This window comes from Molossus molossus, unplaced genomic scaffold (assembly GCF_014108415.1).
Source record: "Molossus molossus isolate mMolMol1 unplaced genomic scaffold, mMolMol1.p scaffold_m16_p_6, whole genome shotgun sequence".
In the NCBI taxonomy this organism is placed as follows: domain Eukaryota; kingdom Metazoa; phylum Chordata; class Mammalia; order Chiroptera; family Molossidae; genus Molossus; species Molossus molossus.
The window spans coordinates 41,948,670-42,020,758 of NW_023425399.1; the positions used below are offsets into that span (position 1 = coordinate 41,948,670).

General features: G+C 39.1%; 2 protein-coding genes, 1 non-coding gene and 1 pseudogene across 4 annotated transcripts; 3 read left to right on the plus strand and 1 right to left on the minus strand.

The window, feature by feature from the left end:
* The first annotated feature begins 13,052 nt into the window (after positions 1 to 13,052).
* On the plus strand, positions 13,053 to 17,008 carry LOC118618740 (protein PET117 homolog, mitochondrial). The gene is made up of 2 exons (XM_036245184.1): positions 13,053 to 13,154; positions 16,825 to 17,008. Exons 1-2 carry the CDS (start codon positions 13,059 to 13,061, stop codon positions 16,981 to 16,983), a joined length of 255 nt encoding a protein of 84 aa, XP_036101077.1. The 5' UTR covers positions 13,053 to 13,058; the 3' UTR covers positions 16,984 to 17,008.
* On the plus strand, positions 16,823 to 49,110 carry KAT14 (lysine acetyltransferase 14). Of its 2 annotated transcripts, none has more exons than XM_036245182.1 (10): positions 16,823 to 17,530; positions 19,944 to 20,062; positions 23,941 to 24,062; positions 29,906 to 30,087; positions 31,400 to 31,819; positions 31,939 to 32,504; positions 41,571 to 41,707; positions 42,644 to 42,819; positions 44,690 to 44,880; positions 47,296 to 48,041. In XM_036245182.1, exons 1-10 carry the CDS (start codon positions 17,272 to 17,274, stop codon positions 47,467 to 47,469), a joined length of 2,346 nt encoding a protein of 781 aa, XP_036101075.1. In that variant the 5' UTR covers positions 16,823 to 17,271; the 3' UTR covers positions 47,470 to 48,041. The 2 variants fall into 2 exon arrangements, with proteins under 2 accessions (XP_036101075.1, XP_036101076.1); XM_036245183.1 differs by having other exon boundaries at positions 17,251 to 17,530; positions 31,403 to 31,819; positions 47,296 to 49,110.
* Positions 36,122 to 36,228, plus strand: LOC118619395. The gene has a single exon (XR_004957176.1). It is a non-coding gene; the product is annotated as a U6 spliceosomal RNA (small nuclear RNA).
* A 1,223-nt stretch (positions 49,111 to 50,333) lies between the features above and the next one.
* On the minus strand, positions 50,334 to 52,935 carry LOC118618544 (annotated as a pseudogene).
* Between the last annotated feature and the right edge of the window lie 19,154 nt (positions 52,936 to 72,089).

The window sequence follows — 72,089 nt, forward strand, 5'->3', positions numbered from 1 at the left end:
TGATATCCCATGGACTGAGAGGTCCTGGGTTCAATTCCTGGTCAGGGCACATGCTCGAGTTGTGGGCTTGATTCCCTTTAGGGAGTGTGCAGGAGGCAGTCAATCAATGTTTCTCTCTCACATCAATGTTTCTATCTCTCCTTCTCTCCTCCTCTCTTTCAAAAAAAATCAATATAAACATATTTAAAAAAAGAGGATATTAAATTAATAACCTAACATTATACTGAAAAGAAGAGCAAACTAAACACAAATCTAGAAGAAAAAAGAAAATAATAAAAATTAAATCAGAGATAAATAAAGAATAAAAAATCAACAAAACCAAAAGTTGTTTCTTCGTAAACATCAGTACAAACCTGTGGCTAGACTAAGAAAAAGAGATAGAAGACTCAAATCATTAAAATCAGAAATTAAATAGGGATGTCACTACTAATTATACAGAAATAAAAATGATTGTAAGACAATACTATGAATGTTTATATGCCAATAGATCGGATAACCTAGATGAAGTAGAAAAATTCCTAGAAGCACACAATCTAACAAAACTATATTATGAAAAAATAGAAAATCTGAATAGATCTATATTAAAGAGATTGAATCAGTAATCAAAACTTCCCAACAAAGAAATGCCCTGGACCAGATGACTTCACTGGTAAATTCTGCGAATACCAATCCTTCCCAAACTCTGCTAAAAATATTGAAGAAGAAGGAATGCTTTCTAACTCATTGTATGAGGCCAACATTACCCAGATATCAAAACCAAACAAAGACATTACAAAAAAGGAAATTTATAGACTAATATCCCTGATGGACATTGATGTAAATATCCCCCCCCCCCCACCCAAGAACACTAGCAAACTGACAGCAGTATATTTAAAAAGACTAAACACTGACTAAATGAGGCTTATTTCTGGAATGCAAACATGGTTTAATATATGAAAATCAATCAATGTAACATACCACATTAATAGAGTAAAGGAAAAATCTACATGATTACCTCAACTGATACAGTAAAAGCATTTGACATTTAGAACACCCTTTATTGATTAAAAAAAACTTAGTGTATTAGAAATAGAAGGAAACTTCCTCAACACAATAAAGGCTGTATATGAAAAACCCATAGTTAACATAAAATTTAATGGTGAAAGACTGAACATTTTTCTTCTAAGATCCAGAACAAGACAAAGATGGCTACTTTGTCACTTCTATTCAAATAGTACTAAAGTCTTAGCCTAAGCAATTAGGCAAGAAAAAAAATAGGTATCTAAATTGGAAAGGAAGAAGTAGAATTATATTTATTCACAGATAACATGGTTTTATATGTAGAAATCCCTGAAGATTCCATATACAATAAAACAGAGCTAATGAATTCAGTAAAGTTGCAAGATTCAAAATTAATGTACAAAGGTCAGTTGCATTTCTATGCATGAACAATGAGCAATTCAAGAAAGGAATTAAGAAAACAATTTCACTTACAATAGCATCAAAAATAATAAAATACCTAGGAATAGATTTAATGGAGGAGGAGACTGGAAACTCAAAACATTGCCAAAAAAATTAAAGACATAAATGGAAAAACATCTCCTGTTTATGAACTGGAAGCGTTGATATTATTAAGGTGACAATATTAGCCAAAGTAATCTGAAGATTCTATGTAATCCCTATCAAAATCAAAATGGCATTCTTTTCAAAAATAGAAAAACCAATCCTAACATTCAGATGTAATCACAAGGGACCCAGAATACCCAGAATAATCTTGAAAAAGAAGAAGAAAAATGGAGCTCTCAAATGCTCTGATTTCAAAACTTACTTTAAGCCTCCAGTAATTAAAGAAGTGTGGTTCTTTCTGACACAAGGGCAGACCAATAAAGAGTCCAGAAGTAACCCTTCATATCTAGGGTCAATGATTTCCTACAAGGGTATCAAGTTCACAACAAATGATGATAAGACTATTGGGGAAAAGGACAGTCTTTTCAACAAATGCTGCTGAGAAAATTTGATATCCACATGCAAGAAAATGAAATTGTAACATTATACTATACCATTTATAAAAATTAAGTCAAAATTAATTAAAGACCTAAAAGTAAGAACTATAATAAAGATTCTTATAAGAATACATAGGAGATGGGGGGGAAAAGGAGGGGAACATTTGTAATACTCTCAACAATAAAGATTTTTTAAAAAATAGGGGAGAATCTTCATGACCTTGGGTTTGGCAATAATCTCTTGGATGTGACATCAAAAACATAGAAAAGCAGCCCCAGCTGGTGTGGCTCAGTGGATTGAGTGTCGTCTGGTGCACCAAAAGTTCACTGGTTCAATTCCAGTAGGGAGCATGCAGAAGGCAGCTGGTCAATGTTTCTCTCTTATCAACATTTCTTTCCCTCTCTCATTTCCTCTTTCTCTAAAATCAATAAAAAACATTTTTAGAAAATATAGAAAAATAGAATTAAAAGTAGATAAATTGGATGTTATCAAAATTTAAAACTTTTATACATCATAAAATGATGTCCAACATCACTAGTAATTAGAAAAATGTAAATTAAAACCACAGTGAAGTACCACTTCAAACACATTAAGACAGCTATTTTGAAAAAATATAAAAAAAAAATAATGTGTTGGCAAGGATGTGTAGAAATTGGAACCATTGTACAGCCCTCATGCATTGTTGGTGGGTATGTGAAATGGTGTAGCCATGATGGAAAACAATATAAAAAGTTAAATAGAGAATTACCATATAATCCAGCAATACCACTTCCAGGTATATATCCAAAAGAATTAAAAGCAGAGAGTCAAATACTTGTTCAACACTGTTCTTAGAAGCATTATTAACAATAGCTAACAGGTGGAACAATCTAAATGTCCATTGACAGATGAATGAATAGACAAATTCAATCTTAAAAAGAAATGAAATTGTGATACATGCTAAAATATGGATGGATCTTGAAATATTATGCTGCATTAAAAAAGCCAGATGTGCTCTAGCTGGTTTGGCTCAGCTGTTAGAGGGTCGGCCTACAGACCAGAGAGTCCTGGGTTCGGTTCCCACTAAGGGTACGTACCTCAGTTGCAGTTTGTCCCCGGCCCTGGTTGGGTCATGCAGGTGGCAGCCACTCGATGTTTCTCTCTCTCCCTCCCACTCAATCTGAACAAAAAAACTAAAAAATGAGGATAAAAAAAAAAGTCAGATGTACAAAAATCTAATGTTGTACAACTCTGCTTATATGAGATTCTTAGAGTTTCTGTTTGAGACGATGATAAGTTTCTAGAAATAGATAAGGATGGTGTTTGCAAAACACTTCGTGTCATTCTTATTTACCACAACAAAAAGATAAAATATGAGCTAGTGGGGTTGAGAAGCAATGCTGAATGAAATTTGTCAGAGTATGCACTCTGAGTACTACTCTCAACATAGAATAGACACTGCTGATAAAGTGAGAGACCTAAGGAATAGAGTTAAGAAAAGTAGACAAAATGTAATTGTAATAGCCAGTTTAAAAGGATTAGAAAGAAAATGATAGCACGGCCGGTGTGGTTCAGTGGTTTAGTGTCAACCCATGCACCAAGAGGTCTCTGGTTAGATTCCCGGTCAGGGCACATGACCAGGTTGTGGGCCAAGTCCTCAGTGGGGAATATGCAGGAGGCAGCCAGTCAATGTTCTCTCTCATCGAAGTTTCTGTCTCTCTCTCCCTCTCCCCTCCTCTCTCTTTACAAAATCAATGAAGTCCTTCCCAGGAGCTCGCCTGCACATTTCCCTTCTCCCTCTTCTCCCCCACATCCCCAAAATCTTTAACGAGTAAAGAAAATGATAGATGTGAAAAATAGGCAGAGAAAATTCAATATACACATAATTGATGTCCTTAAAAAAGAAAACTAAAGTAATAGAACAGAAAATATATTTACAGATTTAATTTAAGAAATGTTTCAGAAATAAAAGAAGTATGATTGTACAAAATAAATGGACACATCATGTCCAAGAAAAAATTGACTCAAAAACATATTCAAGTGATATTATTGGAGTTAAAAGATAAAGGGACTCTACTTTAGGCAAGCATGCAAAGTAATTAAGTAACTAAAAGGGAAAATTGGCTGCCTTCAGGTCTCCATAGCTATTTACTATTAGAAGATATGTAAGCAAAGTCTATAAGATCCTCATGGAAAGAAAATACAGTATGACCAAAAAAATGTATACCCAGCTCAACTGTGCTTTAGGTACAAAGCCAACACAAAAATATTTTTGAGTGTGCAAGAACTCAGGAAATACAGCATGGTACTCTACTTAATAAAGTAATTTCCCATGAGGGTATGAGTTAACAATTCTGAGACTACTCTACAAGTATACTGAAATTGAACAATTAAATAAATGGATGGTGGGTGATGGGAGCCAGGTTTCTCACTCTTGGATTGGGAATTTACAGATAAACAAGGGGAGGAGACAAGAATGATCCATGTGGTAATGGATTAGAATTAGAGACATCACATTTAACTTAATATAGGTTCAAATGGTTATATATAGAGAAATATTTATAGCTATGTGTATGTACACAGGTTAATATATACACATATGTTTATTTGGTCTGCCATCTGACAGGGACTAAATGAAACAATGCTCCAGTGGCAACAAGCACACATAGGGCCCAAGTCTTAGTTTTTAATACCATTCTTCAATAAGAGGAACCAGGGATCCTTGGAGACATGGCTAATTCTAGGACTTGGACTGGAATTATACAAGATGAGCCTGGCACATCTTATAGTGCCAGAAAGTAAGAAAGTGTGAAGAAAGAAAGCCCACATTGATTGCGATATCTCAAAGGGTATAGGAGCCAACAAAAAAGGGCTCCCAGTGGCCAAAGCTGAAGCAATTTGAGCAACAAAATAAAGTCATATTGCATTACAATTCAAATATAAAATAAGTATCACAAATGTAAACTGATATAAATAAACGATTGAATTAAATAACAAATGGGGAATAGAAGAGACAAATCTCCTGTGCAGAATTCCAAATTAATTATGCAGCTTCTCCACTGAATTCAGTAATCAATCCCGGTGCCAGAGAAAAAACTCTGTTGGAATTACTCAAAGTCTATTGTCTCCAACATGTCACCTTTCTAAAATTCTAAGGAATTTTAAAGAGAGGTTTGACTGTAATTTTTTTTTTTTTTACTTATATACTGATGGCTGACTTTAGAACCTAAGCCTGAAGAAGATGGGACCCCATTTATTAGCCACCTGTAGAGCCCACTACAGGGCCATACATGAGGCAGGGCTCCTCCATATTTGTTTTTTAAATAGTCATAATGGTGTATTATGGGGTGCCATATGGTGTGCTATTTCTACAATCATCGGGTGCTGAGAAAATGACATTTACAAAAAAAGTTGGTCACGGGCATCAATTCATCTGACACACTCCACCTCATTCCCAAACAAATCTCCCCTCCAAGCCTCCTCTTTCTTGCTCAGCTCTGCCCCATGCAACCTTCTAACTCATTGCCTTATGCTTCTGCCTTCACCTATTACAGTTGTGCCCACCATCTATTCCATTTTAACATACCAATGTGTTCCCATTAATACCTCCCACTAGAGTACTAATGATTAATATTCAGAGTGACTTGGAGACCAGCTCTCTTATAATAGCTGTGAGGACCAGGCCCTGGTTCAAACCCACAAAACACAAGCCAAATTACATACTCAGTGGTGAAGGCATTTTTCAAGTTCCACCCTCATATGAGTGAAGGTGGACCAAGCTTTATGTGGCCATGTTGATCAAACGTGGGGAGATGACTGTAATCCCCTCCGCTTAGTTTTCATTTCTTGATTCTTCTCCAAGACTTCTTTTTGATATTTCCTCTTATTTAGAAGAGGTTGAAGGGGGATTGGTATAGGGTAGAATGCTATTCTACAGTTTGGGGATTTATCCTATAGAAATAGGGAGTCACTGAGAGGTTTTTAAGAAAGTCGGCTTCGTATTTTTGTCTTAGAAAGCAAGTTCAATCTGTGGCAGTGGCTATGTCTCCCAGTGATTTTACATGAGAAGAATTATCAGTCCTGGCCAGTTTGGCTCAGTGGTTGGAGCATTGGCCTATGGTCCAGAGAGACCTGGGTTCGGTTCCTGCTAAGGGCACGTACCTTGGTTGCGGTTTGTCCCCTGGTTGGTCGTGCGGGTGGCAGCCACTCATTGTGTCCCTTTCACGTCGATGTTTCTCTCTCTCTCACTCTCCCTCCCACTCTATCTGAACAAAAAAATGGAAAAATATCCTCAGGTGAGAAAAAAAAGAATTATCATACAAGCAATCAATTTCAAAAGGACTTCAACTTTTGAAAACAACTCAGTGAGGATGAAGTTCCTAGACCTCCAGTGCACCTGTTCCTAGACCTCCAGTGCACAGTTTGAGCAGATTTGCTTCTAAGGCTTCCTGTTTTAATGTCAGAAGTCCATTCAAGGGAACATCCCCATGAATGGACTGTTACCTCGGAAACCTACTTAGAGTCTCTGTCCATTTCTCTGTTCTTTTCTGTTTATCTCTCTTTCCTCCCCCAACCATATATCTCCTCATATCGCCCTCCCTCTCTTGCTTGTCTCTCCCCTGCCTTTTTAAAATTTATTTTCACCCGAGGACATTTTTCCATTTATTTGTTCAGATAGAGCGGGAGGGAGAGAGAGGAAGGAGAGAGAGAAACATCGATGTCAAAGGGACACATTGAGTAGCTGCCTCCTGCATGACCCAACCAGGGCCGGGGACAAACTGCAACTGAGGTATGTGCCCTTAGCCGGAGCCAAACCTGGGTCTCTCTGGACTGCAGGCCGATGCTCTAACCTCTGAGCCAAACCGTCCAGGGCTCTCCCCTCCCATATTTTAAGTAGTTAAAATATGGAATTGTGTATGAAATATGCACATTATCCTTGTATCTATTGACTAAAGATAAATGTTCTCTGTTATAAATCAGGCACGTTTAATCTTTTATGTCTTTTGAAAACAAAACTAAAAACCAATTAGGTTGCTCTATAACCTGTGGCCTCTGAGCACATTACTTACCCTTCTGTGCCTCAGTTTCCTCACCTAGAAAATGGGGATTCTAACAGAATGTATTTTATAGGGTTAGTTGAAGATGAAATAAATTGATACATTAAACAGCTCTATTTTTTTCACATTCTTTTAATAACTTGATTAAAATAGCCCTGGCCAGTTTGGCTCAGCGGTTAGAGAGTCGGCCTGCAGTTGTGAGAGACCAGGGTTCAGTTCCCACTAAGGGCGTGTACCTCGGTTGCAGTTTGTCCCCGGCCCTGGTTGGGTTGTGCGGGTGGCAGCCACTCGATGTGTCCCTTTCACGGGATCTTTCTCTCTCTCTCTCTCCCCTTCCCACTTTATCTGAAAAAGAAAATGGAAAAATGTCCTCAGGTGAGGATAAAAAAATAAATAAATAAATAAAAATAAAACCACCTTATGATTCAGCAATCCCTGGCTATATATCCAAAGGAAATTAAATTGGGATCTCAAAAAGGTATTTGCACTTCCATGTTTACTGCAGCATTATTGAAAATAACCAAGATGTAGAAATAACCTAAGTGTTCATTGACAGATGAGTGTATAAAGAAGTTGTGGTATATGTGTGTGTGTGTGTGTGTGTGTGTGTGTGTATATAATGAAATATTATTCAGCCATAAAAAGAAGGAAATCCTCCCATTTGCAACAACATGGATGAACCTGGAGGACATATGTTAAGTGAAACAAGACAGACACAGAAAGACAAATACTTCTTTTAAAAATTAATTTAATTTTATTTATTTATTTAGAGAAAGAGAAAGGGAGAGATAGAAACATCCATGTGAGAGAGAAACACTAATCTGCTGCCTCCTGCATGCCCCCTACTAGGGATCGAGCCTGTAACCTGGGCATGTGCCCTAACTGGGAATGGGACTGGGATCTTTCAGCCCATGGGACAACACTCAATATACTGAGCCACACTGGCTGGGTGACAAATACTTTTTTTTTTTTTTAATTAATTAATTTATTTTTGTTATAGATGTTTCTCCTTTTTCCCCCACTGATTCCCCCCTCCCCACCCTGTCCCCAGCTTTGTTGTCCATGTCCGTTGTTCATGCATACATGCATATAAGTTCTGTGGATTATCTCTCCTCCACCACCCCCTCTTCTGGGGATTGTCAGTCTGTACCCCACTTCCACGTCTCTGGGACTACCCCATTCCTCAGACTGTTATGTTCATTATATTCCACAAATAAGTGAGATCATATGATACTTGTCTTTCTCTGTTTGGCTTGTTTCACTTAGGGTAATACTTTCCAGGTCCCTCCATGTAGTCTCAAAGGATAACAAATCTTTCTTTCTTACAGGTGCATAGTACTCCATTGTGTATATGTACCACAGCTTTTCTATCCATTTGTCTACTGATGGACATTTGGGCTGTTTCCAGATCTTAACTATTGTAAATAGTGCTGCTATGAACATGGGGGTACATATACTTTTTATGTGTGGAATCTGAAAAGGCTAAATCATAGAAGCAAAGTGGAATGGTGGTTGCCAGGGGCTGGGGGGTTGGGGAAAATGGGGAGATGCTAGCCAAAGGCTAAACAGCTTTTAAATGTGTGCCTGAATGTGCTAAGTTTTTGCTAATATTATGAAGTAATTTTTCCTACTTCCTGTGGATGAGTGGGCTTCCATTTTAAGTCTTAGACCTTGTGGTAGAAGCTCTGCCTGTACTTATTTCTCTGATTATTTCTGTAGTACCTCTCACTCAGAGTCTCCAATGGTTAAGCAGAATTTTTCCAATTAATCAGCATTTAGAGATGGTTTACCACTGAGAGAAAGAGAAGGAGGAATTTAAGAACAGCCAGCACCTGGTTCCAGGAAGAGAGTTGCTGGAAGGTTCTGATAGAGTTCTGGGTCTTGACTCTTCTCTGTTACCCAACTGACTCTAAAGCAGTAGACCTACACCCACACTTAACTTTGGGGGAACAGTTCATTGTTGTCTCAGCTGTGGCTTCTATAACAAAAAATACCACAGACTGGGTAGATTAAACAAATTTATTTCTCACAGCTTTGGAGACTGGGAAGACTGAGATCAGGGTGCTGGCATGGTCAGGTTCTAGTGAGGGCCCTCTTCCTGGTTTGCTGATGGCCACCTTCTTGTTGCATCCATCCGTACATGGTAGAGAAAGCAAGCTCTAGTCTCTCTCTTCTTACCAGGGCACTAATTCCATCATGGGGCCACTACCCTCATGACCTTATCTAAACCTACCTACCTACTAATGGCTCTCTCTCCTAATACCATGCCATTGGAGGTTATAATTTTAACATAAGAATGGCAAGGGGAGTGCACAAATATGCAGTTCATAACAATTGCTACTTGTAAACTGTTTTTTTAAATTGTGATTATTCAATATTCCAGTCCATCTTCCTTGCAGGAATAGAGCTGCTTGAGAGATGACATGGGCACAGGGGTACCATGAGTCCACTGATCCTGGCACATTCAGTCAGTTTGTCCGGGGAAAAAAAGCCAATCAAGTCTGGACTTGTATTCTTTGGTAGAAACCCTTCAAGTTGCCCCAGAAAGTTGCTTTTGTTCGAACACACTGCACACACTCAGAAATATTCTTAGGTTAGATGGAAATTACTTTAATGAAAAAAGTTTCCATCTTAGGTTAGATGGAAATTATTTTAATGGTTTCAGTGTTTGATGGCATGCAGTCATTCTCTCACAACCTAGTAATTTATGAGATAACAATCACGCAATACATCTTGCCTAGGCTTATAAATATTTAAACAGATAATCCATTTTTAATTTGACACTTGTCAACATTTAAAGGATCTTTTGAAAATTGAATAACAAAATATTTCAAGAAGACAGGTTGAAAAATTAATGCTGATAGAATGAAAGACCATCTAACCCTCTGGGGTACAATCTAAGGACATGTTGAAGGCTTACTGACTTAGAGGAAAAAATATCTGGAGAAGACCACAATTAAAAGTAGTCTAAAACTGCTTCTAACTTCAAGGTCTATTAGGGCAGGAACCCCATTTTCCAATTCAATGGTACATTCCTCTGGCTGAGAAACATGTGGACAAAATGACGTTTGAAAGGATATTTTAAAATTTTTTATTATTTAAAATTTTTATTATATATATTTCCTAAGAGCAATATCGCTTCATGCCATTTACACTTGCATAACATAAGGCTGGAATAGCAAAGCACTACAGAGATGAATGTTGAAGAAGCCCTTGGGTTAGGTTAAAATCGAGTCAAATGAATATAGTCCAAAGTTGTTTCCACAGGAAGTTTTTTCTCTGTGATTTCTAGCAAGAATAATAACAATACCACTTCATTAGAAAGTCAAACGTCTGTCTACACCTTGGACAGTATCTTAAGCGATTCTCGGAGCACTCCTTCATTCCATCCATCATTTATGTTTCTGGGGATGTGGGCCCAGGAATCCTGTCTTATACACCAACGATGAACTCACAGAAAGAGAAACTGAAAAAACAATCCCATTTACCATCGTGGCAAAAAAATTAAGATACCCAGAAAGAAACTTAACCAAAGAAGTAAAGGACCTATTTGCAGAAAACTACAGGACATTGAAAAAGAAAAATAGAGGAAGATATAAAAAAGTGGAAGCACATACCTTGTTCATGGATTGGAACAATTAACATAATTAAAATGTCCATATTACCCAAAGCAATCTATAGATTCAATGCAATCCCCATCAAAATACCAATGACATACTTCACAGAACTAGAACAAATACTTCAAAAGTTCATATAGGACCATAAAAGACCCTGAGTGGCCACAGCAATCTTGAAAAAGAAGGACAAAGTAGGTGGGATCACATTACCAGATTTCAGGTTATACTACAAAGCCACTGTAATCAAAACAACCTGGTACTGGCACAAGAACAGGCATATAGACCATTGGAACAGAACAGAGAACCCAGAAATGGACCCAAGACATTATGCTCAATTAATATTTGACAGAGGAGGCAAGAGCAAACAATGGAGTGACAGCCTCTTTAATAAACAGTGTTGAGAAAATTGGACAGCTACATGCAAAGAAATAAAACTAGACCATCAACTTACACCATACACAAAAATAAACTCAAAATGGATAAAAGACTTAAATGTGACCCATGAATCCATAAAAATTCTAGAAGAGACTGTAGGCAACAAAATTTCAGACATCATACGCAGCAGAATTTTCACTGATACATCACCTAAGACAACAGAAACAAAGGAAAAAAATGAACACGTGGGACTACATCGAACTAAAAAGTTTCTGCACAGCAAAAGATACAACCATCAAAATAGAAAGGCAACCCACTGTATGGGAGAGCATAACTGCCAATGACACATCAGATAAGGGGTTAATTTCCAAAATATATAAAGTACTCATACAAAAGAAAGACAAAGAACCCAATTTAAAAATGGGCAGAGGAACTAAATAGACACCTCTCCAAACAGGACATATAAATGGCCAAGAGACATATGAAGAAATGCTCAACATCATTAATCATCAGAGAGATGCAAATTAAAATAATAATGAGGTATCACCTCACACCTGTCAGAATGGCCACCATCAACAAATCATCAAACAAGTGTTGGCGAGGGTGTGGAGAAAAAGGGACGCTAGTACACTGCTGGTGGGAATGCAGACTGGTGCAGCCACTATGGAAAATATGGTGTCACCTCAAAAAAATAAAAATTGAACTGCCATTTGACCCAGTCATCCCACTTCTAGAAATATACCCTAAGAAGCCTGAAACACCAATCAGAAAGAATATATGTACCCCCATGTTCATAGCAGCACTATTTACAATAGCTAAGATCTGGAAACAACCCAAGTGTCCATCAGTAGACAATGGATAGAAAAGCTGTGGTACATATACACAATGGAGTACTATGCAGCTGTAAGAAAAAAAGATCTCTTATCCTATGAGACGACATGGAGGGACCTGGAAAGTATTATCCTAAGCGAAACAAGCCAAGTGGAAAAAGACAAATACTACATGATGTCACTTATTCGTGGAATATAATGAACATAACAGTCTGAGGAATAGGGTAGACCCAGATACATGGAAATAGGGTACAGACTGACAACCCTCAGAATAGGGGGCAGTTGGAGGAGGGAAGAGTAAACCACAGAAGTTATATGCATATACACATAACCAATGGATATGGACAACAAAGCCAGGGACCAGTGGGGGTATGGGGAGAAGGGTGTCAATGGGGTAAAAAAGGAGAAACATCTGTAACAAAAATAAAATAAAATAATATATATAGGGAAAAAACAAACAAACAAACAAACAAACAAATGGCAGAACGGAGGCTGTAAGGGTGTAAAAATGACCTTTTAAGGATTATTTACATAGGCAAGGAGGTGACCAGCTCTTTTTCTATCAGGAGGCAAGAAGATGTGCTACCCAGTTAGCATGCTCTTTAGCCAGAAGACTTTAGATTTTAAGAAAAATCTGACCCTGACCAGCCACCGCACAGTGTCAAGGTAAAAGCAGGTGACTGTTTACAGTATTTAAGCAGCAAAACTCCATCTCCTGGTGGCACCTCCCCCGCCAAAGGGACAATGAGGTTGGAGTTTGGTGAGCTGGTATTGAGCAAAGCAACTGTATCAGCAACTTACCCCAGTGGGAACCCCCCCCCCCCCCACCGCCCGCCTCAGCGCCGGATGACCCCTGCCGCGGGTGGTGGGGAGGCGATAAAATGAAGCTTAGGCATGGAACCCCTCTACCCCATCCCCGGCAAGGTGCTGGGACTTTTCTTTACAATTTGAATTGGGAGTGTGTCAACCCGGCCGCCCGCAAGGTAGAAAGGGCATCCCTCCTTTCCCCAGGCTCCACGCGAAGCTGCACTGGCCAGGGAGCCGGCGCCGCTCGGTTCTCGATTGCTCGCGCCTGGCAGCGGCGAGCGGCGCTCGCAGGGACTGAGGCTCGGCGTTCTAGGTATCGGGTCTGGCTCGCACTAGCAGCGACGCACTCACGGCGGCGCCCTGGGGCCTGGAGAGGGTGGAAGGGGGCGGGCGCGGCGGCCAGCGCGGGGATGTCGAGGAGCTCGAAGCTGGTGCTGGGCCTCTCGGTGGTGCTGACGACGGCCACGGTGGCCGGCGTGCATCTGAAGCAGCGGCAGGACCGGCAGGTCGGTGTCACGTGACAGTCTCTTCCGGGCCAGTGCGGCGGCGGCGGCGGCTTCGGGCTCTTCTCTCGCCGCGTGGTTTTCCATTTGTCCTGGTTTTTCCTTCTCCCTTGTCCTTTCCTCCCGGGTGGCGCAGCCCGGCACTCTCATGCTTATGGGACTGCGGCTGGCTGCCGCTTGTTCGGCCCTGGGCGCTGCAGCCCCCGGCTGCGTGCGCCCTCGAGGTCCAGGCCACGCTCTTCTGGCGGGCGCCTGGGAGCCCGGCCCTCTCTGCGCTAAAGTTGCGTGGCTCCCGCGAACGCGCGGTCGTGGGGTGGTCAGCGGTCCCGTTTTCAAATCACAGCCAACTTGCAGTGATACGACCTTTCGGAATGTTACTGGGACCGTAGGAAAATGGAGGAGGGGAAGGGGTTTCCTTGGAGTGCATTCAGCAGGTTACTGGCCTCTCTCCACCTCCTGGCCCAAGGTTGGGTCCTAATGTGTTTAAATGCTAAGATTTTAACCTATGACAAAGAAGCATCCCTGTCTCCACCTTCTTGCCTTTGGTCAAGGTAATTTGGTGAGATACCTCAATGTTGTTTTGTTTTGTTTTATTATATTTTATAAGGAACAGTTTGCTATGAAATTAGATTCTGGGAACGTTAGGGATATCAATCTCCAAATTTTCTCTTTCCTTTTTTTTTGGTACTTGTATTTCTAGACATATCGTGACTTACTGATCATTGGATTGAGTGTCCATTCTGTGTCTCTCAGCTCATAATTTCTTTCTTATTCAAGTAGCACACGTTTAATGAGTGATCACTGTGTGCCAGGCACTGCACTAGGCGTTGTGGGAAGCGAAGATAAGGAAGCATAGCTGCTCCTGAGAGAGACTGAGTGATTCGAAACAGTGCTGAACGTTTAGAACGGGAGCTAGGTCATCAGTGAACTCTCAGAGAGCACCTTGGTTCGAGTATTGGTTGAGCCTAGTTTGCCAAGGTTGAAGTAATGACCTGAATCAGTAGTAAAGTCATTTCTTGCATTAGACTGTGCTGTGTGCTCGGTATTCAGATATGAAGCAGATGAGGTCTTTGTCTTCTGTTTTCACAATCTGTTGAAATCAGGGGTGAGGAAGCCTGTGAAGATTCAGAAATTGTGGGGAGGAGGGAATGAGATGATGGATAATGAAAGGGCATGGAAGAGACTAGAGATTTGGGGTTCCAAAAGGGTAGCTTTTGTAATAGAGGCAGGAATCTATCTCCTTCTAAGAAGGAAAAAAGATGGTGACCCCAAGAAAAATTGTGATGGAGTAGAGGATGATATATTGAATGTAGCTCTGAGGTCAGTGAGCGGAATTTCAGAGTGTCAGGTAGGGCTGGGTTTTCAGAGCTTGGTTCTGAAACCTAGCTACACACCTAGTGTTCCTGGAAAGTTTTTACAAGGCAACTGAGGCTGGGCCCTACTCCAGACCTTTTAAATCAGAATCTTCTGGGGATGGGGATCCTGCTTAGGTATGTTTTAAAAGAAATCCAGGGGACCCTGGCCGGTTTTGCTCAGCGGTTAGAGCGTGGGCCTGCAGTCCAGAGAGACTCGGGTTCGGTTCCCGCTAAGGGCACGTAACCTGCAATTTGTCCCCGGCCCTGGATGGGTCGTGCAGGTGTCAACCACTCAATGTGTCCCTTTCACGTCGATGTTTCTCTCTGTCTCTCTCCCTCCCACTCTATCTGAACAAGAAATGGAAAAAGGTCCTCAGGTGAGGATTAAAAAAAAAAAGAAAAAAAGGCAACCCAGGAGGTTATAACATGCAGCCAGGGTTGAGAACCACTGTGTTAGACAGTGGAAGAACAGGAAGATTTAGATATTTAGAAGTTAAAGATGAAGAAAAGATTGACCAGAGTAACTTGTGTTTATCTTATATCCAATCATTCATTATGGGCTTACTTTCTAGCAGTGGGAGTTAGCCAAATAATTGACATGGTGGATATGTAAAAAGGTTCCAGGAAGCAAGAAATAAAATAATGACTATTGTTCCTTGACTGTCTATCACATACTTAGTACAGGCACTGTATGTAGTAAGCACTTTATATACATTATCTTTAATTTTCATGGGAACCCAGCAAAACAAGTAGTACTTACATGAGGAGCCGGAGTTCTTAGGTGTTAGAATTGGAATAGTGAAGAGGTCTTAGTGGTTAGTAAGGGAAGTAGTTGGTAAGGAAGTTAAGTGGAAATCAGCATACATATTGAAACTTGGAGGAAGATAGCAAATGATGGATGAAGAGTAATACCTGCTTTTCCCAGTATCTTTCTCCTAAGCATGTGCTAAAGTCTGGCAAGGCAGGGTAGAATCTCAGGCAGGTGTGGAATGACTGCAGAGAAGGAGGGAGGCTTTGGGGTGTGGGTTGGGTGTGTAGGTAAGTCATGATGTAAGGAGCACAGGATAGGAAGAATAGGGGAGGGAGGAGTGGAATGAGCACCTCCATTTCTGTCTCTGGTGGTCTTGCCAAGGGTTCAGGGATAAATAAGTTGGTTTTCAGTTGCATTATTATCTCTACTCCCCAATAATAGGGAATGAAGCTCTAGGCCTAGAGGAGGTCCAGCTAGTAGATACTTGGTGAGTCTTTTAAATAGATATAATTAAAGATAGATGATAGATAGATAGATAGATAGATAGATAGATAGATAGCCCAGCCAGTGTGGCTCAGTGAATTGAGCATTGTCCCATGGACTGAGAGGTCCCAGTTTGGTTCCCAGTCAGGGCACATGCCAGGGTTGCAGGCTCCATCCCCAGTAGAGGGTGGGCAGGAGGCAGCTGATAGATGTTTCTCTCTCACATTGATGTTTCTATCTCTCCCTTCCTCTCTCTCTCTCAAAAAAGGAAAAAATCAATAAAAACATGTTAAAAAAACAAAACATACTCAGACCCTTGGTCTTATCCTCATTAATTATGCCTCACAAGGCTGCTGTTTAAAAACTTAGAGCATTTTTGTGACCTGTAACTATAAAATGTTAGTTACTAGTCATGACTGGATTGATGCTTTAAAAAGTCTCATCTTAGGTGCCAGGTCCATGTTCTGGAATTTTCTACTTGTCTTTAGTGCTTAACAAAGTAACTACCATGGATGGGCCTTTATTTTTTTCTCTGGTGTAGCATTCTTTTTTTCCCCCTTCTCTCTCTCTGTTATATAATTGATTAGTAATTCTGTATAATTTTTTTCTCTTTATTTACTTTTTTGCATGTACCTTAAAGCTTGTTCATATTGTAGTAATCTCTCTTTTTTCTTAAATGTTTACTATTCAGCTAGGATAATTGCTAATAGGAAAGTTACTGTAGTAATTCTTATCAAATTTGTTAAGTGTCATATATCAATTAAACTTTTAAAATTCAACATAGTGGCAGTTTTTCTTTCTAAATTGTTATTTCCAGTTAAGTTTTCTATACTAGATGTTCAGGAATTTCTTAAAATATGGTAAGTAGTCATTCAAGTGATAACATTATAGCACACTACCAGATTAATTTGATGGTTTCTTTATTACATTTTATATTTATACAGAAAGTTAAAATAGAAACTGGGTATTTGGAGTCTGAAAGTTTTAAGTGTATTTTGGTAACACTGTTATTTGGACTTCAATGGCACAAGGATGGGAACCACCTGTTCAGAGTGTTACTGAAATCTGTTTCTTACATTTTTAGAGGCTTCGTGACGGAGTGATCAGAGACATTGAAAGGCAAAATCGGAAGAAAGAAAACATTCGTCTTTTGGGAGAACAGATTATTTTGACTGAGCAACTTGAAGCAGAAAGAGAGAAGATGTTATTGGCAAAGGATCTAAAAAAACATGACTTGAAATGAATGTGAAATATTGGTGGGACAGATAGTGTTGAATGTGTGTGTGCATGTGAGTGTGTTGATGGAGAATAGCTTGATAAGATCTTCAACCTTTTTTGGTCACTGTTCTTTTAAACTCAATCAAGTAAAAGGACAATGAGTTACATATTCTAAATTATTGCTTTAAAAGTTTATTATATCGAGTAGAGAAGTGGGCAGATATTCTTCTGAAGAGTGTCTGCCCCTTTAAGCTTGGTGTCCAGAGTTTAGGATTGTTTCAGAGAGCACTTCTGACCCTGTGAGAAAGAAGGGATGGATAGTAACATTCATCTGAGTAGTTTGATAAGTCGCCATGATGATGAAGCCACAAGAACATCTACCTCAGAAGGCCTGGAGGAGGGTGAAGTGGAAGGGGAAACTCTCCTGATTGTTGAATCGGAGGACCAGGCATCAGTGGACCTGTCTCATGATCAGAGTGGGGATTCTCTCAACAGTGATGAAGGAGATGTGTCCTGGATGGAGGAGCAGCTGTCCTACTTCTGTGACAAATGCCAAAAATGGATACCAGCCAGTAAGGAGCTTCTTGATTCCTTTGATTTGTCTATTTCTACGTGGTTTGTTTTTCTAACCTGTGAAAGAAACATGAATGTAAAGTAGATCTAAATAAAAAGATAATTATTATATTTATTTTTAGTTTAGTTGGTTAACTGCAAGTTTATATAAAACAAACATTTATACTAATAAAAATTACTATCAACATTTATCACATTGTTAAAATAACATTCTTGATGATAACCCAGTAAAGATCAGAAAATTGGAAATCCTGTGTTACTGAAAGAATTAGATTTTTCTAACAAGGCTATGTTAAGAATTGGGCCAAATTCTAGGCCCAGTGTAGAATTAAAGTTCAAGTTCATAAAAATTACTTTAATATTTAATTTACATGGACAAATCCTATTGTATGCTGAAGTAAGGCTAGAATTAGTAGATTAAAAGTGTTCTGTGTTCTTTTTTTCTAGGACCATTCTCATTTTCTACTTGTTGGCCTCTTTGATCTGCTGGCAAGAGATATATATACACATGCTTCCTTGATATTTTAGTTTTTCAACTCAAGTTTTTTTAATTGCTAGCTTCCTCGTTCTTAAGGAAGAGTATGCTTTGCCAGTCATCCTGAGTCTTACCAAACAGAATTTTTCTATTAGGCAGAGACTAGTAAAGGCATATGTACTGGAAGAATTCTTTGTGTAACAGAATTTGTAACTAGGTCAGAGAAGTATTTTTATTTTTATTTTATTTTATTTATTTTTTATCCTCACCCGAGGACATTTTTTGTTCAGGTAGAGTGGGAGGGAGAGAGAGGAAGAGAGAGAGAAACATCGATGTGAAAGGGACACATCGAGTGGCTGCCACCCGCACGACTGACCAGGGCCAGGGACAAACCGCAACCAAGGTACATGCCCTTAGCGGGAACCGAACCCGGGTCTCTCGGGACCGCAGGCTGATGCTCTAACCGCTGAGCCAAACCGGCCAGGGTGAGAAGTATTTTTATATATATAATTGTATAGTGGGTAATATTCTGATATGTGGAAACGTTTTTGAAGATTCAACTATTCAGATTAATACTTATTAATTAGTAATTAGTTACTACTAATATATAACTTTTCATAGAAAACGTATAATTTATTACATATTAGATTTTTTTGTGAGCTGTGTCTCTCTCTGCTTAATAATTCAGGGTCCTGTTTGTAAATCTCAGTGGCTTTCTCCTTGTCCTCACAGTACACATTTTTAAACTGCCCTTTATGATTGTGCCCCTGCTAACTTCTTTAGCCTCTCTCTCTAGTATCCTTTTATCCTCACACATAAACAAAACTTTGCTGTTAGGAAGAGATTTTAATTCTCTACAACCAGTCTTTCTTATCCCTGGGACTTAGCACATTTTTTTTTATCCTCACCTGAGGATATTTTTGTAATTAATTTTTAGATAGAGTGGAAGGGAGAGAGAGAAACACTGGTGTGAGCAAGACACATCAATTAGTTGCCTCCTGCATGACCCCAACCAGGGCTGGAGATCGAAGCTGTAACCCAGGTACATGCCCTTGACCGGAATCAAACCCATGACCCTTCGGTCCAAGGGCTGACGCTCTAACTGCTGAGCCAAACCAGTCAGGGCATAGCACATTTTAATTTTCTTACTGGAATATGCATCTCTAGTCTCCGTGCCCTCCCCCATACACACAAGCATCTTTCTTCCCCTGGTCATTGCTACTTATCCTGTAGAACCCACTTTTTCTAGCTCTCCTATCTTCCCAATATGGGTTGGGCACCCCTTTTATGTGCCCTCACATTGCCTTTACTGCTGCAGTGGTTTTCATGGCTTACAGTGCTTGTGTCACCTGGGGACTTTTTAAAGATGCAGACCCAGGCCCCACCTCAGAGATTGATTAATTTCATGTGGGGTAGGCCAAGACATACTAAAAACAAAACCAAAAAAATTCCCTGGGTGATTCTGATGTACAGTGACATCTGCACTGTTATAATTACTTATTTCCTCATGTTTTCCTTACAGAATTTGTAAACTGCTAAGAGCAGTTAGAATGCTTGTCTTGGGTATAGTATTCCCAGTTCCTACCCCAGTGCCTGATACTCAGAGGGAGCTTAGATCATTTTTGAAAGAATGTATGATGAGAACTACAGGAGTCAGGAATGTTAGCAGTTGGAAAATCCAGTGAGCAGCAATACCTGCTTTTCCCAGTATCTTTCTCCTAAAAGGGAACCAGCAATCTTGGTGGGCATATACTTGATATTGGAAGAATACAAATCTTTCTTCTCTTCTCCCTTCCCTGCCTCCTTCTGTTGTGGACTGGCTGAAACGAAGGAAAAACAATATGGGAAATGGAAAATCTGGTTAATAAATGAATTAAACCTTTGAGTTACCCCTGCTCTAGATAAACCTATGATATGCCTTTTTGTTTTTCTCCTAGGTCAGCTGAGGGAACAGCTCAGTTACCTTAAGGGTGATAATTTTTTTAGGTTTACTTGTTCTGATTGCTCAGAAGATGGCAAGGAGCAGTATGAAAGGTTGAAGTTAACATGGCAGCAAGTGAGTAAAAGGCTCTTCCTGTAGAATTCATGAGGTTGGTTCTGCAAGGAATTTGTTGGAATATCTAGAGAAAAAGCAACTTATATGAGCTTTTGAGCTGTATTGAGGGTCACTTTTTATTTCCCCATGAAAATGATATACTAAATATGTAGAGAAAGGAGTTCATGGTACTCACTGCTAACTTAGTGAATTGGGTTTGAGATTCTTGAAAAATTCACACACATAGTATCATTTTTATGTAATGTCAAACTCTGATTTTAATTGAAAATTAAGTTCTCATTTTCCTGGCACCCATTTTTAGAACAATGAAACCATTTGATGAATACTCATGTCCACTTATAACTATCCTCAATACCAATGCCAAATTCCAGCTATTTATCTGAGCAATAGCTTTTTATTGATCTTTGTATTAATTCTTTGGTCTTGTTTTTATATTAATATGTCTATAGTGGGTACAATGTATATATAGTCTTTAAATTCTAAAAAGGAATTAATTATACATATTCAGTTTTACATTTATAACTTCAACAGATATTGACTGCCTGTGATGAACCAGGTACTGGTCTAGACCTAGAGACTGCTGTGATGAGTGAGCCCGCTAAGACCCCTGCCTAGGCAGTGACATTCTACACATTTATTTTAAATTATAAGCAGACAAATCAGTTAATTACCTAAAGCAATTTTTTGCTATGAAGGAAATAAACAGGATAATGAGAAAGATTGTAGATTATGCCATTAAGCCACTTCGGGCGTTCCTTGTAAATTATAGTTGCTTTAGCAACCTTAGATTTATCTTAGTTATCAGAACTTTATTAGGACATCTCTTCATGAAATCTGTCAGTGGTGAATGGAGGGTGTCTTTTTGACTTGTCTGAAAATATATGAGTAGAAAATGAAAAGAAGTTTATATTGAGGATATAGTCTCATGAATATTGTAATTCCAATATTTTTCTCAAAGCGTACATGAGACCTGCCTCTAGGCAAGGTTAGGTTAATAGTAATAGATTATTCTGATGTGTGCACATGTAGACAGATTTGCATTTAGCCTGCAAGTAGCTTCTCAAAAGCTGTAAAATTGAAGAGCAAATGTATATATTTTAGTTATTTTCAAGAGTATGAGTTTTCTGTGGAGGTTCTTTTTAAAAGAAAAACTGGTTTTGAGTTGCTCAGAATACATAATATTGGCTCAATTTGCACAATTAATTAAACTAACATTGCTTAAAAATTATTTTTTTTACTTCCAAAGACACATTGGTGATAGAAATACTGGTATGATGAAATCTTAACTTAGATCAGACATATCTGGTTCTCGGCAAAGCTACTGACCAGTGTTTTTCGTGGCATCTTAAAAGACTCAATCTCTCATTGAAGAACTGAAAGAGACTCAGTTGGTCTTGAATAGATTCCATTGATGTCACCAAATAGTGGTTATGTGTATATCGAAATATGGGTTTTCTTTTTTTATCTTTTTTTCTTTGATTTTATAGAGAGAGGAAGGGAGAGGGGGAGAGAAAGAAACATTGATGAGAGAGAACATTGATTGGCTGCTTCCTACATGCCCCCCACTGAGGGTTTAGCCCACAATCTGGGCATGTGCCCTGACCAGGAATCAAACTAGCAACCTCTTGGTGCATAAGTCGATGCTCAGCCACTGAGCCATACCGGCGGGGCTTTCTTTTTTTATCTTAAACTTTGTATTTGTTGATTTATGAAAGTAATAAATAGAAATGCTTGCTTGTATTACAAAATACCAATAGTAAAGAGGTCTGATATCCTGACTAAAAGGCCTCTTTCTTTCACTCCCTCCTTCTAACTACTGTCCTCTTTGGTTACCTCTGAACAACAGTTTGAAATGCAGGAGAAGCTTTATCATGTGTTTAGGAAGGAGAGAATAGTTTTTACATTCTTGTCCTGGACAGTCAACCATTATTACCTTGCATGTAAAGAAAGACACCATAATTGTTTTTCAAGATGCTTGTGAAATGCCTGCTGTGGCTAAGCCAACCCTGAGCTAGGCCCTGGGGATACACTGGTTCACAAGTCAGGCGTTTGCTGATGAGCTTGGTCTGATAGTGTGAGAGCAGAAAACTACACTGGGATTAATTCTTTTAGATTATAACTTCCAGGAGAGGAAGAAAACCATGTCCTTTATTTATTGAATTTGTAGTTTTCTCAGTAAGTATTGTGATGATAGGTAAAGTTATTTTCAAGTAAATGTGTAAATTTTAACTTTTTAAAGTCATGAAATGTTTCAAATATAAAAAAATAGTATCGGAAATAAATTGACACGTGCATATCTGCCACTGAGATTAACAGTGAATCTTGTTTCTGAGGCACTCTAGGAGTCTGAGTTGGCAGAAGTTCACATCAGTCTTTCCTTAAAGCAGTTCTTGAACAATAACTTTTTTAAATTTTGGTAATGTATACATAACATAAAAGTTTATGATTTTAAGTATACAATTCAGTGGCATGAAGTATATTCACATTGTTTGGCAACCATCACCACCATCCATTTCCAGAACTTTCTTATCTTCCCAAACTGAAACTTCATATCTATTAAATAGTAATTCCCATGAACAAAAACTGCTTAAAGGAAGATGCTTGTTGTTTGATGTTGACCTGATGTAAAAATAAATGGAAGAATTTGAAAAATCTGTTCAAGGGATTAATTACTTGTTAGACCATCCACAATTTTTACAAATTTAAGGATAAGGGAAATTGAAACTCAGTGGAAGCGTTAGAATTGCCATGAGTCATAGGTCTTCTCATGGGACCATTGGAGTTAATGCTGTGGACCCAGATGTTGGGGGATAAATTGCACTTTATTGGATTCCTTATAGCTTTAGGATACTCATTATGGAAATAATTAAGGATTTTTTCCCCTTTGATTCTCTGTTCCCTTTTCAATTTCATTGCCCCCAAATTAATCATTATTTTTACTAGTTTGAAAACATGGTCTTGAACAGCTTGTATATTTCTGTCCATTTACATAAAATTACATAATTACAAAACTACATATAGAAACAAAGAGAATTATCTGAAACAACAGTCACTGAAAATGATAAAAGTGATTATTTCTGGAGAGCGGATTTAAAGTGATTTTTACGTCCTTGCTCTTTTCTCTATTATTGAAGTCTTTTACAATGAGCATGTGTTATTTATGTTTCTGGAAAATACTGTCCCATTTGAATTAATTATCTATAAAGTAACCAGGTTGGACTAGATTAGGAGTTTTCACATTGAGCTCTGGAAAGGCAGCCCTCTGAGAATGGGCTGAGCAGCCAGGCCTTTCATGTCTCTGCCCCTTGTTGAATGCTGATTCCATTTGAAGAAAGGTTTCCACAACTAAAAATGGGCAGATGGTGTGTCACATTTTTCAACTCTGAAATTCTGAGAGTCATTTGTTTTTGCCCTCTAAAGAGCTTTGAAAAATATATATGCAGGCTAAATTTCAAAATATTTAATAAAGTTAGCACTGTCAGTCAGAAGGTACTGGCTGGAGTAGACAACTGGAGGCCTCCTGATGGCCAGTATTTAACACTTCTCTTAGTTCTGCATTGTGTAGGATGGAGGGATACTGGGCTGAGGGCTCTACCCAGGACAGTGGTTTTTTATCATAATAAGTTCAACCACGCATCATTCCTGCATATGTAAGGCAAAACTGCACATAAATAAGTGGATTAGCGATATTTATCAGAGAACAAAAAGGGAAGTAAAATTCTATACTGAGACTATTCCAAGATATTATCCTTCTTCTTCCCCCTCCATTCTCCAGCATTACTACCTAGAATATAAAACACCAAAATTTCCCCCCTAAACATTAATACCCTTAATCATTAATACCCTCTCTCTCAGCTCTTGTTTTGTTTGTGTTTCAGATTGTCATGTTGGCAATGTACAACTTGTCTTTGGAAGGAAGTGGACGTCAAGGTTATTTCAGGTGGAAAGAGGATATCTGTGCCTTTATTGAAAAACATTGGACTTTTTTACTAGGGAATAGGTAACATGATTTTTAAAAATCTTATTAACTTGAACAAAGATGTAAAGAATGAAGAATATAAGATTAATGCAGCCCTCTAGAGCAGCGATTTTCAAACTTTTTTAATCTCATGGCACACATAAACTAAGTACTAAAATTCTGTAGCACACTAAAAAATATACTTTTTGATGATCTGACAAAAATGTAGGTATAATTTTGATTCATTCACACTGGACAAGTATTGTTGTATTGGCTGTTGTCATTTTTATTTGAGCATCAAAGAGAAAAGAAGTCAGTGTCTCTGACTATATAGTCATGTGTATTGCACGTTTTAAAAATTCTTTGGGCACACTAGTTGAAAGTCGCTGCTTTAGAGAATTAGAGTACCCATTTGCATGTGGCGATTAACAGAGAATTTTGTAATCCAGAAAGTGTTGTTCCTTTTTTAAGTTAAAAACTTGTTTATGCCCTGGCCAGTTTGGCTCAGCTGTTGGAGCGTTGGCCTGCGGACCAGAGAATCCTGGGTTTGGGTCCCGATAGGGGCACGTACCGAAAAAAAAAAAATGAAAAAAACTTGTTTATGAAAAATCAAAGTGGAAATATGTACTATTAAAAATGTAATCTCATCCTACTTCCGGAGGAAACTATTGGTTTTTACTGAGCATTAAGAGATTTTGAAGAGGTTCGTAGAATGTTAAAAAAAGCTTGACTAAATGAGGTTGTTTAATAGTTGGATGAGTAAATATTTATTTGGAGGAGATAGCATTATTACATCCTCTTTTTTTTTTTTTTTTGGTATGTGCCCCTAGCGGGAACTGAGCCTAGGACTCTGGTCCATTTGCTGATGCTCCAACCGCTGAGCCAAACTGGCCAGGGCTATTACTGTCCTTTTAAATGGAGATCAGAAGAAGAAAATAATGGCCATTTTTTACTGTACCCATTTATGTTGTTCTTTATTAATAGAGTCTTATGTTATTAATATTTGTTTTTGTTAACTGGAGGAGAGAAAGTTTTATACTTTTTGGAATTACATTGCTTAGTGAAGTTTAGGTACATTATTAATACAGATGTGGCTTATTCATTCATTCATTCCTCTTTTCATGATAATGCTTTGATTTTGCTGCTGAGTGCACTTTTCCTTGGTGATTGCCTGTTAATTAGACTTAAGGATGCCAGTGCATAGACAGTGAGACCATACGTTTTTGTTTAAAAAAAAGTTTGTATTGATTTTAGAGAGAGAGGAAGGGAGAGGGAGAGAAACATCCATCAGTTGCCTCCTGCACACCGCCTACTTGAGGATTGAGCCTGTAACCGGGGCATGTGCCCTGACCAGAAATCAAACCTGCGACTTTTCAGTGCATGGGGCAACACTCAGCCAACTGAGCCACACCAGCCAGGGCGAGACCATATGTTCATGTGGATCTAATAAGATCTTTATTGCAATTTTTATTGCCATTTAGGGATTAGTGAGTTTGCAACTGCATTGGTCAATTCTATTTGAGGTTCTGATTGTTAATTGCCATCTGAAGTCCTGTGTGAAATTCATAAATCTTGCCTATCGGGTCAGTGTAGACAAGATAAAGGCTCTGATCACATCAAGTCAGAGCAAGGAGTTTGTACCTGTCCTCACGTTGAACTCACTGCAGCCTCTGTTTCCTCTAGTGCTGAGAAGTCACAGCTCTACTAATGTTGCTGAGAAATCAGGGAAGGCATTTGAAAGGAGGGGCAACTTTCTGAAGGCTTGTTATGAAGAAAAAAATAGAATGGATTCAGTACATTTTTACAAAATGAGTTATTTTTGTTCTTGAGTATTTTAGTAGTACTAAGAAAAAAATTGACAGTATAACTGGTTCTTTTTCTTAAAGAAAGGAAATCTCTTTTCTTAGTTTAATGATTTAGCACTATTTGTGGAACTTAATATATCCCATTTATAAGGGACAAGAAAGTAAAAAACTGGTAAAATTAGATCTTGGAATGTTTTCATGATCTCTCAGTGTGTGCTGTTCTGTTTAATGGATTGTCTTCTGAAAGAAATTGGTTTTAAATTGCCTGCTTTTAAGGATATTGCTGTTATTTTAGCAGAAGTTGTTCATTTCTAGAGCCTGTTCCTTTTAATATATGTACTGAAATGCATTAATTACTTACCAGCTGCTGTGTAGTTCTAGTGGTTTGAGTATAATAATGTATCACTTGAATTATCATTTACTTATTTAAAACAGATCACTTTAAAAAATACATTCACTTTAAAAAGAAACTTCACACCACCCTGGTATTGCCATAAATAGAATGAAACTATGAAAATAAATGCACTAAAAATAAAACAATGCCATTAAGTTGTCGCTGGAGTCCATGGCCTGAAGAGGCAATCTGAGACCCTCTTTCTTGATCAAAGGGGATGCTACTTGTGTTAGAATTCCAAGCAACAAACTTTCTTCTTGATATAACCAGAAGGAGTGAAAGAGAATGAAAAATTACTGTGATTCCTTATCACTCAGTTTCCTGCCCAGTGCTAACCTTTACTTTGGGAACTCTGCTTTAAACATCAGTGATAGGAAAGTCACCTAAAACTGCTCCCAGATGTGGTTACCATACACTCAGATGTCTCTATGTATGAACATATATAGAATCACTACATCCCAGAAAACTGGGCCACAAAGAACATTTACAGTCAGACTCTTTCCATAGCTACTAACATTTTAATCTGCTTTCCATAGAACATATTTTAAATTCCTCACAATAATAACTGTTTCTCATTTGCCATAAAAGTTAAGAGAATAGCCCTGTCCAGTTTGACTCAGTTGGCTGAAATGTCGTCAGGTGCACGAGAAGGTCACAGGTTTGATTCCTGGTCAGGGCATATACTTAGGTTGCAAGTTCCATCCCCATCAGGCATGTGTAAGAGGCAACTGATGGATGAATTTCTCATAGGAATGTTTCTCTCTATCTCTCTTTTTCTCTTCCTTCTCCTCTTCCCTTCTTTCTCTCCAAAATCAATTTTTTTTAAAAAGAGCTAAGAGAAAAGTACATTGTGTAATGAAGTTCTAAATTGGAATATATTTTCTTTCAGATATTTATAGGTTTTGTTTTTATGCCTTTAATTTTTATTAAAGTTTAAGTGTGTAAAGGATTATTTAGGACTAACCTAAATAACTTTATGTAACTTCTGTAGAAACAAATTAAAAAATATACAAAGCTTTATTAATTACTACAGTTTAATTACCATGTGTATGTGTGGTCATTTAATTTACGTTTACAATCCTAACTTTCAGTTTTTTTTCAGAAGATATAGCTTTGATTAGTGAAGAATAGTTTGACTACTTTATTCTATTACCCTTTCATTGATTTTAAGATGCACAATATTTCAGATTTTGATTTCTCTGACAGCTGGATATATCTCACAAGTGATGATGTGTCAGAATTTGATAGTTCTCTTTCTTGTATATAAAATGATGTGTCTTAAAATCAGTAGATCTTATTTTTGATGAAATAATGAAACATCACATTTATATTATTTAAAAATTGGAAAAGTATATGAGGAGTAGGAAGTACCAGAAAATTATTTTCCTACCTAGACAGCAATTGGAATTACAGAATCTGTCTGATGTAACCATTTTGGATTTTTGGAGTCTGTTGAAGGCTTGCAGCTTCCAGGGTAAGGTTTGGCCAGTAACTTGCTGTTAATTTTAATTAGTTTCAACTCTTAGCACTGTAGCTTCTGCCTATCCCACACCTTTCAGCCCATGACAGGCAGCAGTGTGCATGTTCTCAGAGCAGCCTGCACACAGCTTATGGGAACTAGGGTGGACAAAAAGGTCCCTGACCTCCAATGATCTGTGCTCTGATCACTGATTGTTTCTTCTGATCACAGAGGTACAAGGAGGTGGGCAGCCATTGTTGCACCTCCCCTATTGTTGCAAGCCCCTTCCCCTCTGGTTGAACCAACTTTAAGGGATTTAACAGGCTGGTACCTCCTTCCTCTCTCCCTTTCATTTTTTTTTTTTATGTTCTCCTTTTGGAGCCAGACGTTGAAGACTAAGACATTCAAAAGCAACTACATTTACAGAGGAAATTAGAGAGTCACTACACATGCTCAGGGGAAGGCACAAGTTCAGAAACGACATGAGAAGACCTTAACTTAATACAACTAATGCCGATATTTGGCACAGGGAAAACAGCCTACAACAATAAAAAAAAAAAAAAACGACAACAACAACAACAACAAAAAACTTTGGGGAGGGAAGATAATCTAATTTCCAGAGATACTACATTATTAAATTCAGCTGTCCAATTTTCAGTTTAAAAAATTAGAAGGAATATAAAGAAACAGCAAAAGGTATGGCCCATTCAAAGGAAAAAAAATAAACCAGAGACTTTCTTAAAAAGACCTAATGGTGGATCTAAGAGAAAAAGACTTGTTAAAACAACTGTCTTAAAGATGCTCAGATAACTAAAGGAAGATATGGAGAATGTCAAGAAAACATATGAACAAAATAGGAATATTAATAAAGTAGAAAACTTTAAAAGAAATAAGGCATTCTGGAGCTGGAAAGTACAATAACTGCAATAAAATATTCACTAGAGGGATTCAAAGGCAGATTTGAGTAGGCAGAAGAAAGATTCAGTGAACTTGAGGATAGCCCAATGGTAATTATCAGTTCTGGGAAACAGAGGAAAAAGATTAAAGAGAAGTGAACAGAGCCCAAGGGTCTCGTGGGACAACAGCGACTGGACTAACATAGTCATTGTGTTAGAAAGCAAGTAAAGTGGCTTCCCTCTTGGTCATATTCTTTGGGCAAGAGGACGGGGCTTGGAAAGGCTAGAAAAAGTTAAGAATGGAGGGGACCAAAGGAATTAGAGTGCCCTGGGACCAAAACATTGCCAGTGAAAGCTCAAGTGTTGTTTGCCCCATCACAGATAGTGCTTATGCCTGTTAAAGTTTATTTTTTTCTATGTTTCTAGTACATCTTTGTTCCTAAGAATACTTTTTTCTTTTGCCTCCTAGCAATATTTTTGAACTGTCAGATTGTCCTCCAAGGTGGAGATAAAAGTTGACTTTGAAAGAATTTTCAATAGGAACCTGAATAATTGACATTTAACAAAGTTTAAATTTTTGTTATCTACATTCTTGTGTAGTTACTTTGAAATGCTTGCTCTTTTGCCCGACTCGTGTGGCTCAGTGTTGAGCACTGCCCCCTGGACTCAGAGTTCTGGGTTCGATTCCTGGTCAGGGCACATTCCCGGGTTGTGGGCTTGATCCCCAGTAGAGGGTGTGCAGGAGGCAGCTGATTGATGTTTCTCTCTCACTTTGATGTTTCTATCTTTCTCTCTGAAAAATCAATAAAACATTTTTTAAAAAATGATATATACTTTTTTTGGCCAAAGTTATTCCCCCAAAGTTCAGTTCTGTGTTTGTGGAACATGCAATATAGATTTTTTAAAAAACTGTTTTCATTGATTTTTTAGAGAGAGGAAGGGAGAGGGAGAAAGAGAATCATTGATGTAAGAGGATAACATTGATTAGCTGCCTCCTACATGCCCCTAACCAGGGATTGAGCCCACAACCCAGGCATGTGCCCTGACCAGAAATCAAACTCAGTACATAGGGTGATGCTCAAGCAAGTGAGCCGCACCAGCCAGGACTATGATCCTAATTTTAAAGATGAAGAAACTGAGGCAGCTAGAAGGTGGTAGAGCCAGGATTTGAAGCCAGATAGACTTCAGAGCCTCTTACGTTCCTTCAAGGATTGCAGATTCTTTAGCATAGCATAGGCTAGGAGTCATAGAGTGTATATGTATAGAGTGTGTTTTCTATATAATGATAGAATTTAAAAAACCAATCATTTTTAAATTCTTGGACTCTGCAGGAAAAAAACTTCAACGTGGTGGAGCACAGTAGCAGGTTGCCTCAGTGTGGGAAGTCCTATGTACTTTCGTTCAGGTGCTCAGGAATTCGGAGAACCAGGATGGTGGAAACTTGTTCACAATAAGCCCCCGACAATGAAACCTGAAGGAGAGAAGTTGTCTGCCTCTACTTTGAAAGTAAAAGGTACTGTTGTGAGAGCAGTATAGGTGTTAGCCAGACCAAAGCCAAGCAATTGTGAGCTTAGGAGACAATCCCACTACTTTTTTTTTTTTTTAATATGTTTTTATTAATTTTTTAGAGAGAGAGAGATAGAAACATTAATATGAGAGAGAAACATCTGCCTCCTGCGCACTTCCTTCTGGGGATCGAGCCCACAACAACCTGGGCATGTGCCCTGACCGGGAATCGAACCGGGACTTCTCAGTCCATGAGGCAACACCGGCCGGGTGACAATCCGACTTCACCAGGCACAGCTCATCAGCCTCTGGAGCGACTGCTTGGCAGTTTTATTGTGACACATTTTTTTGTATACCGTAAATAAATATTATATAAAAATATTATCATTTCCTAATCAAATTACCAGTTTTATAAATTTTCTTTGATATCTGAAAGGTTTTCTATTTTCTGTCTGGTTTTGTTTTTTATTTTTTCTAAGAAAAACTATAAATTGACTCGTAATACTTGTTCTCCATTTTTCCCTTCGCTTACCAATGTACCTTGGACATCTTTCCATAGCAGTACATGGTGATCTGCCTTATTTTATTTCATTGCATTTCATTGAATGGCTATATGATAACTTACTAACCCCCTACTGATGGACATTTAGATTATTTCTAGAACCTTTTATTTTCATTTTTTTAAAAAACAATATTACAGTTGTAGACATTTGTGTACATGTGCAGATTTTTTTGTGATTAATTCTTGGAAGCGTGTTGCTGTATCAGAAGGCATGCTCATTCAAAACTTGAATCAGTAGTGCCAGATTACCCTCTAAAAAGTTGTAATAAAATTTATGTCCTGGTATGAAAATGTTCATTTCCCCATATGCTTGCTGAGTATTATCAAACTTTAAATGTTTACCAATTCCAGTAGGTAAAAGATAGTATTTAATTGTTTAAATTTACATTATAATTTTTCTTGTTAAGAGTTATCTAAATCCTTGTTTAAGGGCATTTATTGAATATTTCTTTGTTTTTCAAAATACATATGTTTTTATTGATTTTGAGAGAGAGAGAAACATTGATGTGAGAGAGAAACGTTGATTGCTTGCCTTCCATATGGTCCAAGACTGAATCAACAACCTGGGCATGTGCCCTGACTGGGAATTGAACTGGCAGCCTTTCAGTGCACTGGATGGTGCTCAACCAACTGAGCTTCACTGGCCAGGGCAAACGTTTCTCTATTTTAATGTGGGAGTATGTTTACAATAATAAATTAGCAAAGAAAACTAAAGTTGAATGATTATTTAAAAATTTAGATATTTATTCTTTTCCAGCAGCATCAAAACCAACTTTAGATCCCATCATTACAGTTGAGGGACTTAGAAAACGGGCAAGTCGCAATCCTGTGGAATCAGCCATGGAACTAAAAGAGAAAAGGTCTCGTACTCAGGAAGCAAAAGATATTAGAAGAGCTCAGAAGGAAGCTGCTAGCTTTCTTGACAGGAGTACTTCTTCGACCCCTGTAAAGTTTATAAGCCGAGGCCGCAGGCCTGATGTGATTCTAGAAAAAGGAGAAGTGATTGACTTTTCATCCTTGAGTTCTTCTGACCGCACTCCATTGACAAGCCCATCTCCTTCTCCGTCTCTGGATTTCTCTGCCCCCGGGACCCCTGCTTCTCACTCAGCCACTCCCAGCTTGCTTTCAGAAGCAGATCTGATTCCAGATGTGATGCCACCACAAGCCTTGTTTCATGGTAAGACTTACCTTTCGGGTCTTTTATTTTGTGTATCACCCATGATATAAAAGGGTATATTTTCACCTTGTGTGTGGTATGCCCTGCATGTCTTCTTTCCTGTTTTCTTCTCTGTTTAGATGACGATGAGATGGAAGGTGATGGAGTCATAGACCCAGGGATGGAGTATGTCCCACCCCCTGCTGGGTCAGCAGCTTCTGGGACTGTGGTCGGGGGCAGGAAGAAGGTTAGAGCACCGGAACAGATAAAGCAGGAGATAGAGAGTGAGGAGGAAAAACCCGACAGGATGGACATTGACAGTGAAGACACAGATTCCAACACATCTTTGCAAACAAGGGCTCGAGAAAAGAGGAAGCCACAACTGGAGAAGGACAGGAAACCTAAAGGGCCCAAGTACACCCCTGTGAGCATCTATGAGGAGAAGCTGCTCCTGAAGAGGCTGGAAGCTTGTCCCAGTGCCGTTGCCATGACACCAGAAGCTCGGAGACTGAAGCGTAAATTGATTGTCAGACAAGCGAAAAGGGATAGGGGATTACCACTTTTTGACTTGGATCAAGTTGTTAATGCTGCTCTTCTGTTAGTTGATGGGATTTATGGAGCCAAAGAAGGAATTTCGAGGCTTCCAGCTGGCCAAGCCACATACAGAACCACCTGTCAGGACTTCAGAATTCTTGACCGATACCAGGTGAGTTAACACACATTCTCAAACTCTCGGGGCAGGAGTTGAAGTGGGGCAGGCAGCACCATGGGGTGGACACAATTATGCTGTGACTATGAAAGTCCTGAGTAATTTTGGAAGAGAGAAGAAAACAGCAAGAGAGAAAAATACAAAAATTGCTGGGCTTTATTTTTTGAAATTGTTCATGTGAATACCTCTTAATACATCTGGGTTCTTTTCCTTTTTGGGCATTCAAGGCAGAACCTATACATTTTTATTGTATCATTTAGTCCTTGAGGATAGCTGTACATGGTGTTTGACATACCTTTGATTGCTAGTTGTATTGAGATCATAAGTGTACCAGATCCAGTGCTGAGCAGGATCTGAAAACAGTAAACATATGTGTGGTTAGAAGAGAGCATGGGGACATAGCAGCCAAAGGATAGTGTGGTGTCAGTGTGGCTCAAGATATTTAGTGGAACCCAAGTTTAAGTGTGCTCCTGGAATGATCAGTTCTACTCGGAACTGCCAGAACATACCTTCACACAGCAGGAAGGAGAGGTCTTTGATTCCTTGTATCTTTGCTAGCACTTGCTTTTAACCAGTGTTTAGCTGTTTAGCTAACTGAGAACTGTAAAGCAAAACTTGTTTTTATTTACATTTCTTTGATTATAGGTGAGGTTAAACATCTTTCATATTCTCTAGTTGTTTCTCTGTGGATTGCCAATTTGGATTCTTTGCACATTTTTCTATCTTGTTCTTCTTTGGCAACTAGTGGACTCTTCTGATTTTGTTGACACTGTTCTGATATTTTTCAGTGATGTCCCATATGTTGGGCTTTTATTTCATTGTGCTCAGCATTTAGTGTGTGGGCCCTTTCAATTTGAAACTCTCCTGGAGTTCTGGAAAGTCATCTTAATTTCCTGTCTTATGTTTTTTCTGTTATGTCTTTCCTAACTACTGTTAGACCAAGGGTTAGCACACTCTGTAAGGGTTCAGATAGTAAATAGTTTGTGCCTTGCAGGCCACACAGTCTCAGTTGCCCCAATTCAACGTTGCTGTTGTGTGAAAGCAGCACAGGTAAGACATAAAGAATGGGCGTGGCTGTGCTCCAATAAAACTTTATTTACCAAACAGGCTGGATTTGGCATATGGGCTATAGTTTGCCAATGACACCTACTTCAGGTGGATCCCCTTAATTTTCTTTTTCTCTCCTGTTCCCCACCTTTCCTGGGAAGTAGTAACTTACCTGCCTGCATCCTAGGAGCCAAGTAAAGGGGGCCAGTAACTGACCATTCTGCTGGTAAACTTTTGTGTGTCCCTATTTTAGGACAGTGCTTCCACCCTTGGCTGTGTCAGGTACTCCTGTGTCCAGAATCTCTCTTTTGAGCCTCTGCAGCACTAGTTTTCTGCCCATGGAGGGGAAGATCATTTCTGGATATAGGCATTGGGGACTTTCACCTCTTAAATAAAGAGACTCTCAACTTTAGTAGGACCTGGTGTCTCTAATTGCTACCCTTTCCTGAGGCCCTGGCCTGTAAATCATGCTGCTTCTGGACTGTGCTCACTGCTGCCTTAGGTTTTGTCTCTCTGGTCTAAGTCATTTGCCACTTATATATGCTTTTGTTGCCATCATCTGTTCATCTTTCTTTGTTCTCATGAGTTTGTCTTTTTAATATCTATACTTTATTTTTTTAATTATGAAATGTGTTATACCCATGGAAGAATGCATAAAACATATGGGTATAGTTTAGAGATTAATAAAATAAATGCATGTACTTCTAGCTCCTGGGTTAAGAAACAAAGCATTACAAACACTTGAGAAGTCCTGTGCACTGCTTCCCACAAAGGGAGTCATTCTCTGACTTTTTTTTTTCTGACTTTTATTATTAATCATTCTTCTACTTTTTAAATGTCTATATCCCTAAACAATATACTTTTAGTTAAAAAATAAAGTGGGAAATTACCTGTCAGATGAAGGTTTTCAGGAGAAGATAAACTAAGTAGTCTTTGTGGGTCCTTGTTGTAGATCAGTTGTGTCCCGCAAAAGAATATATTGAAGTCCTAAATCCTGCTAAACGTGAATGTGACCTTATTTAGAAATAGGCCCCTAGTATATATAGTTAAGATGAGATCATACTGGAGTAGGGTGGGCCCTTAATACAATATGAACAGTGTCCTTATAAGAAGAGAAGAAATACAGAAACGGATACAGGGAGAATACTATGTGATGACTGAGGCATAGTGATACATCCACAAACCAAGGGATGCCAATGGTTACTGGCAGCACCAGAAGCCAAGAGAAAGGCAAGGGACAGATTTTCCCCCAGAGTGTTCAGAGAGAGCATGGCCCTGCTGACACCTTGATTTCTAACTCCCAGCCTCCAGAACTGTGAGAGAATACATTTCTGTTGTTTTTAAGTCACCCTGTTGATAACAGCAGCTCCAGGAAACTCATACAGTCATGTTCCAGCTGCACCTTCCATGAGCCCGTCTTGGAGAAGTCAGTGGGCAAGTTCGTTATGGAGTCCTGGGAAACAGAAGGCTAACCACCATTTGAACTGCAGTGTATACCAGGGAATGTAACAGAAGTCTGGGCCATGGGAGTGTGGTTCTCTGTGTATCCTGCCTAGGCTGACATGCTTCCTTCCAGCTCGTAGGAGGTCAGAGCAGTTATTTGTGGGGTGAGTGTCCTCAGCTGATCCAGGGAGTGGGCATGGAGTAAAGTGTCAGAGTACATGGTGAAGCCAAGTAGGGCACAGATGAGATTCTGGGCCACTATTCCTTAGGGTTAACAGATGGTCCAGTAGCAGCAGGGATTTAGTGATGATAACTTCAGTATGTTTGCCCCTTGAGTCACATTTGTCACTCTACTGGCTGCCTTTTGTGTGTGATACTCAGTGGTCCTGGGATCACCCCTCACTGGAGATTCATTTGTCCTCGGTAGTGAATCTCCTGTTTCCTGTGCCCCATCTTTACTGTTTTGTAGGTTTACTCTCTATTTTAGAGCATATAGTCAGTGGCTTGCTGAGGAAAACTGCCTGGGAAGTAAAATTTGAGGCCTTCCATGTCTGAAAAGGTCTTGAACTTAAAGCCAGAATACCAGCCAGCATTGGGTAAAGCTGAGAGCCAGTTTAACAGCAGTACTGGAAGCAAATAGACAATGGAGCAATTTTCTGTTGAGAACCTCCAATGTTTCTTCCTTGAGGTCTTTCCTCTTGTCAGAGGTCCCATAAAGGAGTGTTCCAGTATCAGGACCCTGGTTGCCATATGGGAAAGGAACTCTTAGGCTTTAGATTGTATGGAACTCGGCTTTAGGTTGTATGGAACTAACACCTCAGCGCTATGAGAGCTGCCTCATCTAGAGGCCGGGTTATACCTAGTCTAGAGATCTGACCTCCAGACCTCTGTGGGGGAGGGCAGCCATCCATCTGGCAGCAGGGAGTTGAGGTGGGATTTGGGGTTCTTATTGCTATACATATAGCTTTTATCTGTCTCTAAGTGAGCATGTGTCCCTGGGCTCTGAATTTCACAAAGGCATCTCAGTTTTTCCTCCTCAGCTAGTGGGGCTGGGATGGCTAGAGGGAGCTGCAGTTGGGTATTTCCCTTTTCACCAATTGATTAGGCTCTAATAAAACCCCAGTGTGCTCACTTCGGCAGCATATACACTAAAATTGGAACGATACAAAGAAGATTAGCACAGTCCCTGCACAGGGATGATATGCAAATTTGTGAAGCATTCCATATTTTTAGGCGTTATGCTAAGTGAAATAAGTCAGAGACTAATACTGTATGATCTCACTTATCTGTGGAATTTAAAACAACAACTTAGACAAAGAGATCAGACTTGTGGTTAGGCAGAAGGTAGGAGGAGGAGGGGGCATTGGAAGAAGGTGGTCAAAAGGTACGGATTTCCAGGTATAAGATAAATAAGTACTAGGAATGTGATAACTATAGCTAATACTGCTGTATGATAAACAGGAAAATTGTTAACAGTACATCTTGAGAATTCTCATCAGAAGGAAAACATTTTTTTTCTCTATATTACACTTATATGAGAAGATGGATGTTAGCTGAACCTGTTGTGGCAATCATTTCACAATAAATGTGTATCAAACCATCATGTTGTACATCTTAAACTTATTGAAGTATGTCAGTTATTTCTCAATAAAACTGGGGGAGAAAATGTTTCTAACAAGCTACTTAAAAATAAACCAATAGGTTAAGCTCTGGCAAAATGGTTTCTCTTGAGGCAGGCGTTGTTAAGAAAAACAGAGTACATTGTACTCTAGTGTATTTCAAAAGGAATACTTTTTTCCTTCACTTGCCAAGAATGAGGCAGTTTTTCTTTGATCTTGACCATGAGAACCTGGTAGAGTTTCTGGAAGTAAAACTCACAAAAATGTACTACCCTCCCCCCAGAGATTTTTCTCCGATTTGTCCACACAGCCTCCAGCAGTTTAGGTTTTTCCTACCTGGAATTTTTTCCCAGAGCTTTCTGTTCATGGATTTTTGCTCTGATACATTGCGATTCTATGTATCCTCCTGTCTGTCTCTCCAATTCTGAGGGCAGCAGTTTGTCCTGCGACCTCAATTTTCTGATGGATCCAAGAAGTTGTTGATTTTCAGTTTTCTCTACTTTTTACGTATTTACTTTTAACTTATTGATAGGGTGTAATTTATTTATATGCCGATTGGAAGCACAGTTCTCTTCTTTGCTTCTTTAATCTGGGAAATTCTTCATCGTTGCTTCTTTAAATAGATTTCTCCTTTATGTTTTTTCCTCTCCTTCTGGACTCCTAATATGGATATTGACACCATTACTTCTTTTTCTTTATCTCTTCCTTTGCCTTTTAGAAGAGATCCTCAACCTGTCCCTAACATCATTCACTGAGTGCTTTATTTCAGTGATCTTATATTTAATATCTGATCATGAAAGAGATGCTTCATGATCATTCCCATTCATTCCTATTTCTAGGCTCCTTCATGACCTTGGAGCCTTTTAATTATGCTTTTTTAAAAAAACAGCTTTATTGAGGTACAGTTCACAAACTGTGCAGTTTACTCATTTAAAGTGTACAATTCAGTCCAGCCAGTGTGGCTCAGTGGTTGAGCGTCAATCCATGCACCAAGAGGTTGCCAGTTTGATTCCCGGTCAGGACACATGCCCAGTTTGTGAGCCAGTTCCCCAGGAGGGAGCATGCAGGAGGCGGCCAGTCGATGTTATCTCTCATCGAAGTTTCTATCTTTCTCTCTAAAAAATCAATAAAGGAAAAAAAATAATAAAAAAATAAAGTGTACAGTTAAGTGGTCTATAGTACAGTCACAGAGTTTTATAACTTTCACCGTAATCAATTTCAGAACATTTTTATCATCCTAAAAAGAAACCCAAACTTTAGCTGTTGCTGCCCAACCCCCATACCCAGCTCCCATTGATCTGTTTTCTGTCTCTGTAGATTTACCTGTTCTGGACATTTCACATAAATGTAATCACATAATATGTGGTATTTTTTTACTGCTACCTTTCACTTAGCATAATGTTTTCAAGATTTATCCATGCTATAGCATATATTAGCACCTTGTTACTTTTTATGGCTAAATAATATACCTTTGTATATACCACGTTTTGTTTATCCAGCTATCAGATGATGGACATTTGGGTTGTTTAGGCCTTTTGGCTATCATGAATAATGCTGTGAACATTTGTGTAGAAGTTTTTGTGTAGACATACATTTTTGCTTTTGGGTATATACCTAGGAGTGAAATTGCCAAGTCAAATGCTAACATCATGCTTAACTTTCTGAAGCTGCAGACTGTTTCCTAAAGTGGCAGTACTATTTTACATTCCCACCAGCATTGGATGAAAATTCTGATTTCTTCACACATCCTTACCAGTGCATATTATCTGTCTTTTTTATTATTACCATCTTGATATCAAGTGGTATCTTACAGTTTTGATTTGCATATCTCTCTGATGACTGTTTATTGTGCTTTTAAAAAATTCTTATTGCCATGGCCGGTTTGGCTCAGCGGTTAGAGCATCAACCTGTGGTCCAGAGAGACCCGGGTTTGGTTCCCGCTAAGGGCACGTGCCTCGGTTGCAGTTTGTCCCTGGCCCTGGTTGGTCATGCGGGAGGCAGCCACTTGATGTGTCTCTTTCACATCGATGTTTCTCTCTCTCTCTTTCTCTATCTCCCTCCCACTTTATCTGAACAAAAAATAGAAATATAAATAAATAAATAAATTCTTACTGTTCTAACCTTTTCCAGGACAGTTTGTATACTTTATATTTTGTTTAGTTTTGTTTTACACTCCTTATTTATATGTCTTGATTTTTTCCCCCTATGAATGAATATTTCCTTAATCTTACCAGCTACCTTTGCTGGCAGTATACACTCGAAAGGAGGGACAAAAGACTGTTTTCTAGTTTGTTGCCCTCTTGGCAACTTTTGTAAAATGTGAGGCTCTGGGCTCTACCACTTACCATCTCATCTTGTTCCATAATCAGGCAGTCTCACCTCAGAAACTCCCAGGACATTTGGCCCCTGTGCTCCTTTATTCCTCCCTCTTTTGTCATTGCTTAGGGCTGCCTCAAGGGTATCTACCCTGTACCTCAGGAAGGCTCCAGCACTGCTCCAATATCACCCTCTGATTGGCACTTCCTGGTAAAGTTGCTTGGCAGAGATCTATCCAGAGCAGGGGAAGTGGCCTAATCAGGAAGCACCCCCCTGTCCTTCCTGATGCAGTCCCTTTCTCTGCTCTAGACTGCCATTGCCACCTCACCTGTACCCAGCACCTTTGATACCTTTGGATTTTCTCACAGCCTTTGTGTTCTGTCTTCCCTGTCACTTTTTGACCTTTCCCAGATTGGGTTTGGGGAAAGGACCCAGCAGCCCACCTACCTTCTCATTTTGTTTAGAGCCAGAAGTTTGGAGAAGCTCACTGAACATTTTCCAAACTTATTTGACTTTGGGACTTTTCCTCCACCATTTTGTCATTCAACTAATGTTTAAGTTGAATACTTCATATATGCCAAGCACTATTCTATCGGGCAGTCCTGCAGTGAATTTAGACAGACAAGGTTCCCATCCTTATGGAGCTGCCATTGGTGAGCAGGGAAGTGACAGTACTAACTCCCTTAACAAACAGGTTCACTTCCTACAAGGCGAGTGCTGCAGTGGAGTGGAGGAGTGGAAGGCAGCAGCACCACTTCGGGTGGCCTTTCTGTAGAGAGAACACTTGAACCAAGTTCTGATCCACAGGGAGGAGTCAGGCTGAGGAAGGCTCAGGGCAGAAGACCGAGGCACAGGACCTAAGCCAGGAGTTACTTTGGTGTATGAGGCTGGAACATAGTGATCACGGAGGAAAGGGATAATGGGAGATGAGACCACAGAGGTAACGGGGTCAGATCCTACAGGTCACAGCAAGGAGTTTGAATTGTATTATGAACATATAGTGGGAAGCCAGATAGACGCTTCCATCAAGGGAGATGACAGAAGTTGAGGGTGGTTTAAATTTGGAAAAAAGCAGTGGCAAAGAAAGAAGTTGGGGTACTGTATAACATCTATAGAGTTCCACAGAAGTCATCTTGAGACATTGGGTAGTATTTATGGGCTAGTGGTTCAGTGGCAGGTGTTTTAGTTGTCAGTTGCCGCATTACAAACCATAAAAAAACTTAGTGGCTTAAAATAATAACTAATATTTCTTCTGATTCTGTGGGTCGACTGAGCTCAATTGGGTGGTCCTTCTGTGGCTGCATTTAGCCGAGAGCTGGGTCAGGATTGGAATGAACAGGATGGCTTCTCTTCCTCAGAGCCTATCTCTGTGGCCTGTAGTCGTTCAGTGGTATAACCTGGATACCATGGCAGCTAGATTCAAATAAATAAAAAGTAGAAGCTGCCAAGTCCCCTTAAGGCTCAAAAGTCCCAGAATGTTACTTCTGTCACTTTCTGATTGGTCAATCACAGGCCCACCCAGGTTCAGGGGGAGGAGAGATGGACTCTGCCTCATGATATGAGGAGCCACATGTACCCAGAGGCATGAGAGGAAGTGTTGGGGCCATGTTTGGAAAGTATATACCACAGCTTTCAATTTCATTTTGAAACTTAGTTTAAAGCCCTGGAAGAAATTCAGAGGAGATCTGGTGGATTTCAGGGTGGTATGGCCATAAACAGTCCTGGAAGAATTTAAAAGTTGGCTTTTGAAAGTTTTGGTGTCCAGTTTGGGAAAGTAATGAGAGAAGATTATGAAAGAAGTAATTCTTGCTCTTCCAACAAAGTTATTTTCTAGGATAAGAGCACACTGATTCTACAAAAACAATTCAAGTTTCTAAACTTTATCCGTTGGCAAACCACTTTATAAGTGTTTTAATCTTCCATTTGAGTTCTTTGTTATAAAACCCTAATTGCACATGTTCTGTTACTACATGACTGAGGGCCCTGGAGCAGCACTCACTGAAGAACAGACATCTCCAGTCAGGCTCCCAGGGTGAAACCTACCAGTTTAGTTAGGACACCACATCCTCATTGAACCTCTAAGAGGGCCTCTCCTACCAGATTTGTGATTTGTTTTAGGGATGATAATCTGTATCAGTCTTTTGTCAAATTTACTCAATAGAATAGAGACATATTTTAATAAATTCATGTATAGGTACTGCAATAATTGGCCCCCAAGGCTGTTTGGATAACAAACTACTCATAAAACCTGACCCATGTACACATTACCTTCTCGACACTAGTGCTGGTTAATATTTGATGAATGGACTGAAGGTGTAATATAGATAAAATAAAACCTTTAGAAGCTGTAAATTTTATGCTCAATCCTGCATTTCACTCATGTAAATGACTTTAAACATTTTTAAGTAAGTTAAAACAATTTTTAATTATTTTTGTTTTAAACTATTACCACCAGGATGAGTTTTTTATATCTAATTTTATACAATGAATTTTTTGTTGAAATGAGCTTTTCAAATATGAGATGTAAAAAGATCTACTTTTGATACATAAAAATGTCATAAGTACTAATTATCTGTGGGAATTAAGCCAATCTTTTGAATAATTTTATTTTTATATAACCAGTGTTTCTTTCTCATAGACTGCCTTGCCATCCAGGAAAGGATTTCGGCACCAAACTACCAAGTTTTTGTATCGTTTGGTGGGATCGGAAGATTTGGTTGTGGACCAGAGTATTGTCAGCCCTTACACTTCTCGGATCTTGAAACCATACATCAGGTATATGGAGAAGAGCCGTGATGTTGAGTGTGTCATGAGAAGTAATGTTTGTGGTTTCTGCCCTCTATCCCTCTGTTGGAGAGAAGAAATCCAAACCTGTGAGCAGGAGTCATTAAGGACTGAATCTTTGTTCTGTGTCTAGCCTCAGCCTTGATTTGTTTCAACTGTGCTCTTACAGAAAGGATGGTTCTTGGACAAAAACATGAAAAGCAAGGATAAGTTAACTCTGTTAGATTTTATTATGATGATTATACTCATTGTTTTATTTAACAATTTAAAGTTGTGTATATTTAGTAGTCTGTGAAATTAAAAAATGGGAGAGATGTCTCAATCGGACCTATATCTGGACTGAATGTTGGGACAGTTTCTAGTGATGAATCTAGGCTGTGCCTTGAAGCTGAGCTGACAGGAGAGGCCCCCTGTACTATCTTGGCTGTGACTGACAGAGCACGTGGCCTTCGTTGACCATACTTGCTCTGTTGCTCCATAGTCACCTGATCCTCCCTGCTCAGCATTGCTTCTTAGGCAGACATGTGGAAAGGCAGTGTGTGACCCTGCTCTTGTTGGCCTGGTCTCTGGTGGTCCCCAGCTGCCTTGGCAGGGTTGGATCTTCCCTGCCCTGTACCCTGTCTTGGTCAGAGCACTAAGGTGATTAAATTAGGATGCTACTTCTGTTTCCTCATTCTGTTCATAAGACTCACCAGCACCAGTAGAGTTCCTGGAGGGTGCAGAGGGGTTTGGTCTGACAAATGTTGAAAGAGTAAATTTTCAATTTACACTGAAAAGTACTGTAGCTGTTGTCAAGCTAGTTGCCATAGAAAGTAGTGCAAATTAGTTGAAAACTTCAAGCAGTTCAGAGGTTGTATGAATCAAATGGCTAGGGATAATATTGGGTATTTTTTTACTTGAATTTGTTTATTTTTTCTGGTCCCGAAGGCGTGATTATGAAACAAAGCCGCCCAAATTGCAACTTCTGTCACAGATTCGTTCCCACTTGCACAGAAGTGACCCTCACTGGACGCCAGAGCCTGATGCACCTCTTGATTACTGCTATGTCCGGCCAAATCACATCCCAACGATAAACTCTATGTGTCAGGAGTTTTTCTGGCCTGGTATGTTCTCCCTTCTCGAACTGGGCAGATCAGTTTTCTGTATAGTTAACTTTAGTAATGTTTTAAATTAGTGTGTGTCATGTGACCCTAAAATCTTTACTCATGGTTTTATTCAGTTTGTCTCTACTAATACAGCCATGTTAAAATATAAATACCTCTTTCCTAAGATCAAGAAGAAGCCTTCATTTTAAGTAATAAACAGTGTTTTTGTGTGTTTCTCTTGCCTGTTTGCCTCTGCTTCCAGAATAAAAGATTCACCTGTTTGCTTCTACATATATTTAGATACCAGTTAATATCTATCAGCCATACACAGACTGGTGGCTAGGGCATTTGGATAGTTTTGATTTTGCTTAATAATTCTGTTCTTTTGTTTTTTTTTTTATCCTCATTCGATGACATTTTTCCATTTTTTGTACAGACAGGTGGGAGGGAGAGAGAGGAAGAGAGAGAGAGGGAAACATCGATGTGAAAGGGACACATCGAGTGGCTGCCACCCGTACGACCAACCAGGGCCGGGGACAAACTGCAACCGAGGTACATGCCCTTAGCGGGAACCGAACCCGGGTCTCTTCAGACCGCAGGTGGACGCTCTAACTGCTGAGCCAAACTGGCCAGGGCGATTTTGCTTAATAATTCTGTATGCTTTGCTTATTTAGCTGTTCCATAGAGAGTGTTATATAGCCAAAAGGCGCTTTTTAAAAGCCAAATTCCCCAATCACAGATTTTAACCCAATATGATTTGTTGTTTTATCAGCCTTAATATACTGTCTCTAAAGACCAAAGCCATCAATTAAAAGAGCACATTTTCATTGCTAAGTATAAACATTTTTTTTTGTGGCTCTACTTTACACTGCTTTGAAATGTAAAGGAATACATCTTCTAGATGTTAGATAAGATTTCATCAGGATGAGAGCTTTGTCATCTTTATTGTCTGATAATCATGTAATAGTGCTTGTGGTGGTGGAGCTGTGCTTGCTCTTTTGGGAGTGGCATGGGGGCTGTAAGGAACATTCTGGGAGCATTTACTACTTCCTGTTTGTGCACTAGGTGACTTCCATATGCTATGCAAGGACTCAGTTTTTATTTAACCTTTTATTGTAAAATGTAGCATTTGTACAAAGACCGTATAATTGAATATGTCTGAGGTAAAGAATACAATGTTATGGACAATCTCAGGGGATCTTTACCACAACTCTGTGAGGAGGTCTAGGTACACTCTTATCTTAAACATTGTACAAGCTGAGGCTGAGAAATTTAGAGATGTGTCCACTGATACACCTGGCCAAGGAGGCTGAGTTCAAAACCAGGTGTGTCCAGTTCTTACCCTGTTCATTCTGCTACCCACCCTATCCTGCCTCCTCTTTTAACATGTGTACTTAGAAAAGATGATGTTAAGTTTGGTATATTCTTGTTTTGTTTTGTTAATCCTCACCCGAGGATGTTTTTTCCATTGATTTTTTTCTATTTTAGTGAGAATTGATGGGAGAAAGGGAGGGAGAGAGAGAGAAGAACACTGATGTGAGAGAGACATATCAATTCATTGCCTCCTGTAGGCGCCCCCACCGGGGCTGGGGATCCGACCTGCAACCCAGGGATGTCCCCTTGACAGGGAATTGAACCCGAGCTCTTTTGGTGCTCAGGCTGACGCTCTAACCACTGAGAACACTGACCAGGGCAAGTTTGGTATATGTTCTAAAATTTACTTTTAATTTTATGATCTGAATGTGTGGTGTCTATGGTAACATCTGTGTCTCATTTTTTGTTTTTTTCTTAGCACACAGGTGTAGCTGTAAGTACAGACTGAACAGCTTGGTGTTCATTAATTCCAAGAGGTACACGGTCTGAATCTCTGATTATTTCTTTTCTTTAGGCATTGACCTGTCTGAGTGCCTGCAGTACCCAGACTTCAGTGTTGTTGTCCTTTATAAAAAAGTCATCATTGCTTTTGGCTTTATGGTTCCCGACGTGAAGTACAATGAAGCTTACATTTCATTTCTGTTTGTCCATCCTGAGTGGAGAAGAGCAGGGATTGCAACTTTCATGATTTATCATCTGATTCAGGTATGTTGTCTGAGTTCATCTTCTACCCTCTTGCTTCTGGGCTTTTTGGAGAGAATTGGAGGAGGAGTGAATCTGAGCAGGGTCCCTCCCAGTACAGCCCAATGGAATATGAGACCAAATGACAAAGCCAGTCACCATCATTCGTGAGGTTACTAAACACACAGATAAAAATCCTCGCCTCTCTAAAATAAGATTGCTATTTAGATCCAGGTTTTAAAGAAGTCAGTTTGTGAATATTTATAGTAAATAAAATGAGAAAATACCAAAGGGAAAGCCTGAAGCACTTATACTATCCATGTTGGTAATGCTGCTGTTCTTAGAATTAGCACCGCCATGACTCAAACATGGAAGTGGAACTATGCTTTTTAGTTTTCAAGTATTTTAAAACATTTTAAATGAAAATGTTTTTCATTTTACCATTGATGTATAACCTGATATGAACTTTCTAAAGACTTGATTCTAATATCGAATTATAATTCATCTTTTGATATATCTGTATTATCTCTGAAGAAAATATACCATATATTTATATGCTAACATCAGAAAAACATGCAAGGATTTTTTTTCACCCAGAGTTTTTTTGGTAACTTTTATGTAGAAATCATCTGGTATGGACAATTTTGCATTATTGGTCAAGATTCCTTTTTGGTTTTGGATTTTTTTTTTTTAATTATTGAGGTATAATTGACATACAACATTATATTAGTTTCATGTGTACAACATAATTTTTGTATATACTACAAAATGATCACTACATTAAGTGTAGTTACCATCAATCACCATACATAGCTATAAAATTTTGTTTTTCTTGTGATGAGAACTTTTAAGATTTACTCTTAGCAACTATCAAATATGCATAACAGTATTATTAGCTATAGTTGCCATGCTGTACATTACATTTCATGACTTAATTATTTTATAACTGGGAGTTGGTACCTTTTGATTCCTTTCACCCATTTTGTCTACCCCCTACCTACCCCCTCCTCTGGCAACCACCAGTCTGTATTCTGTATCTATAAGCTTGGTTTTTAGGATTTCTTTTAAATAGGGAATGGAGCTGATAAAATGTTGTTTTTCCAATTTTTAATGAAACTTGCTCACTAATTCTCAAGTGTTGGCCAGAACCTTGAGAACTGTCTTCTAGAAAGTGCTTTCTTCTCACCTCTCCCAGCAATAATGTATGCTACCTTGTGTTGTCTTGAACTGAGACCTCAGTTCTTTCTACCACACCCCCTTTTTCTCTGCCCCTCCTTACTCACATAATTGACCTCTACTCTGTGTTCACCCTTCTAGTAGACTTCCTATAGGATTTCTGCCTTTCCCTTCACTGCCAAGGGCTTGAGGGCAGGGTAGGGATGACAGTTTGATGTGTGTGTTTGACACAGGCCTGGCCTAGTCAGTCCTCACAGAGCATTTCCTGGGTGGGAGGAAGAGTGTTTATCTTTGTTTTCGGATGTCTAGCCCCCAGCCAGACTACACAGCCCAGGCCCAGACACAGTCCTACCCAGTCAGTAGTACTCAACGATGGCCATGGTCAGACTGTGCATATCTGCAGTGGAAAGAATACTAGCCTTACCACAGAATTTGTCCTTGCTATACTAGATGCAGAATGTGAATTCAACAGAGAATAGAAGACAGCTGTCTACTTTTGACAGAGTGCTTAAATAGAGGCCTTGGGAGAACTATGGAATATAAAATCTCAAGGACCCTATCAACTTCAGTATTTTGGTGCCTTTATTAAAAACAAGTTCTTTATTTATATTACTTTGAGGGTACTTTAGTCTGTGTAGCTAATTAAAGAATCTACAGATTTGCCTTGTATTGGTAGAATGATTATCACTCTTTTCTCCTAGGATTGGGCCGATGCTAAGTATAGAAATCTTAGTTCTGAGAAATGAATTCTGTCAGTTTGGGAGAGATGGTAGGTGGACTTTAGGATTCTGAAAGTCTATATAGATTCCTCAGGTTTTATAAATAAATGCAAGTCCTAATATTTTATATCTGGTCACATAATTTAACATCTAGAGTTTCTAAGAGCAGAACTTACCTTATTCACTATTTCTTCAAGAGTTTTATAGTGTTTGGTATAGATATGTTTGACATATTTAAATGTGATTGAATTATAAATAATCTAGTTGACAATAAAATATCTCCCTTGGCCCTTTGCTTCAGAGAGAAAAAAGCATACTCAGCATACCATCGATTTCCTTAGTGTTGAATGCTTCAGTGAATGTTATGATCAGTGGCAAAGAATTCAGTTTCCAGATGTTGCCAGGTGTTGCAAAGTCTCATCTTCAGTCCCTGACTTCTCTGGTTTCCAAAACTATCTATCTACTCTTAGAAGAGTTTCTTCACCTACTCATTTTCCCTCAGGCTTTCTCCTTTTCATCTTGTATTTTTCCACTCTTTTGGCAGACCTGCATGGGCAAGGATGTAACCCTTCACGTCTCAGCAAGTAACCCTGCTATGCTGCTGTACCAGAAGTTTGGATTCAAGACTGAGGAATATGTTTTAGATTTTTATGATAAGTATTACCCCTTGGAGAGCACAGAGTGTAAACATGCATTCTTTCTGAGGCTCCGACGCTGATGCTGATATGACTTGAATAGGGCTCTTCACAGAGAGACACATGGTATTAGAGATCGGTCTTCATATATAGACCTTATTAATTTCACTGTGAGTTCTAATCTATGCGATTAGACATTCATTAAAACTCTCAACTGAGATGAGAAAAGAGATGGGTGGTGGAATGTGTAGTGACCAGCATGTCAGCAAAATCACTTTCCAGTCCATTCTGGAGAGGCCTTCAACCTACATCTTGGGACTCTACGGTTAACAAACACTGAAAGATGCTGCTGTCCTTCCATCGGACAGTTTGTAAGAGTAAGAGTATCTAAACTGTTACTCTTGGTGAGAAAGAATCTGTCTATCCTAATATAAAGGATGAGCAAGTGTAATTGCTGTTAAAGATTCATGCAGGGCCAAGAGGTACTATCCTGCCCTGGGATGATGAGAGATTATGATATGGTTACATAAAGGGATGTCATTCCTTTTCCCAGTCTTGATGTGTTGTCATTGAACCCAGCAGGACTTCTAAGTCTCTGAGGTTCTACTGTCTCTGACTTTAGTCACAGTCAAAATAAATGAAATGTTTGTGTCTACACATCATTTCATCTGTTCTTTTAGCATCTCCCACCAGGGCTTGGACTGGGAGTGGAGAGTCTCGGTCTCCCTTGTGCATGTGAAGTTGGTTTGGTGTTGGAATGGCTGAGCAGCCTGCGTTTAGATTGCACCACTGGATGGTGGTGTGCAGTGGAGGTGTGCCGTGGACGGACCTGTATGGCCTGCAGGACTAGGCTGTTTGGTATGTGTGGGGTGTTGGAGATGGACTCTTAATCAGCTTTTAAGGGATCCAGCAGGAGCATTTCCAAAAGTATTAGCTATTCTCAAATAAAAATCTTTCCTTATAACAACCAGATCTTCAATCTAATCAGTTGCTTTCAAAATCTAATTAAGAGCACTGGTTCTTAACTCTTTGAGAATCGAAAGAAAGCTGAATACTCTATAGAAAACTGTCTGGCACATTTAAAATTTTGCATCAGAGATTTGTGGACCACAAATTAAGAGCCGCTGTTCTAGAGGCTGTATTCAGAGCTGGCTTGAATCTCTCTTTGTTCAAGCTGAATGTGCTGTGCCCCTGTGTGAAGACGACCTGGAAGTTTTTCTGTCACTTGTCTCTTTTAATGATGTGTTCGGGGCTCCTAGGGAGCCGAGGCTGCCACACCATTTTTGTCCTCCCCAGCACTTGGCACGGTGCTGGACACATAGAGTCCCTCATTTGCCACAGTCCCGAAAGCTGTGATGGCCTGCCTCCAGAGAATGAATCCTCTGGACTCCTATCACTTTCCTCCCCTTTCAGAGAGCTACACCAGCACTTACCAGCCACACCCTGTGAGGACTCAGCAGAGAGGGTGAGATCAGCTGAAACCTGATATGTCATTTAAGGTTTAGGTTTTCAAAATTACAAATATGTTATATTCTACTCTCTAGGTGTATCTGTTTTAATGTTAAAATAATGGATTTTTTCACCCCAATGCTTCAGGTAGTGTTGACACTCTAGGAAGAAGGGCAGTTTGAGTCTTCGAACAGACAAGCAAGTCCCTAGGGTATGTGGATGTGCAACATGGAGCTGTGTTCTCCTTTTACTTAGCAGTGATACTGCAGGGGTCAAGGCAGACCTGTCTTCGTTTTATTTTATTGTCTTAGATTTTTCATTCATGTATTCACAATCAAAATAAAATATAATTTTAAAAGCTACAACATGTTTGAAAGGTAAAGGAGACTGCTACACAGCTGTCATCAGTAAAACAGGCATAGGTCTAAAATGCAACACTAGCCCTGGCCAGTTTGGTGCAGCGGTTAGAGCGTCGGCCTGAGGTCCGGAGAGACCCGGGTTTGGTTCCCGCTAAGGGCACGTACTTCGGTTGCAGTTTGTCCCTGGCCCTGGTTGGTCGTGCGGGTGGCAGCCACTCGATGTGTCCCTTCACATCGATGTTTCTCTCTCTCTCTCCCTTCTCTCTCCCTCCCTCCCGCTCTATCTGTACAAAAAATGGAAAAATATCCTCGGGTGAGGATAAAAAAAATAAAAAAATAAAAAAATAAAATGCAACACTAAACGTGTTTTGATCCCATGGTGGAATAAGTACATAACAGGTACACATAAAGTTTTGCTAAAGCTCTGAGATTGGGCAAATAACTTTTTGAAATAAACTCCCCAATGAATAGAGTCATGCTGCAAGTAATTTCTATTAATATTTTACTGCAAGATGGAAAAATCCCCAGGATAACTTCTAACTCAAACCCTTCATTTCATGCACCTGGCCTTGGCATTTGTCTTTCTTCCTCCATCACATACAAATCCAAAAAGGCTTCTATGTCTGGCCAGTGTGGCTTAGTGGTTGAGCGTTGACCCATTCACCAAGAGGTCACCGGTTTGATTCCCGGTCAGGGCACATGCCCAGGTTGTGGGCCCATCCCCAGTGGGAGACGTGTAGGAGGCGGCCAGTCGATGTTCTCTCTTATCAGTGTTTCTGTCTCTCCTCTCTAAAATCAATAAAGAAAAAAATAAATAGACTTTTAAAAAAGCTTCTACACCCTATGTTCAAACACATCACTCTAAGTCTCCGAAGGATCTCAGCACAGACTGCTGTTAATGAGCTTGTATGCAACCTTCATCCACAACCTCCAAGGAAATTGAGCCACATTTGAAGAGCAGCAGCATTTCTGTGAATAATGGTTTTAACTGTCAAATGAGCTCTGACAGGCCATGTTCATTTCATAAATAAACCAAAATATTGTCTTAATATCTTTTTTTTCCCTTGCAAAATGTTAAGTAGGCCATTCAAGTAAAAAAAAAAAAAAAATCTTTTTTTTACAGAAACAATGAAAAAAATTCAAAGGTTTATGCCAAAAAGCAAACTGGTCCTTTGTAGCCTAACTCGTATGTTTCTGGGCTTTGAAGCCATGTAGAGGGTGATCAGGCTGTAAATGGTCCCTCCCACAGTCAGTGCTATGGTGGTCCAGTGGGCCTTGTTTCAGGTGGATGGGCACACCATCGGTTTCTGGAAAAACTTCTGCAGCTCAGGAACTTTGTTTTTCTCAGCGTAATCATATGCATTATAATTGGGAGTCAGTTTAGCTGGTGTGGCAAATATAGGCAGTGCTTCTGTGGAAGCCACAGGCTTTAATCCCTGTGGGCTGTAGGCGTTGGAAGCCCATGCTTCCACCAATTTCTGTGTGAAACCCCTTAACTTATAGTATGTGACACCCTGTGTCTACTCACAGCCGCTTCCAGTAATACTTTCAACAATAAAGATTAATAAAAAGAATTATTGGGAACTTAGGCCTCTGGGGCTGAAGCCCTGGGTGGTGTCCTTGTGTCTCCTGGTAGCAGCAGAACAACACTTGGCATTGTCAGAGCCAAAGCTAGGTTGGGTCAGGTGGAAATAGCAAAGTCCATAAGACATTGAACAGACACAATACTAAGTGCTAAAATTATGAAAATAATGGCAGCTCCTACTGAGCTCTTCTCCCAAGGACTTTATGAGGTAGTGCTATAATGGTTTCTATTTTATGGAAGAGAAAACAGGCTTTAGAGGTTGAGTAAGGTAGATGGAGAGCAGAAAACATGAAGGTAGATAGCAGGGGGCCGATCCCATCTGCACTGGAGCTGCCTCTGTGCTGGCTCCACCCTGTCTGCAGAGGTATGGGAAATCAGGAGGAGGGCGAGCTCTTCCCAAGCCAAAGGGTCCTTGGACCCAGAATGGGAACCCATGATTCTGAGCTGAGCCATTCACTTCCCACACCTGCTGCTTGGGCCTCCCACCTTTGGTGTGTGTGGATATTTCTTTGCTGGTCTCCCAGGTCAGGGTTCGAACCTGAATTGGTTGTGTTCAAAGGCAAGTGAATGTGAATGTAAGCGTATGAATGCTTTTCAGGGGAGGGGGCCTGAAGCTTCAGCAGACATTTTAGTAAGAGGTGTGTGAGCCAAAAAGTAGTAACAAACCCTGTTCAGATTGGAGGAGGAACTTTCTAGAGCTGGTTGGGTGGTTGTGACAAAGGTTCAAAAGGAATGAGTTAGTAAAAAATACCTTTAAAATTTTGTTTTTTGTTTGTTTCATTAAAAATAGCCCTTGGTTTTTCTTTTTCTTTTTAATTTTTTATTTTTTCCTTTGGTTTTTTTTTAACTTTATTTTTATTGTTGAAAATATTATTTAAAGGAGATGTCCCTCCTTTAAAAGTGTTTTGGTTTTTTGTCCAGCCAGTATGGCTCAGTGGATTGAGCTTTGTCCCATGGACTGACTGGTCCCGGTTCAATTCCCACTCAGGATACATGCGCGGGTTGTGGGCTCAATCCCCATTAGGGGGCTTGCAGGAGGCCACCGATCAATGTTTCTCTTTCACATTGATGTTTCTATCACTCTCTCCCTTTCTCTCTCTAAAAAAAATTAATAAAAACATATTAGAAAATAATAAAAATGTTTTGTTTTTAACTGACAATTTCAGGCTTTACGGAAAAGTTGCAAAAGAAGACAAAGAATTTCCAGATATCCTTTATCCCAGTTCCCTAAATACTAATATTTTACACAATTGGTTTTTCTTGCTCTTTTTACACACGTACACACAAACACACACACACACAGACACACACACTTGTCTGAATCAGTGTTTTTGCCCGAACCATTTAATAGTAAGTTGCAAAAATCATGTCCCTTTACCCTTAATATTTTGGTGTGCATTTCTTTTTTCTTCTTTCTAGAGAGGAAGGGAGAGAGAACGAAACATCGATTGGCTGCTGCCTGCACAACCCCACCAGGGATTGAACCCGCAACCCAGGCATGTGCTCAGACTGGGAATCGAACCAGCAACCTTTCTGTGCATCGGACAATGCCCAACCAACTGAGCCACAGTGGCTAGAGCAATGTGCATTTCTTAAAATAAGAAATGTTCTTACCTTGTCACAATACAGTGGTCGAAATCAGGGAAGTTAACATGGACACCGTGCTGTTATCTGCTCTACAGACCTAATTCAGATTGCACCAATTGTTCTAACACTGCCCTTTATAGCAAAAGAAAATCAAGATCAAGTGCTGCATTCAGTTGTTATGTTTCTTTAGTCTCCTATAATCAGGAACTGGCCTGGTGTTTGTTAATGAGGACATGTTTTAAGTACTGGCTAGTTGATTTACAGTGTCCCTCAACTTAGGGGTGCTTGTTGTTTCCTTCTGTTTAGTTTTGTTAGATACTTTGGCAAGGAAGCACATGCTGTCCACTGGTCCCATTTCTGGCAAAGTTAACTTTGATCCTTTACTTTTTGCAAATAAGTATTTTGAGGGGAGATTCACTGAGTTGGTGTAATATCCTGTTACTCCTCAAACTTGCCACCACTAGATTTAACATCCAATCAATGTCCTTTTGGCTTTCCAGATGTGAAGAGGAAAGCTGTCCAGGCTTCCCAAAGGAAGCAGCTTTTAGAGCTGGGTCAGCAGGGCCCATTCTTTTGTGGTACACTGAGCACTGAGCTCAAGTAGAGCCTGGTGTGTTAAGCAGGTCTTTCACATCTGTCACCCTTCAGTAAAATGCCGGCAAATACTCCCACATTCCCACCTCTGCTGTAGGACTGTGTCATGGGAAAGTGAAAACTGTGTCGTGGGAAAGTGAAAGTACTTCATTCTAGGACCAGTTACTCAGTGCCTTGTAGGTTGTGCACGTCAACATTTACCAGAACTATCTGATGACAAAAAAAAAAAGATAGCTACCTATCGCGACATGAGAAACCATCACAAAATCTAGTGGTTTACCACCATAGCAGTTTATTATCTCTTGGATTCTGTGGGTTTTCTGGGCAGTTCTCTCCACATGATGCTGGCTGGGTCACTGGGGCAGCTGCCATCACCTGGGAGGTCAGATGGAAGTGCCAGCCAGGGATCTCTCCCAGGTGGGCCTCTCCATGTGGTTGCTTGGACTGCCTCATGGCAAGGTGGCTGGGTTCCAAGAAGGTGCATTCTTCCAACATTCCAGGAGAACAAACCCCAATTGCAAGTGCTTATCAAGCCTTCACTTATAACATGCTTACTACTGACCTATTGGCTAGAATCAATCACATGCTCAAGCTTCGAGTCCATGTGGGAGGGCTTCAAAGGGGACAAATACCAGGATATGTGGTTCATGAGTGGGGCCAACAAAGTATAGTCACAGTCAACCACAAGAGGCTATTACAGAAAATTCATGGAAAGCTCTAACACCTAGATGGCAGCTGCCCATCCTAGAATAATTCCCCTTTGGGGCCTCTGGGTAGGCCATAGCTGGTGGACACTTCATCCATGCTGGGAATTTTTTTCTTTTTTTGTATCCTCACCAGAGGACATTTTTGCATTTATCTTCAGATAGAGTGGGAGGGAGAAAGGGAGGAAGAGAGAGAAACATCAATGTGAGAGAGACACATCGACTGGCTGCCACCCACACCACCCCAACCGGATCTAGGGACAAACTGCAACCGAGGTACGTGCCCTTAGCAGGAACTGAACCCAGGTCTCTCTGGTCTGCGGGCTGATGCTTTAACCACTGAGCATACTGGCCTGGGCCATGCTGGGAATTTCAGTAAGGGTACTACTAGTGGCTATAGTGCAGGAGCTCTAGGGTGGCCACAGACTTTTGTATTTTATTTTGTTTCTGGGCCAGTCTTAAAAAGGAATGGAATACAAAGAGTGTGAGTTACAGACAGACGTGAGGTGAGAGGCCTCTCCCTGAGTCCTGGTTGTGGTTCCTCCTCAGACTCTGGAAAGACCTCCCTTCACACCCACCCTATTTTTATAGTAAATGGCCCTTCCTCCCATTTACAGTTTTATTGAGATATAATTTACATACTATAAAATTCACTAATTTTAAATATACAATTCAGTGATTTTTTAGTGGATTATAATAGAGTTGTGTAACCATTACTCAATCCAGTGTTAGAACATCGGGCCCTGACCAGGGCCAGTGATCAACCCCAAATCCCAGGCACGTATCCTTGAATGGGAATTGAACCTGCAACCCTTTGGTGCTTGGGCCGATGTTCTAACTACTGAGAAACACTGACCATGGCCAGAACTTTGACTTTAACCATCAAACAATTTTTTAAATTTCTAATTCAACATATTGTACTATATTTACAATTTTTACTTTTGTTTTGAATAGACAATTTGTGAGATTCAAGAAGAAATTCCAGAGAAAAGTTGGAAAACCACACTTCTCATTTTCAAAATTACTACTATAAAGCTACAGTGATTAAGGCGGTATGGTGATAGCATAAGGCCAGATAATACCAAACAATGGAATAGAATTGAACTGAGAAGTAAATATTTATATTTATAATCAACTGGTCAGTGAGAAAGGAATAGTCTTTTTAGCAAATAGTGCTGGGACAACAAAATATCTACAGACAAAAATAAATAAATTTGTACCCCTACTCACACCATACAAAAAATTCAAAATGTATCATCAACATAACTAAAAATTAAAACTATAAAATTCCTAGAAAAACAAGAGTAAATCTTAATGATCTTGGGTTAGGCAATGGTTTCTTAGATACAACATCAAAAGCACAAGTGATAAAAGAAAAAAATTGATAAATTTGACTTACAAATATTCACACTTCAAAAGACACCATCTAGAAAGTGAAAAGATAACCCACAGACTGAAAAAATATTTGGAAATCATGTATCTGATAGGGCACTTAAATATAGAATATGTAAAGAACTCTTACAACTCAACAATAAAAAGACAAACAACCACCTACATGGGTTTACTGGTGAATTCCACAAAATATTTAAGGGAGAGCCCAGCCAGTGTGGCTTAGTGGATTGAGGGTCATCCAATCACTGAGAGGTCCTGGTTTGATTCCTGGTCAGGGCACATGCCCAGGTTTCAGGCTTGATCCCCTGTGAGGGGCATGCAGGAGGCAGCCGATCAATACCTCTCTCTTTCATCAAGGTTTCTATGTTTCCCCTTCTCTAAAAAAATCAATAAAAATTTAAAAAAAATATATTTAAAGGAGAAATTATACCAAATTTCTACAGTGTTTTACAGATGATAGAAGTGAAGGGAATAACTTTTATAAGGCCAGCATTATCCTAACACTAAAACCAAACAAAGACATTACAAGAAAAGAAAACTATAGACCAGCAATTTTCAACCCTTTTTATCTCATGGCACACATAAACTAATTAAAATTCTGCAGCACACCAAAAAACATATTTTTTGCAGTCTGACCAAAAAAAAAAGTATAATTTTTATTCATTCACACTGATGACTAGTGTAGTATTGGCTGTTGTCATTTTTTTATTTGACAATCTAAGGGAAAAGAGGTCAGTACCCCTGACTAAATAGTAAGGTATTGCATATTTTTAAAATTCTTGTGGCACACTGGTTGAAAATCTGTGCAATAGACCAATATTTCTCATAAAAATGATGCAAAAATCCTCACTGAAATATTAGAAAACAAATCCAACAATTTATTTAAAAAATTATACATCACAACCAATTAATGGAATTCATTACATCAACAGGCTAAAGAAATCACATGATCATATCACATGATACAGAAAAAAGCATTTGACAAAACCCAACACACATTTATAATAAAAACTCAGCAAATACAAATACAGGGGAACTTCCTGAACTTTATAAAGAATATCTGCAAAAGGCCTACATACACCTCAACTAGTACTTTCCAGCTAAGATCAGAAATAAGGCAAGGATGTTCTCTTGCACCACTCCTATAATGCTGTACTAGAAGTTCAAGCTAATGCAGTAAGAAAATCAAATAAAAGGTATACATATTGGGACAGATAATAAAACTCCTTTTTGCAGATGACATGATTATGTAGAAAATCTGAAAGAACTGAACAAAAAGAAAGGAACTAATAAGTGAACAGCAGAATTGCAGGATATAAGTTAATCAGTTACTTTCCTATCTGCCTGCAATGAAATAGTAGAATTTGAAATTAAAAACACAATACCATTTATATTAACACCTCCCAAAATGAAACACTTAGGTATAAATCTAACAAAACATATATAGATATATGAGAAAAATTACAAAACTGATGAAAGAAATGAAATAACTAAATAAATGGGAAATGATTGTTTGTGACTAGAAAAAAATATTGTCAAGATATCATTTCTTCCCAACTTGACCTATAGATTCAATGCAGTTTTATAATCACAGCAAGATATTATTTTTTAATATCAACAAACTGATGCTAAAGTTTATATGAAGAGCCAAAAGACCCAGAATAACCAATACAATATTGAAGGAGAAGAACAAAGCTGGAGGACTGACATTACTATAAAGCTACAGCAATCAAGACACCATGAAACTGATGAAAGAATAGACAAATAGATCAATAGAACAGAACAGAGAAGCCACAAATAGACCTACATAAATATAGCCAACTAATCTTTGACAAAGAAGCAAAGGCAATATAGTGGAGAAAACGTGAAACATGTCTTTTCAACAAATGGTGATAGAACAGCAAGACAGCCACATTAAAAAGAAAAAGAAAAAGAAAAAATCTAGACACAGACCTTATACCCTTCACAAAAATTAAGCCAAAATGGATCATAAAACCTAAAATGTAACACTGCTAGAAAGTCTAAAAGAAAATTCAGCCCTGGCCGGTTTGGCTCAGCGGCTAGAGTGTCGGCCTGCGGTCCGGAGAGACCCGGGTTCGGTTCCCGCTAAGGGCACGTACCTCGGTTGCAGTTTGTCCCCGGCCCTGGTTGGTTGTGCGGGTGGCAGCCACTCGATGTGTCCCTTTCACATCGATGTTTCTCTCTCTCTTCCTCTCTCTCCCTCCCACTCTGTCTGAACAAAGAATGGAAAAATGTCCTCGGGTGAGGAAAAAAAAAAAAAGAAAATTCAGATTTTGAGTATGGTGATGACTTTTTAGATGCAGCACCAAAGGCACAATTCATAAAAGAAAGATGTGATGAGCTGGACTTCTTTATCATGAAAAACACCTGTTCTTTAAAAGACATTGTCAAGAGATTGAGAAGACAAGCCAGACACTGAGAGAAAATGTTTGCAAAGCACGCATCTGAAAAAAGACTATTATCCAAAATATACCAAAAAATCTTAAAACAATAAAAAAATGAGCAATTTAATTTTAAAATGAGCAAAAGACTGAACAGACACTTCACCAAAGAAGATATATAGAAAGCAAACATGCACATAAAAAGATGATTCACATCATATGTTATTAGGGAATTGCAAATTAAAACAGTGAAATGCCACAATACACCTAATGGAGGTTCAGACCCTACACCTTGACAACACCAAATGCTGGTGAGGATGTGGAGCAATAGGAGCTCTCATTAATTACTGGTGAGAATGCAGAATGGCACAGCCACTTTAGAAGATAGTTTGACATACTCTTACCATATGATCCAGCAATCACATTCCTTTGTATTTACCCAAATGAGGGGAAGATGTACGTCTACAGAAAGTCCTGCACCTGAACCTTTATTCATAATGCACAAACTTGGAAACAACCAAGCTGCCCTTTAGTGGATTAATGGATAAACTGCTTTGCCATCTCTCTTGGCTTGCCAGGGTCGGCACAACACAATGAACTACAAGCACAGGCTGGTAGGAGTGAGAGGGAGCATCACAAGGGAGCAAATGCTCCAGATCTCTGGATGCAGCCCACTGTATTTGCAGATTGGTTCCCCAAGTTACATGTGGATTTATGTAAATTATTTTCTTGAGATGGTGTCTCTGCAAACCATACAGCCTAGCCTTGTCTAGCTTTTTACAGCGGAAAGAGACTTTAAAGCTAAAAAATAACAAATCCAGATGATCTGAGTCCTACGACTCATTGTCCACTTGAGGCGGTGTTCCAGCCTTTGTCATGCAAACCTTATCTTATACATATGCAACAAAGCATTTATATGCATCCAAGGAGGTTATCTTGCCTATCAGTCAGACCTATCTCTCCACACACATACTTTGATCCTAGGCTGGCCAGGTTGTGAGAGTGCATATCACAAGGTTACAAATCATCCATCCATCAATCCCCCATCCCCACACTGGTACATCCAAACAATTGAATATTTTTTAGCACTAAAAAATGAGCTATCAAGCATGAAAAGACATGGAAGAACCTTAAACGCATATTACAAAGTCATAGAAGCCAGTCTGAAAAGGCTATTTACTGTATGGTTACAAGTGGCAAAGACAAAACTGTGGAGAAAGTAAAAGGGTCAATGGTTTCTGGGGGTGGAGAGAGGAATTAATAGACAGAGATGTTTAGAGCAGTGAAACTACTCTATACTAGCATGGTGAATATGTGTCATTACATATTTGTTCAAACTCATAGAATGCATAACACCATAAGTGAACCTTAAATGTAAACTATGGACTTCAGTTGATAATGATGTGTCAATATAGGTTTTACTGTAACAAATGCTCTGCTCTGGTGTGGGATGTTGATGATGCGGGACACTGTGGGTGTGTGTGTGGGGGGGGGGGGTCTGGGGGAAATCTCTGTACCTTCTGCTCAATTTTTCTGTGAACCTAAACTGCTCTTTAAAAAAAGACTATTAAAAAACTTAAACAACAAACAACCCAACTTAAAAATGGGCAAATGTCTTAAAAAGACAGTTCTCCTAAGATATACAAATATCCTTATTGGGCTATGAAAGGAGGCTCAGTACCACTACTCATCAGGAAAATGCAAATTATACTCACCAGGATGGCTGTAATAAAAAAGATGTAATAAGTGTTAACAAGAATGCAGAAATTAGAGCACTCATAGATGGCTGGTGAGAATATAAAATGGAAAACAGTTTGGCAGTTTTTCAAAATGTTAAACAGGGAGTCATTTGACTCATCAATCCTCTCAGGAGAAATGAAAACATATGTCCACACAAAGATTTTTACATCAGTGTTAACTGCAGCATTATTCACAATAGCCCCCAGATTGAAACAATCCAAGCATCCATCAACTGATGAATAGATAAACAAATGTGGTAGATACATACAATGGAATACTACCCAGCAATAAAAAGGAGTGAAGCATCGATAAATGCTACAACATGGACAAAAAATATCATCCACCAAAACATTTAAAATATTATGCTCAGTGAAAGAAGCCAGACATAAAAGAACACATTGTGTGATTTCTTTTATTTGAAATATCCAGAAAAGGCAAGTCTACAGAGACAGAAAGCAGATAGGAGAGTGACTGTAAATGGGTACAAGGTTTCTTATTGGAAATGTTCTAAAATGAGATTGTGGTGATGGTTGCACAACTCTGAAATATACTAAAAATCATTGAGTCATGAACTTAAAATGGGTGACTTTTATAGTATGTAAATTATTCCACAATATAGCTGTTAATTTTTTTTTTAAAGGAAGAGAAAGAAGAAGACAGCCCAGGCTCTTTTTGCTTCCAGCTTCTCCCCTTGTATGTTTTCTAGCTCAGGGAGAAGCACCACTTGCTAGCCAATGTGTCGCCCAAAAAGCAAATCTTTTTCTTTTTTTTTTTTTAAAGAATAGTTTATTGGCTTTTAAAGAGAGAGAAAGGGAGAGAAACATCAATGTGAGAGGGCAACATCGGCTGCCTCTTACACAACTCTGACCAGGAAGCAAACCCACAAGTCTTTCAGTACACAGGTGGGGGACACACATCTTGAGCCTTGATTTACTCCACCCTTCTCCCTCCTGGTCTTGCCTGAGTTACTGTGCTTGGCTTCTCATTGTCTTATTTTCAATTCATCTTCCATCCTGCATCTAGGTAGTTGTGCTTCCAGATGTTTTTTATGTAAATTAATAGAAACACAACAAAGAACATTTTTAAAACAAAGGAGAAACATAATTTTTACACTCTAAATTTGCTTTCATTTGGGAGATTAGCTTATTTATTTATTTGTTTATTTTAGTGTGATCATGGTGCACATGAAGTTTTGTATCCTATTTTTTTCATTTCATGTTATATCAGTCATTTTTTTCAAGTTGTTGAATGGGTTTCATGACCAATTTTTAGTGACTCTATTTTCATAGTTTCTCTCTTATTGTTCCTCATAAAGATTTCTGCTTTTATAAGCAATATTACAGTAAACCTCATCAAAATTTACTATAGAGACTTTAACCAAGGCAGGAATTGGGTGGGCACATGGGAGGAGCTCTCACACCCTCTGTTGGTGGGGAAACCCTTTAGGAAGAACTCTGTGGTTACAACAGTTCTATGGTGGTAGCAGCCCCTCCCCTTAACTTCCACAACCCACTAAATAAACATCCTTGTCTCTCTTCTTGCATGTGGCTTGCCATGGCTGCATATACCAGATTGAAAAACTTAAAAAAAATAAATAAATTCTTTCTGCTAGCCACCTTTTGTTTATGGTCAATAACATATTTGTGCTTAAGACGTTTTGCCATGGATTAGATTATTTTTTTACTTCTTTTTTTTTTAAATCCTCAACCGAAGACATTTTTCAATTCATCTTCAGATAGAGTGGGAGGGAGAGAGGGAGGAAGAGAGAGAGAGAAACATTGACATGAGAGAGACACATCGAGTGGCTGCTACCCACACGGCCCCAGCCGGGGCCAGGGACAAATTACAACTGAGGTACAAGCCCTTAGCGAGAACTGAACCTAGGACTCTCTGGTCCGCAGGCCAATGCTCTAACAGCTGAGCCAAAGCGGCCAGGGCTTTTTTTTACTTCTTGATTAAATCCCCCAAATAAAATTATTATTTTTTCTTAATTTTATGCAGATGCCACCCCTTCCCCCTTCCTGCCCTCTCCCCCAAATAAAATTCTTAAGTCAAAGGCTATGAATTTTTTCATTGCCAATTTTTATGGCCAATATGGTCATTAATGCATTAAGGTACCAATCTCACCTAGAAACTACCAGGATAGGTATTTTCACTTAAAGTATTTTTTCTAATTTTTAAATAGGCAATAATTTGCCATTTGAAAAATTATTAGTGTGGTTGAACATTTTCCATTATTTGTTTTCTAGAAGTATTTCTTCTTTTATAAATTTTATTAATCTCAAAAGGCTTTTATAAATTGCTTCCTTTGTCTATTAATCTCTTGGTGTTTCTCTTTATTAATTTGAGTTTTTTCCACAACTGAAGTGGTGATTTTCATCTGAGTCTAAGATGGTGGCACCATTTAGGGAATTTTGGGGGAGGGTCCCTCAACCTTTTTTTTTTTCATGATTATTAAAGAGGGAGGTTGTGGGGCTCCAGAGGGAGGGCAAGAAGAGGGAGGAGCAAAGGCAACAATAAAACCCAAAGAAAGATCTTGCAGCATTTTCCCCAGACCCTCAGGTCCCCAACCTACTGCCATACTTGTTTCCAAGTCCTGGGAGAAAGGGCTGTAAGTAAAAATTGGGTGTGTGTTCTAAGTCTCTGCGGGCCCTTTGCTCTAGCTGTTCAACCCAATTCCCTCTTTCATTTGCTCCCATTAGTCCATGAGAGGGCATTCAAAGAAACCAATGTAATAATAAAAGTTACAGGAACTGTCAAGAAGACAATAAGACCACCCCCACCAGTGGATTTATGGCTTAAAACTAGCAGAGACCAGCTCGATCCAACATGGAGACTAATTTCAATTAACAGCAACCCCTTGTCTCATTATGTGTTCATTGTAAAACATTAGCATGCTAAACAATGCACCCTAAGCTGGCATGGTCAAAACATAAAGTCCATATAAGAATATAAAATGACTGATGGAGCTCCTCTGAGAAATCTCCACTCCTCTACTGGGTAGAGCCTGAATATTCCTCCCTCCTATTAAATACACTACTCCCTATCCCTGACTAAATGAATCTCATAAAGAAAGCAAATTCCACTAACAGGGGGCTTTCTGGTTTCACTGCTTCGCTAATAAACTCACTTTCACTTTCAACTCTATGCTGGCTTGTATTTAATTATTTGCTATGTGTAGCCAAGAACCCACAGTGGGTTGTAGACACTCATGTGCCTGGACCTCTGGAATGCCTGCATTATTCTCAGCAGACCAGTCATCCCAGGAACCCCACTTCCTTCTCCAGACTCCCTCCAGTCAGTGAGAGTGGATTGCTCTTTCTGCCTATCCAGCCCTGACTTCCTTTTGAACCTCATGGACATATATTTTCTGTCCTAATTCTCTGGTCATTTGAATCACAGAGGTGTGTAGCAGAAGTATAAAAAACTTGGCCTCTGAAAAAAAAATCCAGTGGGAAATTCCAAAATGGTAGCGAGTGAATGGAAGCTACACAGATGATCTCCCAGGACCAAACTGGAATTACAACTAAAATAAAGACAAATTGTCATGGGGGGAAAAAGCAGAAAAGCAGGTTGTGAGGACCATATAACCAGGGCCACTGAATTGATCCTGGTAGGATTGTGGAGGTGCAAGAGGGGTCTGGGAACCTACGGACAGCAGCAATCTTAGCTGTGAGCAGCGCCCTCAGTATTAAAATCCCAAGCCTACTTCACAGCGCAGAGGGCCAAGACAGAGTGCTAAAATAGCCACAGCCATTTACCCTGAGCTTCAGCAGAGGGAGGGCAGACTGGACTGGAACTGTGTGTGGACACTGTAGATTAGGAAGGCACTCAGAGCTTTTCCTGAGTTGCAGCCAGATAGGAGGGTGGCCATCTTATTCTCAGGACTCTGGGGAGAGGCGATGGCCCCTCCCATGGAGATTCAACACCACCCAGGTGGGCCATTGAAATGCAAATTGAGGCACATTAACAACCAGCCTCTCCCCACCTCCGGGAAATTCTCATACACTGAACACCTGAGGGAGTTTTTCATTCAACTGAGAACCCAAAGCTCTTCAAGTAATCGTGACTAATAGCCTCTAGGCAAAACTAGAGGATAACTGAACTGTTACGGGGCTTCCATATCTACCCAGGAAAGTAAGATTGACAGTGTTGTTTAACATGGGTCCTCCCATGCTCATCGAAACCCAGTAGAGGGACCACAAACAGCAGAACACTAACACTGAAAGGGAACATGTGGCAGGCTCCAAAACCCACTGAGATAGCCCAAATGGTGAAACAAAGAAACAAATCCCAAATGAAAGAATAAGAGACCTCTACCGAACATGAGGTAAATAAAATGCAATATAGCAAGTTATCAGAGGTAGAATTCAGAGTCATGATCTTGAGGAAGCTCAACAGCATGAGTAAGGACATCAAAACGTGAGTAAAGACATAGAAACATTGAAAATCAACCAATTAGAAATTCAAAACCACCAAGAAGAAATGAAGAATGACATAGCAGAAATAAAGAACACATCGGAAGGACTAAACAGCAGAGTAGAAGAAGGTGAGGACTGGATCAGTGAATTAGAAGACAGGGTGGAAAAAAATCAACAAATCAGAAAAACAAAAGGAAAAAAACAATTAAAAAAAAAAACCCAGGAAGACAGTTTAAGAGAACTGTGGGACAACTGGAAACATAATAATATTCGCATCATAGGAGTCCACAAGAAAAGAAAATGAGTAAAGGATAGAGAACATATTTAAAAAAATAGTGACAGAAACTTTTCTAATTTGGTGAAGAAACAGGCATTCAAGTTCAATAAGCACAGAGAGCCCAACTAAGAAAAACCCAAACAGGCCCACACCAAGACACATAGTAATTAAAATGTCAAAAATTAAAGACAAAGAGAGAATCCTAAAGGCAGCAAGAGATAAGCAATAGGTACCTACAAAGGAACCCCATAAAGCTCTCAGCTGACTTCTCAACAGAAGCACTACTGGCCAGAAGGGAAAGACATGAAGTAATCAAGGTCATAAATAACAAGAATCTGAATCCAAGACTACCTTTTCCAGCAAGGCTATCATTCAAAATAGAAGGTCAAATAAAAAGCTTCCCAGACAAAAAAAAAAAAAAAAATGGCTAAGGGAATACATTAGCACCAAACCAGAACTACAAGAAAGGTTAAAAGGACTGCTGTAATTAGTAGAAAAAATAGGGAAAAAAAATATACCACTCTAAAAAAAAATGACAATAAATAACTACATATCAACAATCACCTTAAATGTAAATGGATTGAATGCTCCGATAAAAAGACACAGAGTAACTGTTTGGATAAGAAAGCATGACTCACATATATGTTGTTTACAAGAGACCACATCACAACAAAAGACTCACATAGGTTGAAAGTGAAGGGATGGAAAGTAATCTTTGAAGCAAACAAAAAGCAAAATAAAGCTGGGGTAGCCCTGGCCGGTTTGGCTCAGTGGTTAGAGCATGGGCCTGCAGTACAGAGAGACCCCGGTTTGGTTCCCACTAAGGGTGCATAATTTGGCTGCAGTTTGTCCCCAGCCCTGGTTGGTCATGTGGGTGGCAGCCACTCGATGTGCCCTTTCACATCGATATTTCTCTCTCTCTCTCTCTCTCTCTCTCTCTCTCTCTCTCTCTCTCTCCCCCTTCCTCTCCCTCTCCCTCTTTCTCTCCCTCCCACTCTATCTGAACAAAAAGTGGAAAAAAATGTCATTGGGTGAGGATAAAAAACAAGCAAGCAAACAAAAAAGCTGGGGTAGCAATATTTATATCTGATAAAATAAATTTCAAAATAAGGCCATAACAAGAGACAAAGGAGGTCACTGCATAATATTGAAAGGATCTATCCAACAGGAAGATATAACCTTGGTAAACATATGTGCACCCAAATAGGAGCACCAAAATATATTTAAAATCTTTGGGAGAACTTCAAACGAGAAACTGACAGCAATAGAATCATAGTTGTGGATTTCAGCACCCTGCTGACATCACTGGATAGATCCTCTAGACAAAAAATTAGCAAAGAAACCGAGACCCTAAATAAAGCACTAGACCAAATGGATTGAATACATATCTACAGAGAATTACTCCCCAAAACTACAGAAATCACATTCTTCTCAAGTGCACATGGGACATTCTCAAAGATAAACCACATATTAGGGCACAAACTAAGTCTCTACAAATTCAAGACGACTGAAACCATATTAAGCATTTTCTCAGATCACAATGGCATGAAACTAGACATCAGTTGCAACAAGAACATGCAAAGACATTTGAACACATGGAGGCTAAATAGCATGTTATTAAACAATGAGTGGGTTACTGAGGAAATCAAAGAAGAATTGCAACACTTCCTGGAAACCAATGAAAATGAAGACACAACAACACAAAATCTATGGGATGCAGTGAAAGCAGTTCTGAGAGGGAAGTTCATGGCACTACAGGCCTACCTCAAGAAGCAGGAAAAATTTCTAATAGACTATCTAACCTTACAGCTTAAAGAACTACAAAGCAAACAAAAAGAGAACCCTAGAGCAAGTAGAAAAAGGAAATAGTAAAGATCAGAGTAGAAATAAATGACATAGAGACCACAAAAACAGTTCAAAGAATCAATAAAACAAAGAGCTGGTTCTTTGAAAAGATAAACAAGAGAGATATACCCGTAACTAGACTCACCAAGAAATAAGAGAGAGAACCCAAATAAACGAAATCAGAAATGAAACAGGAGAAATAATAACTGACACCACAGAAATACTAAGGATTGTTAACAAATATTATAAACAATTATACAGCAACAAATTTGACAATCTAAGCAAAATGGACAAATTTCTAGAAACACATAGTCTCCTAAAACTAGACCGGGAAGAGATAGAAAACTTGAACAAACCAATAACAACAAAAGAAATTGAAGATGTAATCAAGACATTCCCAGCTAACAAAAGCCCAGGCACGAACAGCTTCACGGGGGAGTTTTACCGAACATTCAAAGAAGAACTAATACCCATTCTCCTCAAACTATTACAAAAAATTCAAGAAGAAGGTAGGTTTCCAAACTTGTTTTATGAGGCCAGCATAATTCTAATTCTAAAACTAGAAAAAGACACTACAAAGAAAGAAAACTACAGGCCAATATCCCTGATGAACATAGATGCAAAAATCCTGAACAAAATACTACCAAATCGAATCCAGCAATACATCAAAAAAATTATTCACATGACCAAGCGTGATTCATCCCAGGGATGCAAGGCTAGAGTACAATATTCACAAATCCATAAATGTGATACACCACATAAACAAAATGAAAGACAAAAATCATATGATCATATCAATAGATGCTGAGAAACATTTGACAATATCCAGCACCCATTTCTGATAAAAAAAACACTCAGCAATCTGGGAATACAGCGATCATATCTTGACATAATAAAGGCCATATATAAAAGACCTACAGCCAACATCAAACTCAATGGGCAAAAATTAAAAGCATTTCCCTTAAGAACAGAAACAAGACAAGGATGCCTACTTTCGCCACTCTTATTTAACATAGTACTGGAAGTCTTAGGCACAGCAATCAGACAGGAAGAAAAAATAAAAGGGATCCAAATTGGAAAAAAGGAAGTGAAAGTGTCATTTACAGATGACATGATACTATACGTAGAAAACCCCTAAAGACTTCATCAAAAATTTACGAGACTTAATAAATGAATGTGGAAAAGTAGCAGGATACAAATTTACGTCAAGAAATCAATGGCATTCTTATATACCACTGATGAACTCAGAAAAAGAGAAACTGAAAAAACAATCCCATTTACCATTACAGCAAAAAAAATTAGGATACCTAGGATTAAATTTAACCAAAGAAACAAAGGACCTATTCACAGAAAACTACAGGTCACTGAAAACAAAAATAGAGGAAGATATAAAAAGCGAAAGTACATACCTCGTTCATGGATTAGAAGAATCAACATCATTAAAATGTTCATACTACCCAAAGCAATCTATAAATTCAATGCAATCCCCACAAAATACTAATGACATGTTTCACAGAACTAGAACAAATACTTCAAAAGTTCATATGGAACCAAAAAAGACATTGAATAGCCACAGCAATCTTGAAAAAGAAGGACAAAGTTGGTGGGATCACATTATCAGATTTCAGGTTATACTACAAAGCCACTGTTATCAAAACAGCCTGGTACTGGGACAAAAACAGGCATATAAACCAGTGGAACAGAACAGAGAACCCAGAAATGGAACCAAAGCAATATGCTCAATTAATATTTGACAAAGGTGGCAAGAGCACACAGTGGAGTAAAGACAGCCTCTTTAATAAATGGTGTTGGGAAAATTAGACAGCTACACACAAAAAAATGAAACTAGCCATCAACTTACACCATACACAAGAAAAAACTCAAAATGAATAAAAGACTTAAATGTGACTTGTGAATCCATAGTAATCCTAGAAAAAACTGTAGGCAACAAAATTTCAGACATCATATGCAGCAGAATTTTCACTGATACATCACCTAAGGCAACAAAAGCAAAGGAAAAAATGAACACATGGGACTACATCAAACTATAGAGCTTCTGCACAGCAAAAGAAACAACCATCAAAATGGAAAGGGAACCCACTGTATGGGAGAGCATCATTGCCAATGATGCATTAGATAAGGTTAATTTTCAAAATATATAGAGTGCTCATACAGCTTAACAAAAGGAAGACAAAGAACCTAATTAAAAAATGGGCAGAGGAACTCAATAGACACCTCTCCAAACAGGACATACAAATGGCCAAGAGACATATGAAGAAATGCTCATCATCACTAATCATCAGAGAGATGCAAATTAAAACAATAATGAGGTATCATCTCACACCTGTCAGAATGGCAGCCATCAGCAAATCATCAAACAAGTGCTGGTGAGGGTGTGGAGAAAAGGGGACTCTAGTACACTGCTGGTGGGAATGCAGACTGGTGCAGCCACTATGGAAAACAATATGGTGTTACCTCAAAAAATTGAAAATTGAATTGCTATTTGACCCAGTGATCCCACTTTTAAAAATGTACCCTAAGAAGCCTGAACCAGCAATCAGAAAGAATATATATCCCCATGTTCATAGCAGCACTATTTACAATAGCTAAGATCTGGAAACAACCCAAGTGCCCATCAGTAGATGAATGAATTAAAAAGCTGTGGTACATGTACAAATGGAACACTATGCAGCTGTAAGAAAGAAAGATCTATTATCCTTTGAGATGACATGGAGGGACCTGGAGAGTATTATTCTAAGCGAAACAAGCCAAGCAGAGAAAGACAAATATCACATGATCTCATTTATTTAGGAATATAATGAACATAACAGTCTATGGAACAGGGAGGAGGGAAGAGATATACCACAGAACTTATATCCATGTATGCATAACTGATGGACATGGACAACAAAGCTGGGGACGGGGTGGGGTGGATGTGGAGGAGGGTGTCAATGGGGTAAAAAGGAGAAACATCTGTAACAAATATAAATTATTTAATAAAATAAATAAAAACTTACTGTGGTAAAAACATAATAAAAAATAAAAAACTTGGTTTCTGGACTGGTTAGACTTGAATCTTGCACCTGCCACTTTCTGGCTGTGCTTCATTTTTCCTAATTTGTTAAAAACATAGCACATGTGATAGCAGGTAAAGTACCTGACATTTGGCCTAGTAGCTGGTGGGTGGGTAGGCACTGATGGTGGCTACCCTTAGAGGAGTGGAGGAAAGCCTAGTTAAAATGGGGCTGGATCTCTATTAATCTCAGCCTTGGCTGTAAAAACTTCAGTGTCAGTCCCATCCTCAGAGAATCTGATGTACAGTTGAACTACATGGTTGAAACTGGGTGAGTCCACTTATACACAAACTTTTTTCAATAAATACTGTACATTTCTTTTTACTTATGATTTTCTTAATAACATATTCTTTTTTCCAGATTACTTTATTGTAAGAATACAGTATATAATACATGACAAAATATGTGCAAATTGACTGCTTATGTTATCAGTAGGCTTCCAGTCAACAGTTAGTTATTAGTAGGTAAGTTTTTGCAGAGTCAAATATTATATGTGGATTTTCAACTGCACAAGATGTGAGGGATAGGTGCCCCTAATATCCTTGAGTTGTTCAAGGGTTAACTGTGGTTGGTCTAGGATGTGGCCCAGGCATACAGATTTTTAAAAGCTTTCCAGTTAAGGGGAGTCTACTGATTGGTTGAAGTTGAGACCCACAGGCTGGAGGGACTAATAAAGGATGGAATTCTGTGTAGTTTGTCTTCCACCCCTCCCTACCCCACAATTTTATACCTTTGTTCAGCCCTGGCCCTTGAAGAACTCCCAGGTATGAGGTTCCTTATCTCACTTTCTGAAATGCATTTCTCCTCTGAGCCTTAAGAGCTATCTGAGGGTTTGGTAACAGACCTGCACTGATTGAAGCAAGAGATCCCACTTTTTTCTCTTTAAGTAGAAGCTGACTCAGTGTTTAATTTAATTTTATTCTTACAACCACTTTTACTCTTGTATTATATTGGTGTTTTTTTGTTTGTTTCCTACACATTTGTGGATGGATAACTAGATTCATTGGCTTCTGTGCTTTTGTGTCTAAATTCTTGGGGCACTTTGGAGAAACCTGAGTATAAAATGTTTTGGGGGAAAAGCAAGGCTTTCTCCCCAAATTTGTCAGAGATTCTGGGGCTGGAGAGGATGAGGCTGAGAAGGAGCAGACTATCCAAGAGAGTTGGGCAGCATGCTTTAGGTTACAAGTAAGTAAGCCCCAACTCAAACTGGCTCACCCAGCAGAATCCCCAAGGCAATACACCCCATGGTCACATAGCTTATCAGTTTATCAACTACAAGGTCTTGGGCAAGCAGCTAAACTCAGTTTCTTCATCTGTGAAAAAGGATTGTCGTATGTACAATGATTTAGTATAAGTGAAGGTCTTACAGTGATCCATAACATAAAGAGTTTTATAAACATCAACTACTTCATTGATCTGTCATTGGTGTAGAACAATCACAAAAGTCTTAGAGGTCTGTAGCAATAAGTATTTCTTTCTCATGTGTCTTTATGTTGGCGGGGCTTGGCTGGGTCACTCGAACTCAGTCTGTGCCCACAGCTAGCTTAGGATCAGGTCCACACATGTTTCTTCTGGGTCTCAGGGCAACACAGCAGCAGGTACAAGGGGGATGGTATTTAAAGTATTTTATTATTTAACATAGTTAAATTCAAAATATTTTCTCATTTCTCTTATGACTTCCTCTTTGACCCATGTGTTATTTAGAAGTGAGTCATTTAATTTCCATATTATGTGGGAATGTTTATATACCTTTCTTTATTGATTTCTAGTTTAATTCTCTTGTGATTAGAGAACATACTATACTTTGCATCAATGTTAAATTTCTGAAATTGATACTGCTATGGTTACATTACAAATCAGCTCTATTCTTAGGAAATGCATGCTGAAGCATTTAGGGGTAAATTGACATGATGTATGTAACCTACCCTCAAATGGATCAGGGGAAAAAAAAAACAACACCTGCTCTGTGTGTGTGTGTGTGTGTGTGTGTGTGTGTGTGTGTAACGATTACAAGCCAGTGAGAGAGAGGGAAAGAATAAGTGAATAAGTGACAGTGGGGGAGCATGTACAAATATTAAAACTCAAGAGGTAAAATATTAACAATAAGTAAATCTGGGTAAAGGGTATATTGGTGTTTTTGTACTGTTTTTACTTTTGCGACTTTCTGTAAGTTTGAAACTATTTCCAAATAAGATAGAAAGGGAAAGCTAATTCTAGGTTCCTCCTCTGCTCCTCCAGGTGTGTATCCTTCCATACCTTCTCCTCACCCATGCAGACATATACTAATATTATACCCTTCGATGGGATTTTGTTGTTTTATAGAAATAGGCTCATTCTTTGTGCATTAACTATTGTGCAACTTGATTTTCTCCCTTAATACATCATAGAGATCCTTCCAGGTCAAAAAGTATAGGTTTAATTTACTTTTAAACAGAGCTGCAGAACATTACATAGATGTATCACTATTACATACAAGTATCACTATTTCTTCAACCACCTACCTATTGAGATATTCTGGCAGTTTTCCGTTTTGGGCCACTACAAACGAGGCATCAAAAACCATACTTGTACATATAATACTGGTGCTGAATACTCTGGAAGTCACTTCTGAAATTAGAATTTCAATAAGAGTCCAGTATCACCACAAATTCTTCTAGTCCATTATGTTCAGATCTCTTCTGCAGTGGGAGTAAGGCTGGTCTCTGGAGGCCATCTGCTCACACCTCATGTCCAGTAGCATGCAAGCCTGGCATTTTCCAGAGTGGGATGGAAACATCCTCTAGGAAGCTGGCCACACCACGTTTCTCTTTCAACACGAAGAGACTGTTGCAACCTGTCTGCTGTCTTGTGGCAGATGCCTCATCTTTATATGGCAGATGAGTCCAGCATTACCACATGTTGACCAAACTTCACACATCTCTTCTCAGCTAGTTCATGGGTGCCTGCTAATTATATACTTTAGAAAGGTTTGTTTAGAAATTTAGGTAGAGCCCAGGCTTCTGTAGGTGGAGCTACATATGGTCCACAGGCAGCCAGTTGGATGCTCAGGTTGAGACAACTTCTAGCATAGATAATTTGTCTGAGATCATAATTTTCATCTTCACAAGAGACACAATGCCTTACACCAAGAATAATAGTTAACATTCATGGAATGTTGTTTCATGTCAGGTACTGAATTAAATACTTTTACATAGACCACCTCATTTAATTCCCTCCACAACTCTGTTGCATAATTCTGGTCTGTCACTTACCTATTGCCATTTATAATTCTGCA

Excerpts from the sequence above, each read along its gene's own strand:
- KAT14 (XM_036245182.1), top strand. The coding sequence starts at position 17,272 with ATGGATAGTAACATTCATCTGAGTAGTTTGATAAGTCGCCATGATGAT. Across the intron at positions 20,063-23,940 it reads TGAAGTTAACATGGCAGCAA|ATTGTCATGTTGGCAATGTA; the intron begins GTGAGTAAAAGG and ends TTTGTGTTTCAG. Across the intron at positions 31,820-31,938 it reads ACCACAAGCCTTGTTTCATG|ATGACGATGAGATGGAAGGT; the intron begins GTAAGACTTACC and ends TTCTCTGTTTAG.
- LOC118618740 (XM_036245184.1), top strand. The coding sequence starts at position 13,059 with ATGTCGAGGAGCTCGAAGCTGGTGCTGGGCCTCTCGGTGGTGCTGACG. Across the intron at positions 13,155-16,824 it reads AGCAGCGGCAGGACCGGCAG|AGGCTTCGTGACGGAGTGAT; the intron begins GTCGGTGTCACG and ends TTACATTTTTAG.